At 44.6% G+C, this 72,089-nt stretch overlaps 1 protein-coding gene and 1 long non-coding RNA gene across 8 annotated transcripts; one reads left to right on the forward strand and one right to left on the reverse strand.

Moving 5' to 3' along the window:
• Positions 1–6,208: 6,208 nt before the first annotated feature.
• On the reverse strand, positions 6,209–33,251 carry LOC115184179 (nuclear protein MDM1). 7 transcript variants are annotated; one of them, XM_029745201.1, is made up of 15 exons: positions 33,218–33,251; positions 31,178–31,283; positions 29,588–29,889; positions 29,121–29,261; positions 27,929–28,117; positions 25,901–26,043; positions 25,310–25,394; positions 23,640–23,678; positions 19,426–19,640; positions 18,799–19,050; positions 18,164–18,303; positions 16,490–16,623; positions 13,940–14,177; positions 10,417–10,485; positions 6,209–7,416 (listed from the first exon to the last, which is right to left on the reverse strand). In XM_029745201.1, exons 1-15 carry the CDS (start codon positions 33,233–33,235, stop codon positions 7,307–7,309), a joined length of 2,181 nt encoding a protein of 726 aa, XP_029601061.1. In that variant the 5' UTR covers positions 33,236–33,251; the 3' UTR covers positions 6,209–7,306. The 7 variants fall into 7 exon arrangements, with proteins under 7 accessions (XP_029601061.1, XP_029601059.1, XP_029601063.1 ...); XM_029745199.1 differs by having other exon boundaries at positions 25,298–25,394; XM_029745203.1 differs by lacking the exon at positions 23,640–23,678.
• Positions 17,948–18,221, forward strand: LOC115184180 (uncharacterized). The gene is made up of 3 exons (XR_003874217.1): positions 17,948–17,983; positions 18,019–18,123; positions 18,159–18,221. It is a non-coding gene; the product is annotated as an uncharacterized LOC115184180 (long non-coding RNA).
• Positions 33,252–72,089: the final 38,838 nt, after the last annotated feature.

The following is a 72,089-nucleotide window of genomic DNA, read 5'->3' on the forward strand; positions in this document are numbered from 1 at the left end:
ATTTATGAATAAAAAAGATGACATAAGATAAATAAATGTGTGTTCCTAAATTCGGAATGTTGTGCCTACGTCACCCAGTTATTAATATTTGAAATGATTGCGTCAGTTTTCTCCTCCTCAAGTGGTTTAGGATGCTGGAACACCCCATAGAGCAACTGTATAAGACTAACTGTAAACTCCCCTTGATGAAATGAAATATATGACAACACAGCAAACAGATCAGCCATTGAGGCCAAGGCTCTACACACATCATGATGTTTACAGTAGATCATGCACTGCATCCCAAATGGCACCTTATTCCCTTTATAGTGCACTACTTTTGAACAGGGCCCATAAGGCTCTGGTCAGAAGTAGTGCACTATGTAGTGAATAGGGTACCATTTGGGACTTAAACCCAATAAAGGAGAGCTGGTGCACTTGAGACAGATTGAGGCAGATTCAGCACACAGGAGTTGCCAAGTGACCCTCTGAGAGCTTGGTTAGATCCCAAATGGCACCCGATTCCCTATGTAGTGCACTACTTTTGAACAGGGCCCATAAGGCTCTGGTCAGAAGTAGTGCACTATATAGGGAATAGGGGGCCATTTGGGAGACTACATTTGTTCAGCCATAGTGGAAACCACTAGGCTCTTTCACAACTCGGGGCATTTTCCCTTGTTATAGCAGGACGGGTTTCTTTGAAGCAGACCAGTGTCGGACTCGCTATATTGTTCCATGTGTTATCTTATGAAAAGTGTTTTCATGCGTCATTTTACGCAGAACCATTTCATACAACATTGAAACAGGCGGAGGGATAAACCAGTGTGTTTTCACTGAGCCACACATCATGGGCTGTTACCTGGTTATATTACCTGATGACTATTACCTGGGTATGACAGACTACCATGGTTCCTTCCTGCTGAATGACCTGACTGTTATCTGGTTATATTACCTGATGACTGTTACCTGGTTATATTACCTGATGACTATTACCTGGGAATGACAGACCAACCACGGTTCCTTCCTGCTGAATGACCTGACTGTTATCTGGGTATCAAATAAAACCTAATAAAATTGTATTGGTCACGTACACATTTTTAGCAGATGTTTTGTGGATGTAGCGAAATGCTGGTGTTCCTAGTTCCAACAGTGCAGTAATATCTAACAATTCACAACAATACACACAAATCTAAAAGGAAAAGAAGGGAATATTAGGACGAGCAACGTCGGAGTGGCATTGACTAAAATACAGTAGAATAGAATACAGTGGGGGAAGGATACCTAGTCAGTTGTACAACTGAAATCTGTCTTCCACATTTAACCCAACCCCTCTGAATCAGAGAGGTGTGGGGGGCTGCCTTAATCAACATCCACATCTTCAGTGCCCAGGGAATAGTGGGTTCACTGCCTTGCTCAGAACAACAGATATTTTACCTTGTCAGCTCAGGGATTCAATCCAGAAACCTTTCGGTTACTGGCCCAACGCTCTAACCACTAGGCTACCTGCCGCCCCAGTATGCACATATGAGATGAGTAAAGCAGTATGTAAACATTATTAAAGTGACTAGTGATTCCATGTCTATGTATAGAGGGCAGCAGCCTCTAAGGTGCAGGGATGGGTAACCGGGTGGTAGCCGGCTAGTGATGGCCATTTAACAGTCTGATGGCCTTGAAATAGAAGCTGTTTTTCAGTCTCTCGGTCCCAGCTTTGATGCAGCTGTACTGACCTCGCCTTCTGGATGATAGCGGGGTGAACGTGGCTCAGGTGGTTGTTGTCCTTGATGATCTTTCTGGCCTTCCTGTGACATCGGGTGCTATAGGTGTCCTGGACGGTAGGCAGTGTGCCCCCGGTGATGCGTTGGGCAGACCGCACCACCATCTGGAGAGCCTTACATTTGAGGGCGGTGCAGTTTCCGTACCAGCCCGACAGGATGCTCTCAGTTGTGCATCTGTAAAAGTTTGTCAGGGTTTTGGGTGACAAGCCACATTTCTTCAGCCTCCTGAGGTTGAAGAGGTGCAGTTGCGCCTTCGTCACCACACTGTCTGTGTGGGAGGACCATTTCAGATTGTCAGTGGTTTGTATGCAGAGGAACTTGAAGCTTTTCACCTTCTCCACTGTGGTCCCGTCGATGTGAATAGGGACGTGCTCTGCTGTTTCCTGAAGTCCTTGATCAGCTTCTTTGTTTTGTTGACGTTGAAGTTATTTTCCTGCTCCTCCTCCCTGTAGGCTGTCTCATCATTGTTGGTAATGAGGCCTACTACTGTAGTGTCATCTGCAAAATTTAGTTGGAGGTGTACGTGGCCACGCAGTCATGGGTGAACAGGGAGTACAGGAGGGAGCTGAGCACGCACCCCAGTGTTTTCGGATCTGCGAAGTGGAGGCGTTGTTTCCTACCTTCACCACCTGGGTGAGGCCCAGGTGGTGAAGACCAACCATAGTTCCTTCCTGGTAAATGACCTGACTATTACCTGGGTATGACAGACCAACCATGGTTCCTTCCTGGTAAATGACCTATTACCTGGGTATGTCAGACCAACCATGGTTCCTTCCTGGTAAATGACCTATTACCTGGGTATGACAGACCAACCATGGTTCCTTCCTGGTAAATGACCTATTACCTGGGTATGACAGACCAACCATGGTTCCTTCCTGGTAAATGACCTATTACCTGGGTATGTCAGACCAACCATGGTTCCTTCCTGGTAAATGACCTATTACCTGGGTATGACAGACCAACCATGGTTCCTTCCTGGTAAATGTCCTATTACCTGGGTATGACAGACCAACCATGGTTCCTTCCTGGTAAATGACCTATTACCTGGGTATGACAGACCAACCATGGTTCCTTCCTGGTAAATGTCCTATTACCTGGGTATGTCAGACCAACCATGGTTCCTTCCTGGTAAATGTCCTATTACCTGGGTATGACAGACCAACCATGGTTCCTTCCTGGTAAATGACCTATTACCTGGGTATGACAGACCAACCATGGTTACTTCCTGGTAAATGACCTGACTATTACCTGGGTATGACAGACCAACCATGGTTCCTTCCTGGTAAATGACCTATTACCTGGGTATGACAGACCAACCATGGTTCCTTCCTGGTAAATGACCTATTACCTGGGTATGACAGACCAACCATGGTTCCTTCCTGGTAAATGACCTATTACCTGGGTATGACAGACCAACCATGGTTCCTTCCTGGTAAATGACCTATTACCTGGGTATGTCAGACCAACCATGGTTCCTTCCTGGTAAATGACCTATTACCTGGGTATGTCAGACCAACCATGGTTCCTTCCTGGTAAATGACCTATTACCTGGGTATGACAGACCAACCATGGTTCCTTCCTGGTAAATGACCTATTACCTGGGTATGTCAGACCAACCATGGTTCCTTCCTGGTAAATGACCTATTACCTGGGTATGACAGACCAACCATGGTTCCTTCCTGGTAAATGACCTATTACCTGGGTATGACAGACCAACCATGGTTCCTTCCTGGTAAATGACCTATTACCTGGGTATGACAGACCAACCATGGTTCCTTCCTGGTAAATGACCTATTACCTGGGTATGACAGACCAACCATGGTTCCTTCCTGGTAAATGACCTATTACCTGGGTATGACAGACCAACCATGGTTCCTTCCTGGTAAATGACCTATTACCTGGGTATGACAGACCAACCATGGTTCCTTCCTGGTAAATGACCTATTACCTGGGTATGTCAGACCAACCATGGTTCCTTCCTGGTAAATGACCTATTACCTGGGTATGACAGACCAACCATGGTTCCTTCCTGGTAAATGACCTATTACCTGGGTATGACAGACCAACCATGGTTCCTTCCTGGTAAATGTCCTATTACCTGGGTATGACAGACCAACCATGGTTCCTTCCTGGTAAATGACCTATTACCTGGGTATGACAGACCAACCATGGTTCCTTCCTGGTAAATGACCTATTACCTGGGTATGACAGACCAACCATGGTTCCTTCCTGGTAAATGACCTATTACCTGGGTATGACAGACCAACCATGGTTCCTTCCTGGTAAATGACCTATTACCTGGGTATGACAGACCAACCATGGTTCCTTCCTGGTAAATGACCTATTACCTGGGTATGACAGACCAACCATGGTTCCTTCCTGGTAAATGACCTATTACCTGGGTATGTCAGACCAACCATGGTTCCTTCCTGGTAAATGACCTATTACCTGGGTATGACAGACCAACCATGGTTCCTTCCTGGTAAATGTCCTATTACCTGGGTATGACAGACCAACCATGGTTCCTTCCTGGTAAATGACCTATTACCTGGGTATGACAGACCAACCATGGTTCCTTCCTGGTAAATGACCTATTACCTGGGTATGACAGACCAACCATGGTTCCTTCCTGGTAAATGACCTATTACCTGGGTATGTCAGACCAACCATGGTTCCTTCCTGGTAAATGACCTATTACCTGGGTATGACAGACCAACCATGGTTCCTTCCTGGTAAATGACCTATTACCTGGGTATGACAGACCAACCATGGTTCTTGGTCAAAAGTAATGCCATCAGAAGGTATTCATACCTCTTGACTTATTGCACATTTTGTTGCGTTGCAGCCTGAATTCAAAGTTAATTACATTTATTTTGTTTCTCACACATCTACTCCATAATGACAAAATCAAAACATGTTTTAAGACATTTTTGCAGATTTATTGAAAATGAAATAAAAAAATATCAAATTTACAGAAGTATTCACACCTCTGAGTAAATACATGTTGAAATCAGCGATTACAGCTGTGAGTCTTTCTGGGTAAGTGCTTTGCACACCTGGATTGTACAACATTTAAAATTCTTCAAGCTCTGTCAAGTTGGTTGTTGATCATTGCAAGATAGCTATTTTCAAGTCTTGCTGGAGATTTCCAAGCCGATTTAAGTCAAAACTGTAACTAGGCAACTCAGGAACATTCAATGTCTTCTTGGTAAGCAACTCCAGTGTATATTTGGCCTTGTGTTGTAGGTTACTGTCCTGCTGAAAGGTGCATGCATCTCCCAGTGTCTGGTGGAAAGCAGACTGATCCAGGTTTTCCTCTAAGATGACATTTTTATCCCAAAAAACTCCCTAGTCCGTGCCGATGACAAGCATACCCATAACATGATGCAGCCACCACCATGCTTAAAAATATGAAGAGTGGTACTCATTGATGTGTTGGATTTGCCCTAAACATAACACTTTGTGTTCAAGACAAAGTTCATTTCTTTGCCACATTTTTTGCAGTTTTACTTTAGCGGCATATTGCAAACAAGAAGCATGTTTTGGAATAGTTCTTATTCTGTACAGGCTTTCTTCTTTTCCCTCTGTCACTAGGTCGGTATTGTGGAGTAACTACAATGTTGTTGATCCATCCTCAGTGTTCTCCTATCACAGCCATTAAACTCTGTAACTGTTTTAAAGTCACCATTGGCCTCATGGTGAAATCCCTGAGCGGTTTCCTTCCTCTAAGGGAACTGTGTTAGGAAGGACACCTGTATCTTTGTAGTGACTGGGTGTATTGATTCCCCTTCCAAAGTGAAATTAATATCTTCACAATTCTCAAAGGGTTATTCAATGTCTGCTTTCATTTATTTCTACCCATCTACCAATAGGTGCCCTTCTTTGTGAGTTATTGGAAAACCTCCCAGGTCTTCGTGATTGAATCTGCGTTTGAAATTCCCTGCTCGACTGAGGGACCTTACAGATAATCGTATGTGTGAAGGGTACAAAGATGAGGTAGTCATTTAAAAATCATGTTAAACACTATTATTGTACACAGAGTGAGTCCATTTAACTTATTATGTGTCTTGTTCAGCACATTTTTACTCCTGAACTAATTTAGCCTTGCCATAACAAAGGGTTTGAATACTTATTTACTCAAGACGTTTCAATTTTTAATTTGTATAAATTCTAATTCTACAATGACATTATGGGGTATTGTGTGTTGGGACAGTGACACAAAATCTCAATTTAATCAATGTTAAACTCACGCTGCAAGACAACAAAATGTGGAAAAAGTCAAGGGGTGTGAATATCTTCTGAAGGCTCTGTTAAAGGACTAGGGTGCTATTTGGGAAGCAGTCAATCACATGTTGATTAAATGAAACACGTCCATCACCTATGGAACAAAATTATTGCAGTGACTTACCACAAACGTATTCTATGTACATGAAGTCAATGAGATAGCTAATGGATACTGATTGTTCCAACATTTATTTCATATTTCCTCTCAACAGTGTTGTATCCAAACACACAGTGTATCTCTTATACAAACCTATACAACATGTTTCAATTGCATCAATGTTGGTTCGTAGTAGTAGTAGTAGTAGTGCATAATTCACTTTCCAACAGGGATAGTGTATCAACAAATATATGAACAATGCAGAATCGATACTACAGTACAAAGATAAGTTACAATAAAAAAGTAGTTCTCCATATAAAAAACTAAATCATTTAAAATAAATACAAAACTAGTTCTTTACACTTTATTCAATACATTATTACAAAACATCTGAACTAAATTCATACAAATAGGGAGGGTATCCCAGACCCAGCCTAGACACTCTGGATATATAAACCCAGATTCAGCCTAGACACTCTGGATATATAAACCCAGATTCAGCCTAGACACTCTGGATATATAAACCCAGATTCAGCCTAGACACTCTGGATATATAAACCCAGATTCAGCCTAGACACTCTGGATATATAAACCCAGCCTAGACACTCTGGATATATAAACCCAGACCCAGCCTAGACACTCTGGATATATAAACCCAGACCCAGCCTAGACACTCTGGATATATAAACCCAGCCTAGACACTCTGGATATATAAACCCAGATTCAGCCTAGACACTCTGGATATATAAACCCAGATTCAGCCTAGACACTCTGGATATATAAACCCAGATTCACCCTAGTAGTCGACACTGTCTTCCTATCTCCAGTGGTTGGGCTATAGGCTGTGAAGCTACTGTCACTGTTGACATCACACCCTGTCCCCAATATATTCCTCTCAAGGGTCTGGCCCAAGGTAGCGCACTACATACAGAATAGGGTACTATTAGGGGGAGGACAGTGTGGTTCAGTGTAGTGTGCTGTCATCACACCTATCCCCTAGAGCAGTACACTATATATTGTTTATTTGACCATTTTACCGGTTTAGGACATAGTGTGTGTCAGTGGTGTTCTCTTCCCCCAGAAGTCATCCTTCCTCCTCTTAACAGTAGTGCACTACATAGGGAATAGGGTGCCATTTGGGATGTATTGTGAGGGGGGTCAGTGCTTCCTGTTATCTCTTCCCCCAGAAGTGGTCCTTCCTCCTCTGGGCTCGGTCCAGGACCTGGGAGGCCATGGAGCAGGATGCTGCTGACCTGGATGAGATCTGGGACATCCTGTCATCTGGAGGGTCACCAAGGGTCAAGGGTCAGAGGTTAGTCAGGTCAGGGGCAGAGTGATCAGCTGACTCCCAAAGATTTACAACCTCAGCTATCCTTTATGTTTTATGTCATGGAGATATTGAAGCAAATGTCTCATTTTATTTCGTGTAAGAGGGGGTGTCACTTCACTTGTATCAAGATTTTAACACTGAAATTACCCCCAAGCCTTCCTTTAACACTGAAATTACCCCTAAGCCTTCCTTTAACACTGAAATGACCCCTAAACCTGCCTTTAACACTGAAATTACCCCTAAGCCTTCCTTTAACACTGAAATGACCCCTAAGCCTGCCTTTAACACTGAAATGACCCCTAAACCTGCCTTTAACACTGAAATGACCCCTAAGCCTGCCTTTAACACTGAAATGACCCCTAAGCCTGCCTTTAACACTGAAATGACCCCTAAACCTGCCTTTAACACTGAAATGACCCCTAAACCTGCCTTTAACACTGAAATGACCCCTAAGCCTGCCTTTAACACTGAAATGACCCCTAAGCCTGCCTTTAACACTGAAATGACCCCTAAACCTGCCTTTAACACTGAAATGACTCCTAAACCTGCCTTTAACACTGAAATCACCCCTAAACCTGCCTTTAACACTGAAATGACCCCTAAGCCTGCCTTTAACACTGAAATGACCCCTAAGCCTGCCTTTAATACTGAAATGACCCCTAAACCTGCCTTTAACACTGAAATGACTCCTAAACCTGCCTTTAACACTGAAATCACCCCTAAACCTGCCTTTAACACTGAAATGACCCCTAAGCCTGCCTTTAACACTGAAATGACCCCTAAGCCTGCCTTTAACACTGAAGAACAACATCAGTCTAGTTAGTCTACTTGTGATAAACTGAGCTTTAACTTATCCAGAAGTCTAGGACACCAGAGGGGTATACTACAAAACAGGATAAAGGAGTTAGCCAGATAAAAAATAAAATATATATTTCTAAGCCTGAAATGGGCATGTTTAATTGATTCAACAACCAAAAACACATATCTAAGTTTAGGTTTCTTAATGAACCAGAAAATGTACATATTATCAGACTAATGTGAAGAAGCTTGTTGCTGCTACATTACCTTCATCATCAGACTAATGTGAAGAAGCTTGTTGCTGCTACATTACCTTCATCATCAGACTAATGTGAAGAAGCTTGTTACTGTTACATTACCTTCATCATCAGACTAATGTGAAGAAGCTTGTTGCTGTTACATTACCTTCATCATCAGACTAATGTGAAGAAGCTTGTTGCTGCTACATTACCTTCATCATCAGACTAATGTGAAGAAGCTTGTTGCTGCTACATTACCTTCATCATCAGACTAATGTGAAGAAGCTTGTTGCTGTTACATTACCTTCATCATCAGACTAATGTGAAGAAGCTTGTTGCTGCTACATTACCTTCATCATCAGACTAATGTGAAGAAGCTTGTTGCTGCTACATTACCTTCATCATCAGACTAATGTGAAGAAGCTTGTTGCTGCTACATTATCTTCATCATCAGACTAATGTGAAGAAGCTTGTTGCTGTTACATTACCTTCATCATCAGACTAATGTGAAGAAGCTTGTTGCTGCTACATTATCTTCATCATCAGACTAATGTGAAGAAGCTTGTTGCTGCTACATTACCTTCATCATCAGACTAATGTGAAGAAGCTTGTTGCTGCTACATTACCTTCATCATCAGACTAATGTGAAGAAGCTTGTTGCTGCTACATTACCTTCATCATCAGACTAATGTGAAGAAGCTAGTAGCTGTTACATTACCTTCATCATCAGACTAATGTGAAGAAGCTTGTTGCTGCTACATTACCTTCATCATCAGACTAATGTGAAGAAGCTTGTTGCTGCTACATTACCTTCATCATCAGACTAATGTGAAGAAGCTTGTTGCTGCTACATTACCTTCATCATCAGACTAATGTGAAGAAGCTTGTTGCTGCTACATTACCTTCATCATCAGACTAATGTGAAGAAGCTTGTTACTGTTACATTACCTTCATCATCAGACTAATGTGAAGAAGCTTGTTGCTGCTACATTACCTTCATCATCAGACTAATGTGAAGAAGCTTGTTGCTGCTACATTACCTTCATCATCAGACTAATGTGAAGAAGCTTGTTGCTGCTACATTACCTTCATCATCAGACTAATGTGAAGAAGCTTGTTGCTGCTACATTACCTTCATCATCAGACTAATGTGAAGAAGCTTGTTGCTGCTACATTACCTTCATCATCAGACTAATGTGAAGAAGCTTGTTGCTGCTACATTACCTTCATCATCAGACTAATGTGAAGAAGCTTGTTGCTGCTACATTACCTTCATCATCAGACTAATGTGAAGAAGCTTGTTGCTGCTACATTACCTTCATCATCAGACTAATGTGAAGAAGCTTGTTGCTGTTACATTACCTTCATCATCAGACTAATGTGAAGAAGCTTGTTGCTGCTACATTACCTTCATCATCAGACTAATGTGAAGAAGCTTGTTGCTGCTACATTACCTTCATCATCAGACTAATGTGAAGAAGCTTGTTGCTGCAACATTACCTTCATCATCAGACTAATGTGAAGAAGCTTGTTGCTGCTACATTACCTTCATCATCAGACTAATGTGAAGAAGCTTGTTGCTGCTACATTACCTTCATCATCAGACTAATGTGAAGACGCTTGTTGCTGTTACATTACCTTCATCATCAGACTAATGTGAAGAAGCTTGTTGCTCTTACATTACCTTCATCATCAGACTAATGTGAAGAAGCTTGTTGCTGTTACATTACCTTCATCATCAGACTAATGTGAAGAAGCTTGTTGCTGCTACATTACCTTCATCATCAGACTAATGTGAAGAAGCTTGTTGCTGCTACATTACCTTCATCATCAGACTAATGTGAAGAAGCTTGTTGCTGCTACATTACCTTCATCATCAGACTAATGTGAAGAAGCTAGTGGCTGTTACATTACCTTCATCATCAGTTCCACAGCCACCACCAGGACACAGCAGCAGCTCAGACGTCCTCAGGCCTAAATTACCTGGAGTAGAGAAGACAATAGTTGTTGTTGTTTAGGGGTTACGTGTAAATGCCTAGATAACAGTACATTTTAGCGTTCCATGTTATTACACATGATGCACAATACTGCTGCAGTTATAGTCTGTTGTCTTCCAATCAACTCCATAGTAGTTTCTATCTCAGGTGTTTCTACCCCTGGTGTTTCTACCCCAGGTGTTTCTACCCCAGGTGTTTCTACCTCAGGTGTTTCTACCCCTGGTGTTTCCACCTCAGGTGTTTCTACCTCAGGTGTTTCTACCCCTGGTGTTTCTACCCCTGGTGTTTCTACCTCAGGTGTTTCTACCTCAGGTGTTTCTACACCAGGTGTTTCTACCCCTGGTGTTTCTACCTCAGGTGTTTCTACCTCAGGTGTTTCTACCCCTGGTGTTTCTACCTCAGGTGTTTCTACCCCTGGTGTTTCTACCCCTGGTGTTTCTACCTCAGGTGTTTCTACCTCAGGTGTTTCTACCCCTGGTGTTTCTACCTCAGGTGTTTCTATCTCAGGTGTTCCTACCCCTGGTGTTTCTACCTCAGGTGTTTCTACCCCTGGTGTTTCTACCTCAGGTGTTTCTACCTCAGGTGTTTCTACACCAGGTGTTTCTACCCCAGGTGTTTCTACCCCAGGTGTTTCTACACCAGGTGTTTCTACCTCAGGTGTTTCTACCTCAGGTGTTTCTACCCCTGGTGTTTCTACCTCAGGTGTTTCTACCCCTGGTGTTTCTACCCCTGGTGTTTCTACCTCAGGCGTTTCTACCTCAGGTGTTTCTACCCCTGGTGTTTCTACCTCAGGTGTTTCTACCTCAGGTGTTTCTATCTCAGGTGTTTCTACCCCTGGTGTTTCTACCCCTGGTGTTTCTACCTCAGGTGTTTCTACCCCTGGTGTTTCTACCCCAGGTGTTTCTACCTCAGGTGTTTCTACCTCAGGTGTTTCTACCCCTGGTGTTTCTACCTCAGGTGTTTCTACCCCTGGTGTTTCTACCCCAGGTGTTTCTACCTCAGGTGTTTCTACCCCTGGTGTTTCTACCCCTGGTGTTTCTACCTCAGGTGTTTCTACCCCTGGTGTTTCTACCCCTGGTGTTTCTACCTCAGGTGTTTCTACCTCAGGTGTTTCTACCCCTGGTGTTTCTACCTCAGGTGTTTCTACCCCTGGTGTTTCTACCCCTGGTGTTTCTACCTCAGGTGTTTCTACCTCAGGTGTTTCTACCCCTGGTGTTTCTACCTCAGGTGTTTCTATCTCAGGTGTTCCTACCCCTGGTGTTTCTACCTCAGGTGTTTCTACCCCTGGTGTTTCTACCTCAGGTGTTTCTACCTCAGGTGTTTCTACACCAGGTGTTTCTACCCCAGGTGTTTCTACCCCAGGTGTTTCTACACCAGGTGTTTCTACCTCAGGTGTTTCTACCTCAGGTGTTCTACCCCTGGTGTTTCTACCTCAGGTGTTTCTACCCCTGGTGTTTCTACCCCTGGTGTTTCTACCTCAGGTGTTTCTACCTCAGGTGTTTCTACCCCTGGTGTTTCTACCTCAGGTGTTTCTACCTCAGGTGTTTCTATCTCAGGTGTTTCTACCCCTGGTGTTTCTACCCCTGGTGTTTCTACCTCAGGTGTTTCTACCCCTGGTGTTTCTACCCCAGGTGTTTCTACCTCAGGTGTTTCTACCTCAGGTGTTTCTACCCCTGGTGTTTCTACCTCAGGTGTTTCTACCCCTGGTGTTTCTACCCCAGGTGTTTCTACCTCAGGTGTTTCTACCCCTGGTGTTTCTACCCCTGGTGTTTCTACCTCAGGTGTTTCTACCCCTGGTGTTTCTACCCCTGGTGTTTCTACCTCAGGTGTTTCTACCTCAGGTGTTTCTACCCCTGGTGTTTCTACCTCAGGTGTTTCTACCCCTGGTGTTTCTACCTCAGGTGTTTCTACCTCAGGTGTTTCTACCCCTGGTGTTTCTACCCCTGGTGTTTCTACCTCAGGTGTTTCTATCTCAGGTGTTTCTACCCCTGGTGTTTCTACCCCAGGTGTTTCTACCTCAGGTGTTTCTACCTCAGGTGTAGGCCTATTATTCTGAAAATAAACTAAATGGGGGTGTGGGGGGAGGGGTTCTGGAGTGGAGTCAGGAATGGAGGGAGACGTGAGGAAGAGAAAGAGGTGAAGGACTCGGGGAGAGAGAATGGGAATTCCCCCAGTTGTGATACTCTGGCATCGACTTCTGTATCTTTTGTCCTGAGGAGAAAGAAGCAGCTAGGAACTACAACCCTAGACAATATCTGGGCTGGCGGGAAGGAATGAGGAGCGGACTACAACTCTGTTTCCTGCTCACGTCCAGGTTATGCTATTCAACAGGTAGCCTGGTGGCAGATCTGTTGGTGAGACAGCAACAGATCTGGGTATATGCTACTTACATAACCTACCTTGGAAGTGACAACTTGACAGGACAGTACAAACAGATCTGGGACCAGGTTTTGTCATGCAACAGTAGAATATGCTGAGAAAAGCCACAAACTGTAAAGATGTCTCAGCAGTAGAGAGAGAGAGAGAGACCCCACCCCACAGGGACTCAGTCAAACAGACTGACCTATATACTGTGGAGATGACGGAAACCTGACACACACACCTCCCATTAACAGTAAATGACGCTCGTTGTCACATTTATATGATCATTTAAGTCTCGTAAACTGTCTTTGATGAGGCAACGCAGTGTTTTGATTGGCCCATAACTATAGGATGATGATGTGATGGGACAACGTCACACAGATTGAACTAAAGTTGCAGATACAGCATCCCAAATGCCAGTAATGTAAAAGTGGTTTGATCAGTCAAAAACCAAGGAAATTTATATTTTCAGTTCAACTGCTGACGCTGTTTGTAGACAGATAGTATCACACTACTACAGTAGGTACCAGGACAGTTACCATTATGACAGATAGTATCACACTACTACAGTAGGTACCAGTAGGTACCAGGACTGTTACCATTATGACAGACAGTATCACACTACTACAGTAGGTATCAGTAGGTACCAGGACAGTTACCATTATGACAGATAGTATCACACTACTACAGTAAGTACCAGTAGGTACCAGGACAGTTACCATTATGACAGATAGTATCACACTACTACAGTAGGTACCAGTAGGTACCAGGACAGTTACCATTATGACAGATAGTATCACACTACTACAGTAGGTATCAGTAGGTACCAGGACAGTTACCATTATGACAGATAGTATCACACTACTACAGTAGGTACCAGTAGGTACCAGGACAGTTACCATTATGACAGATAGTATCACACTACTACAGTAGGTACCAGTAGGTACCAGGACAGTTACCATTATGACAGATAGTATCACACTACTACAGTAGGTACCAGTAGGTACCAGGACAGTTACCATTATGACAGATAGTATGACACTACTACAGTAGCTACCAGTAGGTACCAGGACAGTTACCATTGTGTTGGAACTCTGGGTCTCTGAGCGTCCCCTGGATGCGGTTAACAGGTGGAGGGACGGCGGCGTTGGGTCGCCCGCCGGTGGTGCGTTTACGGGAGGGTTTGGCCTCCGGTGGAGGATCAGGGGGGTTCTCTGGAGAGGTCTCCCCAGACCAGGAGTCCTCTCTCAGGGGGAGGGGGTCCACAGTGGTCACCCCTGCTGCTGGAGAGGACCGGGGCTGGTTCAGCTCCTCATTCTGATCGAGACACAACATCAGATTCACTAACTAACAAGACTAGAGGCACCTATAACACAGATAGCATTAACAAGACTAGAGGCACCTATAACACAGATAGCATTAACAAGACTAGAGGCATCTATAACACAGATAGCATTAACAAGACTAGAGGCATCTATAACACAGATAGCATTAACAAGACTAGAGGCATCTATAACACAGATAGCATTAACAAGACTAGAGGCATCTATAACACAGATAGCATTAACAAGACTAGAGGCACCTATAACACAGATAGCATTAACAAGACTAGAGGCACCTATAACACAGATAGCATTAACAAGACTAGAGGCATCTATAACACAGATAGCATTAACAAGACTAGAGGCACCTATAACACAGATAGCATTAACAAGACTAGAGGCACCTATAACACAGATAGCATTAACAAGACTAGAGGCATCTATAACACAGATAGCATTAACAAGACTAGAGGCACCTATAACACAGATAACATTAACACGACTAGAGGCACCTATAACACAGATAGCATTAACAATACTAGAGGCATCTATAACACAGATAGCATTAACAAGACTAGAGGCATCTATAACACAGACAGCATTAACAAGACTAGAGGCATCTATAACACAGATAGCATTAACAAGACTAGAGGCATCTATAACACAGATAGCATTAACAAGACTAGAGGCACCTATAACACAGATAGCATTAACAAGACTAGAGGCACCTATAACACAGATAGCATTAACAATACTAGAGGCACCTATAACACAGATAGCATTAACAAGACTAGAGGCACCTATAACACAGATATCATTAACAAAACTAGAGGCATCTATAACACAGATAGCATTAACAAGACTAGAGGCACCTATAACGCAGATAGCATTAACAAGACTAGAGGCACCTATAACGCAGATAGCATTAACAAGACTAGAGGCATCTATAACACAGATAACATTAACAAGACTAGAGGCATCTATAACACAGATAGCATTAACAAGACTAGAGGCATCTATAACACAGATAGCATTAACAAGACTAGAGGCATCTATAACACAGATAGCATTAACAAGACTAGAGGCATCTATAACACAGATAGCATTAACAAGACTAGAGGCACCTATAACACAGATAGCATTAACAAGACTAGAGGCACCTATAACACAGATAGCATTAACAAGACTAGAGGCACCTATAACACAGATAGCATTAACAAGACTAGAGGCACCTATAACACAGATAGCATTAACAAGACTAGAGGCACCTATAACACAGATAGCATTAACAAGACTAGAGGCACCTATAACACAGATAGCATTAACAAGACTAGAGGCACCTACAACACAGATAGCATTAACAAGACTAGAGGCACCTACAACACAGATAGCATTAACAAGACTAGAGGCATCTATAACACAGATAGCATTAACAAGACTAGAGGCATCTATAACACAGATAGCATTAACAAGACTAGAGGCATCTATAACACAGATAGCATTAACAAGACTAGAGGCACCTATAACACAGATAGCATTAACAAGACTAGAGGCATCTATAACACAGATAGCATTAACAAGACTAGAGGCATCTATAACACAGATAGCATTAACAAGACTAGAGGCACCTATAACACAGATAGCATTAACAAGACTAGAGGCACCTATAACACAGATAGCATTAACAAGACTAGAGGCACCTATAACACAGATAGCATTAACAAGACTAGAGGCACCTATAACACAGATAGCATTAACAAGACTAGAGGCACCTATAACACAGATAGCATTAACAAGACTAGAGGCACCTATAACACAGATAGCATTAACAAGACTAGAGGCACCTACAACACAGATAGCATTAACAAGACTAGAGGCACCTACAACACAGATAGCATTAACAAGACTAGAGGCATCTATAACACAGATAGCATTAAGAAGACTAGAGGCATCTATAACACAGATAGCATTAACAAGACTAGAGGCATCTATAACACAGATAGCATTAACAAGACTAGAGGCACCTATAACACAGATAGCATTAACAAGACTAGAGGCATCTATAACACAGATAGCATTAACAAGACATAGGTACAACCAGCCCGGGACAATGTTCTTATCTTAGTCGAACCACTAGCAAATACAATCAATCAATCAATTGGATTTGTAAAGGTTTTTTACATCAGTACAGCAGTTATATCACAAGGTGTTTTTACAGTAACCCTGCCTAGAAATACTACAAGATGTATCTTCTCACCAAGGAAAAGCTCTACCCACTATCCTAATATCCAGTGGTGTAGTTGTTACCTGTCTGGCTGCTCGTTGTGGCGAGGTCAGAGAGAGGTGTTTAAATGGGGAACGGGTTTTACCCAACGGAGGTTCACTTCTCTTCACCCAACCATTAGCCTCCATCTTAGGAGGAGACACTAGGATCGCCCCTCCTGACAAGACATTAGACAAGGTTATCACATTTACCCTCTGGGGGATCAATAAAGTTTTTTTTCAATTCAACACAGAACAGAAGTAATGAACCATGCTTTGATCTTGGCTGTGATATGTGGTTGTTTTGCTACTAAACTGAATGGTACTGTCTATAAGATGCTCTGGATATGAGTGTCTGCTAAATGATTCAATTGTCGTGTAAAATGTTGAAAATAGTGAGTTTAGTGTATTATATTGATGTGACCCATAACTGAACTGTGAAGATAAAGAGTTTCTGAAAAAGTGTAGGCTGGATGCAAGCTAATGTGGGAAGATGATGCGTCTGACATCGGTATGTTTCACCTAGTTTATGGTCATGGTGAAACTGCCTCAACACAGTAGTTAGTTGGTATGTTTCCACTATCACCTAGTTTATGGTCATGGTGAAACTGCCTCAACACAGTAGTTAGTTGGTTTGTTTCCACTATCACCTAGTTTATGGTCATGGTGAAACTGCCTCAACACAGTAGTTAGTTGGTTTGTTTCCACTATCACCTAGTTTATGGTCATGGTGAAACTGCCTCAACACAGTAGTTAGTTGGTTTGTTTCCACTACACCTAGTTTATGGTCATGGTGAAACTGCCCCTGGAGACAAACCCAGACTGGACCGGATCACACACTGCCCCTGTAGACAAACCCAGACTGGACAGGATCACACACTGTCCCTGGAGACAAACCCAGACTGGACCGGATCACACACTGTCCCTGGAGACAAACCCAGACTGGACCGGACCACACACTGCCCCTGGAGACAAACCCAGACTGGACCAGACCACACACTGTCCCTGGATACAAACCCAGACTGGACCGGACCACACACTGCCCCTGGAGACAAACCCAGACTGGACGGGACCACACACTTCCCCTGGAGACAAACCCAGACTGGACCGGACCACACACTGTCCCTGGAGACAAACCCAGACTGGACCGGACCACACACTGCCCCTGGAGACAAACCCAGACTGGACCGGACCACACACTTCCCCTGGAGACAAACCCAGACTGGACCGGACCACATACTGCCCCTGGAGACAAATCCAGACTGTGCCGGACCACACACTGCCCCTGGAGACAAACCTAGACTGGACCGGACCACACACTGCCCCTGGAGACAAATCCAGACTGTGCCGGACCACACACTGCCCCTGGAGACAAACCCAGACTGGACCGGACCAGACCACACACTGCCCCTGGATAATTTATTTGATTGTTTTTGTACCAGTAACCCCTCTCTCTCTCAACAAAAAAAAACTGAATAAAAAGTTATTCACAAAAACAAAAAATATATAAAAATAATATGTCAACAATATATTTGCTAGGTTACCAGTGGCTGGAGTAGTCAGGTCGTTACTAGGTTACCAGTGGCTGGAGTAGTCAGGTCGTTGCTAGGTTACCAGTGGCTGGAGTAGTCAGGTCGTTGCTAGGTTACCAGTGGCTGGAGTAGTCAGGTCGTTGCTAGGTTACCAGTGGCTGGAGTAGTCAGGTCGTTGCTAGGTTACCAGTAGCTGGAGTAGTCAGGTCGTGGTGAGTTCTCTGAACAGTAGCGATCCTTTGCAGTGTGGGTGTGGGCATCCTGCCACCCTCTCTGGAACTGTGGGAGCCTGCTACAGACGACGAACGATGGTCCAGCACCCTCAGCCTAGAACACAGACAGACAGACAGACAGACAGACAGACAGACAGACAGACAGACAGACAGACAGACAGACAGACAGACAGACAGACAGACAGACAGACAGACAGACAGACAGACAGACAGACAGTGTGTTGAATCAACATGCATTGAGGAAATGCAACTGTGTGGTCTCTAAAAATGGTAGCTCCTGAAATAAGTAACAAAATGATGATCGTCTCCAATATGGATAACAACAGAGTGGAGGTAACAGAACTGACCGTCTCCAATATGGATAACAACAGAGTGGAGGTAACAGAACTGACCGTCTCCAATATGGATAACAACAGAGTGGAGGTAACAGAACTGACCGTCTCCAATATGGATAACAACAAAGTGGAGGTAACAGAACTGATCGTCTCCAATATGGATAACAACAGAGTGGAGGTAACATAGAACTCAAAGCCACTCAGTAAAAGCATAAATCAACAGGAAATGGAGAGGGAATGAAACAACCACATACTCATCCTTTCTCTCCTTTCTCTCTTTCTCCTCTTCTTCCTCTCTCTTCTCCTCTTCCTTCTCCCCCGTTCCACCCCCAGCCCCTGTCTCCTCCTCCCAGGCTAGTCTCCTCTGAACAGGTAGGGTAAGGGCTCCAGGGTTAGGGTGACCAGGGGGGCCTGCTGTGTTCCCAGCCCCCCGGGTGGAGCTCCTTCTACTGGACACAGGGGTGAGGGGAGGGGGTCCGGCTACGGAGCTGGAGCTACTGTCAACCCTACAGACACACAGGGAGAGGAGGAAGGAGGGAGAGGAGGAGGGACACACAGAGAACATAACCTTAATAGGTCAGATTTATTAAGACCCCAGTAAAGGACTCTCAGCATCAGTTCCCCCTACTCCATATAGCTTGGTCAACCAACCACCTAGCTCTGTGACTTCTACCCAGAAATATGTGGCTCTGCTTCTAAGTCAAATCATTTGGCTACACTTGATTTCAATTTCATTCTATGCTTACAGAGGTCCGGTTTTGAGGCCCAGAGTTGCATCCCATCTATGAGAAACCCTGAGACAGGCTTACTACACATCCAGCACCACACTAAAGACATGCTAATGTCATGCTATAGCCAGCTCTGTGGTCTGTCTCCCTCACCTAGCGAGCTCCAGAGCCTGGGGGGTAGGGCTCCTGCTGCTGTCTTCCTCCCGGTCCCCTGAACCTGTCCCAGAGCTGAGGTTAGAGGAGGAAGGGGTGGAGGCCTCCCACAGCTTGTTCTGGTCCGACAGGATCTGGTTGAGGTGGAGGCGGGAGAAATGGGTCCCCCACGCCCTCTGTCTGTAGGCCTCTGCCTTCTTACGAAGCTCTCGCACCTGGGAGGATGGTTGATTGATTGGTTGGTCGACTGATAGCATTCATTTGATCATTAAAAGTAGCAAGCTGCTCCAGCCAGACAGTTGGGACAGGGCTCAGTCACAACACAGCTTCTTTATTTTATATAGCTGGAACCTAGCCTGGTGCCGGTCTGTTTCTGCTCTCTGGTCAACTAACTTATGGAATCATCATACCAAACATGTTTGGCTTGACAATGATAGAAATGGAGACGGCAAGAGCACAAACTGATCTTGGACCAGGTTATGGTTTAAATCCAGTTGCTGAAGAACTTCATATGAATACTGTACAGAAGCATTTCAAGCACATTAACAGCACATGGTAAGGGGGGCCTTGCAGGATCTGTGGCATCACATTAACAGCACATGGTAAGGGGGGCCTTGCAGGATCTGTGGCAGCACATTAACAGCACATGGTAAGGGGGGCCTTGCAGGATCTGTGGCATCACATTAACAGCACATGGTAAGGGGGGCCTTGCAGGATCTGTGGCAGCACATTAACAGCACATGGTAAGGGGAGCCTTGCAGGATCTGTGGCAGCACATTAACAGCACATGGTAAGGGGGGCCTTGCAGGATCTGTGGCATCACATTAACAGCACATGGTAAGGGGGGCCTTGCAGGATCTGTGGCAGCACATTAACAGCACATGGTAAGGGGGGCCTTGCAGGATCTGTGGCATCACATTAACAGCACATGGTAAGGGGGGCCTTGCAGTATCTGTGGCAGCACATTAACAGCACATGGTAAGGGGGGCCTTGCAGGATCTGTGGCAGCACATTAACAGCACATGGTAAGGGGGGCCTTGCAGTATCTGTGGCAGCACATTAACAGCACATGGTAAGGGGGGCCTTGCAGTATCTGTGGCATCAGAAGCAAAGGCAGCAAACTCATGTTTAGTTGTCGTTCTTTTAGCTGCAAAGTCAACTTTCCTCTGATACTGATCACATAATCAGAGCTCTGTGAGTAAACGCTTTGCCTGATACTGATCACAAAAATCAGAGCTCTATGAGTAAACACTTTCCTCTGATACTGATCAAAGAATCATAGCTCTGTGAGTAAACACTTTGCCTGATACTGATCACAAAATCAGAGCTCTGTGAGTAAACACTTTCCTCTGATACTGATCAAAGAATCAGAGCTCTGTGAGTAAACACTTTGCCTGATACTGATCACAAAATCAGAGCTCTGTGAGTAAACACTTTCCTCTGATACTGATCACAAAATCAGAGCTCTGTGAGTAAACACTTTCCTCTGATACTGATCACAAAATCAGAGCTCTGTGAGTAAACACTTTGCCTGATACTGATCACAAAATCAGAGCTCTGTGAGTAAACACTTTCCTCTTGATACTGATCAAAGAATCAGAGCTCTGTGAGTAAACACTTTCCTCTGATACTGATCACAGGTGTGTGGTAGAGAGAGTTCTAAACACAGAAAGCGTTATCAATAGCTTTAAGACATATACAATGATGCAACAGATGACTGACAAGCAGGCAGAGGCCATATCGTCTCTTTCATGCACACAAGCAAAGCCAGCGCACGACACAACACACACTGAGCTGGCATCTGGACCCAGGCTGGCATCTGGACACAGTCTTCCTCCCAAATGGCAGTTCCTTATATAGTACACTACTTTTGACCAGGACCCATATGCCTCTAGTAGTGCACTATTTAGGGAATAGACTGATAGACTGGTAAACTGATAGACTGGTAGACTGACAGACTGATGGACTGGTAGACTGATAGACTGGTAGACTGGTAGACTGATAGACTGATAGACTGATAGACTGGTAAACTGATGGACCGGTAGACTGATGGACTGGTAGACTGATAGACTGATGGACTGGTCGACCGGTAGACTGATAGACTGGTAGACTGGTAGACTGATGGACTGGTCGACCGGTAGACTGATGGACTGGTAGACTGGTAGACTGATAGACTGATAGACTGGTAGACTGATAGACTGGTAGACTGATAGACTGGTAGACTGATGGACTGGTAGACTGATAGACTGGTAGACTGATAGACTGGTAAACTGATGGACCGGTAGACTGATAGACTGATAGACTGGTAGACTGATAGACTGGTAGACTGATAGACTGGTAGACTGATGGACTGGTAGACTGATGGACTGGTCGACCGGTAGACTGATGGACTGGTCGACCGGTAGACTGATGGACTGGTAGACTGATAGACTGATAGACTGGTAGACTGATAGACTGATAGACTGGTAGACTGATGGACTGGTCGACCGGTAGACTGGTAAACTGATAGACTGGTAGACTGATAGACTGGTAGACTGATAGACTGATAGACTGATAGACTGGTAAACTGATGGACCAGTAGACTGATAGACTGGTAAACTGATAGACTGGTAAACTGATGGACTGGTAGACTGATAGACTGGTAGACTGATAGACTGGTAGACTGATAGACTGGTAGACTGATATATTGATAGACTGGTAAACTGATCGACTGGTAGACTGATAGACTGATATATTGATAGACTGGTAAACTGATGGACTGGTCGACTGGTAGACTGATATATTGATAGCTAGAAGGACTTTGGAGAAGGGTTGATCTTAACTACTTTTCAACAGAATCAATTAGAGGTAGGTTACACTGAAATTCAACAGAAAATCCTCATTCAGCTGAAAAACAAAACATATCTTTCTGTCCTCATTGATTTCCTCAATTAAACTAGAGCCCAATAGAAAGGACTTTGAGCCCAATCCTGGAGTGGTACATCAGACCAATCAGACTTGGTATCACCGTAGCCCATCTAATGGTCCTAATAATTCCTTCATTATATTGGTGTGTATTAAACTACTTTACTTAGAAGACAATGGCAATCATTTTCTAGAAAGTTCTTCCACCTCTAGACTATATTTAGTACATTTCCATGAAGTTTATGGGCCAGGTTTCCACGTACCGTACAAGGCAAGGTACGGTTAACCACTCAGCATATTCAGGTTGAATGGAAAGAAGAACGCTGTCTAACCAACCTCCTGCTGACTCACTGTACTGATGCTGACACTGCCTGAAACACACACACACACACACACACACACACACACACACACACACACACACACACACACACACCACACACACACACACACACACACACACACACACACACACACACACCACACACACACACACACACACACACACACACACACACACCACACACACACACACACACACACACACACACACACACACGCACCGTGTTCTCATACAAGCACGCACACACATACACGCACGCACACTCACAATTAATCTTTACAGCAACCTATCAGAGCAACAATTTCAGGCCTAGATCTCAGGTAAGGAGCCTTTCTGAAAATTAACAATCTCAGGCCTAGATCTCAGGTATGGAGCCTTTCTGAAAATTAACAATCTCAGGCCTAGATCTCAGGTATGGAGCCTTTCTGAAAATTGACAATCTCAGGCCTAGATCTCAAGTATGGAGCCTTTCTGAAAATCAACAATCTCAGGCCTAGATCTCAAGTATGGAGCCTTTCTGAAAATTAAAAATCTCAGGTATGGGGCCTTTCTGAAAATCAACAATCTCAGGTCTAGATCTCAGGTATGGAGCCTTTCTGAAAATCAACAATCTCAGGTCTAGATATCAGGTATGGGGCCTTTCTGAAAATCAACAATCTCAGGTCTAGATATCAGGTATGGGGCCTTTCTGAAAATCAACAATCTCAGGTCTAGATATCAGGTATGGGGCCTTTCTGAAAATCAACAATCTCAGGTCTAGATATCAGGTATGGGGCCTTTCTGAAACTCAACAATGGAAACTATTTTTGCCCATTGTATTGTTTCTAAGGTGGATACACAGGTGTTCTGTTCACTCATGTATCATCACTCAGTTTGATGTAAACGTGAGAGGAGGGAAGGGGTCATTGCCAACAGCCAAAAGAGAAGGAAGGTACAGCAGAACAGCGGGGAGACTAGACCATGTTACCTCGTGATACCAAACGTGACTATGCTGACTGTCACGCCCCTGCAATGGAGGATGGGAAGAGAGAATGTGTTAAAGAGACTTCAGCCATGTCCATGACATTTACTTAGTTCCTGTAGGTCATTACTTTATACAATAACTACACTGACCTCCTCTCCTACCGTGGTAAACACTGTAATAACTACACTGACCTCCTTTCCTACTGTGGTAGACACTGTAATAACTACACTGACCTCCTCTCCTACTGTGGTAGACACTGTAATAACTACACTGACCTCCTCTCCTACCGTGGTAGACAGTGTAATAACTACACTGACCTCCTCTCCTACCGTGGTAGACACTGTAATAACTACACTGACCTCCTCTCCTACCGTGGTAGACAGTGTAATAACTACACTGACCTCCTCTCCTACTGTGGTAGACACTGTAATAACTACACTGACCTCCTCTCCTACCGTGGTAGACAGTGTAATAACTACACTGACCTCCTCTCCTACCGTGGTAGACAGTGTAATAACTACACTGACCTCCTCTCCTACTGTGGTAGACAGTGTAATAACTACACTGACCTCCTCTCCTACCGTGGTAGACACTGTAATAACTACACTGACCGCCTCTCCTACCGTGGTAGACACTGTAGTAACTACACTGACCTCCTCTCCTACCGTGGTAGACAGTGTAATAACTACACTGACCTCCTCTCCTACCGTGGTAGACACTGTAATAACTACACTGACCTCCTCTCCTACTGTGGTAGACACTGTAATAACTACACTGACCTCCTCTCCTACCGTGGTAGACAGTGTAATAACTACACTGACCTCCTCTCCTACCGTGGTAGACAGTGTAATAACTACACTGACCTCCTCTCCTACCGTGGTAGACACTGTAATAACTACACTGACCTCCTCTCCTACCGTGGTAGACAGTGTAATAACTACACTGACCTCCTCTCCTACTGTGGTAGACACTGTAATAACTACACTGACCTCCTCTCCTACCGTGGTAGACACTGTAATAACTACACTGACCTCCTCTCCTACCGTGGTAGACAGTGTAATAACTACACTGACCTCCTCTCCTACTGTGGTAGACACTGTAATAACTACACTGACCTCCTCTCCTACCGTGGTAGACAGTGTAATAACTACACTGACCTCCTCTCCTACCGTGGTAGACAGTGTAATAACTACACTGACCTCCTCTCCTACCGTGGTAGACACTGTAATAACTACACTGACCTCCTCTCCTACCGTGGTAGACAGTGTAATAACTACACTGACCTCCTCTCCTACCGTGGTAGACACTGTAATAACTACACTGACCTCCTCTCCTACCGTGGTAGACACTGTAATAACTACACTGACCTCCTCTCCTACTGTGGTAAACACTGTAATAACTACACTGGCCTCCTCTCCTACCGTGGTAGACAGTGTAATAACTACACTGACATCCTCTCCTACCGTGGTAGACAGTGTAATAACTACACTGACATCCTCTCCTACCGTGGTAGACAGTGTAATAACTACACTGACCTCCTCTCCTACCGTGGTAAACACTGTAATAACTACACTGACCTCCTCTCCTACCGTGGTAGACACTGTAATAACTACACTGACCTCCTCTCCTACCGTGGTAAACACTGTAATAACTACACTGACCTCCTCTCCTACCGTGGTAGCCTTGACCCAGGCTCCGTCCTTATATATGTAGTTCAGCGGAGAGCGGAAGTTGGCGTTATACTCTGACTTCACCTTTCTGGAGAGAGGGACATAAACACAGAGACAGGCCAAGTCAGATAATATATTCAGTGATCATTTAGCATTGCACTTGGCATTATCATTTCTAAACTAAAATGTATTAGTTGAATAGGCCACATGTCCAAACCCTGCTGCTGTCCATTGGAGAAGTTCCATGTGATTCTCAGAGAGAGAGAGTGCAGTGTTACCAGTAATTATTACCAAAATACTGCATGACACATAGCAGGAACTGAAGATGGAAAGAGACAATATACAATACATAAGAGAGTTCCTATTACTGACAGTTTGCCTCTCTCTTCCCCCCCCCCTACTTCCCCTTCCCCACCACTGATCTCTGACTCCAGGTGAAGTTTCCCAAAGGGACAGTTCTAGGATCAGCTCCCCCTCCCCCAATCCTAACCTTAACCATTAGTGGGAAGAATGCTAAATAAACCCAGGATCAGCATGTAGAGGTAACTTCACCCTACAATCTACCTTGTAATCACAACTGACTGCTGATCTCACCTGTGGGGAAGATGTGCCTTCTGGGGGCTCTGTGACTTCACTTCCTGGTCCGCCTGCTGCTCCTGAGGCTGTGGAACTGGAATGTTCTCCTCTACGATGCTGGACTTTCTCTCTCTCTCTTCCCTCTTCTTCTTCCGCTTGCTCTGATGTCATCATCGCAACAAACAGAACAGAGCCATTCATAAAGGCTGCGTCGTCCCAAATGGCACCCTATTCCCTACATAGTGCACTACTTTTGACCAGAGCCCTATATAGGGAATAGGGTGCCATTTGGGATGCAACCAGTCAGTCAGTCAGAGGAATCTGGGTATAGAACCAGTGGAACCAGTACAGAAATATCACCAACCCTCCTGTACACTCCAGTGGGTGTATCCAGCGTGGCATGTGGAGTACATTATCTAAATAACTCGTTTATTTATTTTCATATTGGAAGTTTTAAGTGTTCATTGTATTCCTCTTTCATATTGGAAGTTCTAGGTGTTCATTGTATTCCCCTTTCATATTGGAAGTTTTAAGTGTTCATTGTATTCCTCTTTCATATTGGAAGTTCTAGGTGTTCATTGTATTCCCCTTTCATATTGGAAGTTCTAGGTGTTCATTGTATTCCCCTTTCATATTGGAAGTTCTAGGTGTTCATTGTATTCCCCTTTCATATTGGAAGTTCTAGGTGTTCATTGTATTCCTCTTTCATATTGGAAGTTGTAGGTGTTCATTGTATTCCTCCAAGGGGTTTTTGAAATGTCAATAAACAGAGAAAGGCCTTGCAGTCTATGTCCTAATGTATCCTCATCTTCCCAGAAATCAGTTACAAATACTTGTCATAAGTAAGTGGGGCTATCTGCTTCCTTATTGAAATACAAAAGGTACCGGTGAAGATATTGCCAACGCTGGGAGTATTATATTGTGGCCTAATCTTGGCACCCAGATCTGGTTTGAGTGCTGGTCTCTGGCCAGCTACTACACGTTTGATCTGATCAGATCTGGTTTGGCTCAGATCAGATCTGGTTTGAGTGCTGGTCTCTGGCCAGCTACTACACGTTTGATCTGATCAGATCTGGTTTGAGTGCTGGTCTCTGGCCAGCTACTACACGTTTGATCTGATCAGATCTGGTTTGAGTGCTGGTCTCTGGCCAGCTACTACACGTTTGATCTGATCAGATCTGGTTTGGCTCAGATCAGATCTGGTTTGGCTCAGATCAGATCTGGTTTGAGTGCTGGTCTCTGGCCAGCTACTACACGTTTGATCTGATCAGATCTGGTTTGAGTGCTGGTCTCTGGCCAGCTACTACACGTTTGATCTGATCAGATCTGGTTTGAGTGCTGGTCTCTGGCCAGCTACTACACGTTTGATCTGATCAGATCTGGTTTGGCTCAGATCAGATCTGGTTTGGCTCAGATCAGATCTGGTTTGAGTGCTGGTCTCAGGCCAGCTACTACACGTTTGATCTGATCAGATCTGGTTTGAGTGCTGGTCTCTGGCCAGCTACTACACGTTTGATCTGATCAGATCTGGTTTGAGTGCTGGTCTCTGGCCAGCTACTACACGTTTGATCTGATCAGATCTGGTTTGAGTGCTGGTCTCTGGCCAGCTACTACACGTTTGATCTGATCAGATCTGGTTTGAGTGCTGGTCTCTGGCCAGCTACTACACGTTTGATCTGATCAGATCTGGTTTGATCTGATCAGATCTGGTTTGAGTGCTGGTCTCTGGCCAGCTACTACACGTTTGATCTGATCAGATCTGGTTTGAGTGCTGGTCTCTGGCCAGCTACTACACGTTTGATCTGATCAGATCTGGTTTGAGTGCTGGTCTCAGGCCAGCTACTACACGTTTGATCTGATCAGATCTGGTTTGAGTGCTGGTCTCTGGCCAGCTACTACACGTTTGATCTGATCAGATCTGGTTTGAGTGCTGGTCTCAGGCCAGCTACTACACGTTTGTAAAGTCTGTTACATAAGAGGTTGAATAAATCAATTACCAGAACAAAGACTGAGTTGTAGTGTGGAGTGAGTAGAAGTCGGAAGTACCTTTGATGCTTTCTCAGGTGAAACATTCTCTCTCTGGAACAGAGGTACCTGGTCCCCGTCTACATCGCTGCGTAGCCGTGGTCCTCTGGGAGGAGGAGAAGCTTTAAAGTTCCTGCTGTACTCACTCTCCAACACCACCACCGGGTTAGACTTGAAGGGAGGGATGGACCGGTGGCTGGTGTACAGCATCTGGAGAAGACCATGCAGGAAATATACTGTAACTCATCGTTGATTCATACTCAAATACTCTGCTACCATCTACTGGCTGTTTGGCAAAACAGTATCTCTGCTCCACAGCTTGTGTAGATAGGCTATCTCTCAAACTAGTCATTTGTTTTGACCCTGGGCAACCCTGGGCAACACAGTGACTGAGGTCTGGTTTCAATTATGGACTCTTTTGGCATAGAGGAACTACGTCACTTCCTACATCCCTACTTTATCCCCTTGAATAAAATACTCAATTGTAGCTAGCAAGACAGAGATCACAGAGGTTATAGTTCGCAAGTAGATACCTACTCAGTTATACAACTGAATGCATTCAACTGAAATGTTTCGTCCACATTTAACCCAACCCCTCTGAATCAGAGAGGTGCAGGGGGCTGCCTTAATCAACATCCACATCTTTGGCTCCCAGGGAACAGTGGGTTAACTGCCTTGTTAAACCACTGTTTTTACCTTGTCAGCTCAGGGATTCGATCCAGCAACCTTTCGGTTACTGGCCCAACGCTCTAACCACTAGGCTACCTGCCGCCCCAGTAGCTAGTTTACATCAACTACCTCAACTAAAACCACTGCATAGTTTGGTTTTAAATCACAGCGTTCTGGCATGTCTGCCTCGTGATTTGTTAGGCGAGTCCCCAGAATTGTTCCCCCCTTATCGACGTAGGTAGTGACGTAAGTTCCTCTAGGCCAAAAGACTCCATCATTAAAACCAGATCCTAGTCACTGTGTTGCCTACGGTCGGGCTTTCAAGACTAACTAGTAATGGGGCAGAAGGGGTGACCAACCCTGGGTTCAGGGTGTAACAGGAAGCAGTGAATCTTACTTAATACCTGTGCATATAGCCCTCTATGACCAGGACATGCCTATACATGTGAAATGTATGGCTATCAGGGCTTTAACATGGATGTTACGGATGTTTGGGGTTGTATACGTTCAGACAAGATGAGGATATGAGTGGAACAACGAACACCTGTTCTGCAGCCAGCAGTGGGGAGGCGTGGCCAGCTACAGGAGTCTTCCACGGAAACTGTTTCCTGTACTCTGAGTTCTGTAGTCCAGTCCTCTGTCCAGACGACTTCAGCCCTGCCTTCCTCCTCAACACATGGTCAACCTGGAATCACATTTCTCACTTTACTACACAGGTAACTAGTAATAACTCACTGTCCGTCATTGTAAATAAGACTTTGTTCTTAACTGACTTGCCTAGTTAAATAAGGGTTAAATACATTTTAAAAACTGTCTGCTGCACAGGCCACAGGCTGCTTAGAAGGCCTGGGTCAAATACGTGTGTCAAACGGTCCTTTCAAATACATGAGCTGCACTTGATTTAGTTTGCCTGGTACAATGGAGCCAATGGAATAGTCTCAAAAGTGCAAACCCCAAGCTAAATCGAGCACATGTATTTGCATACATGAAATAAATAACAACCATTCTCACCCCATTGAAAGCTTGGTCCTGTCTCTCTACAGTAGCCAGGGGGCTCCGGGTACGGGTCTGGCCCTGAAGAGTGATCGGGCCTCGTTGGGGGTCCCCTGGAGGAGGGGGACCCCTAGGGGCCAGAGGGGTGTGGACTCTCTCTGGGGTAGGAGCCAGGGGAGAGGTACCAGGTCTGGGGGTCTCATCCCGTCTCTGTGGGGGCTCTGTGGTGGTGGGGTTCCATTGGAAGGAGCTGGATACCTGGAGCGTGTGGGAGGAGGGCACCTTCCTCTTGGACAGAAACTGAGGCTCTCGACTGATACCTGATGTAATATGGATAGAAGGAGAGATGATAGTGTCTATACTGATACCTGGTGTAATATGGATGATAGAAGGAGAGATGATAGTGTCTCTACTGATACCTGGTGTAATATGGATGATAGAAGGAGAGATGATAGTGTCTCTACTGATACCTGGTGTAATATGGATGATAGAAGGAGAGATGATAGTGTCTCTACTGATACCTGGTGTAATATGGATGATAGAAGGAGAGATGATAGTGTCTCTACTGATACCTGGTGTAATATGGATAGAAGGAGAGATGATAGTGTCTCTACTGATACCTGGTGTAATATGGATGATAGAAGGAGAGATGATAGTGTCTCTACTGATACCTGGTGTAATATGGATGATAGAAGGAGAGATGATAGTGTCTCTACTGATACCTGGTGTAATATGGATGATAGAAGGAGAGATGATAGTGTCTCTACTGATACCTGGTGTAATATGGATGATTGACCATGTGGCTCAGATGGTAGACCATGGTGCTTACAAAGCCAGGGTTGTGGGTTCTATTCCCACCGAGGACCAGTATGTAAATGTATGCACTCACTATGACTAAAATGTAAATAGTAGAAGAATAGTAGAGCTGGGCTCAGTGCTTTAAAGATGAAGATGCATGACAGGAATATGAATGATGGTTGATATGTTAACTTGGCATATTATACTGTTACCGGGTCATATAGACCCCTTTCTGTTTTTGCAAGAATTGCTGCAGGAAGGGCGATACACGCAAGTTGGTGACAGAACACACACAAAAAAACACCTCTCTTTACATGTTGCTTATGAGTGCATTTCACACTACTTTTGGATTATAACTGGATTTTAAGGCTTGTATGAATGTCCTGCTTAATATAAAGTGTGTGTCATCATCGCAAATTCGACTGCATTATATATATATTTTTTTAAACACTTGAACTTCAACCAGTAAAATGTCTCTTAGGGGAGCTTTTGCTACAGCCTACAGTATGTCAATGATCGTTAACATTCTAGCCAACAACTGCTGCATTTGCAAAGTTCACATCCAAATATAATCTTAGCGACTGTTCAGGCAAGAATCAAAACATAACTGTAAGCGTATGAGAAGCCAAAAAAGTTATTTTGTTTAGAAGTAATAAAAACTTAAATTCAGGCTATGTTGAATTGGCGCAGATGGCGACAGCTTTTTTTCATGCAGCCAAGAGTCACGGTCATCTGTGCGTGACGTCAGTGTGTCGTGTACTGGAAAAGGGTCTATATCAATCAATCAATCAATAAATCAATAAATCTTACCCATCTGGTCAGATGGAAGTCCAGCTAAGGGCATCCGTCGCTGAGGAGAGGTGCTTCTGGAGCGCGCTACCCGGAGTTTAAATTTCTTCTTGTACTCACTGATGCCCTGTGCATGTGAGTGTGACAATCCAAACATTAGGAAATAGCATAGGAATACATGACTTACTATAGTGTTTAAGTGGGATATATTTAGCAAATAGCATGCCTTTTAAAAGAACTGTAAGCATCATTCATGCACAAACATTTGCATGATTCGGGTTGGTCAGATGTTGCCTAGGAAACAGATTGGCTCCATTTGTTTGAAGTAAATCTGTGAACTGAGATTGCAGCTAAAGCATATCTAGCAAGTTAGCAGCTGTATAGGCCTCAGTTTCTAAACCATACTGTCTTTATCCAGGCTGATTCATCATACTAACGCCATAAACCATACTGTACTGTCTTTATCCAGGCTGATTCATCATACTAACGCAATAAACCATACTGTACTGTCTTTATCTAGGCTGATTCATCATACTAACGCAATAAACCATACTCTACTGTCTTTATCTAGGCTGATTCATCATATTAACGCCATAAACCATACTGTACTGTCTTTATCTAGGCTGATTCATCATACTAACGCCATAAACCATACTCTACTGTCTTTATCTAGGCTGATTCATCATACTAACGCCATAAACCATACTGTACTGTCTTTATCCAGGCTGATTCATCATACTAACGCCATAAACCATACTGTACTGTCTTTATCCAGGCTGATTCATCATACTAACGCCATAAACCATACTCTACTGTCTTTATCTAGGCTGATTCATCATACTAACGCCATAAACCATACTGTACTGTCTTTATCTAGGCTGATTCATCATACTAACGCCATAAACCATACTGTACTGTCTTTATCCAGGCTGATTCATCATACTAACGCAATAAACCATACTGTACTGTCTTTATCTAGGCTGATTCATCATACTAACGCAATAAACCATACTGTACTGTCTTTATCCAGGCTGATTCATCATACTAACGCCATAAACCATACTGTACTGTCTTTATCCAGGCTGATTCATCATACTAACGCCATAAACCATACTGTACTGTCTTTATCTAGGCTGATTCATCATACTAACGCAATAAACCATACTGTACTGTCTTTATCTAGGCTGATTCATCATACTAACGCCATAAACCATACTGTACTGTCTTTATCTAGGCTGATTCATCATACTAACGCAATAAACCATACTGTACTGTCTTTATCTAGGCTGATTCATCATACTAACGCAATAAACCATACTGTACTGTCTTTATCTAGGCTGATTCATCATACTAACGCCATAAACCATACTGTACTGTCTTTATCTAGGCTGATTCATCATACTAACGCCATAAACCATACTGTACTGTCTTTATCTAGGCTGATTCATCATACTAACGCCATAAACCATACTGTACTGTCTTTATCCGGGCTGATTCATCATACTAACGCAATAAACCATACTCTACTGTCTTTAACTAGGCTGATTCATCATACTAACGCCATAAACCATATTAAACAAATCCTTTATTGCCCTTTACAATGTCATGCAGTTGATTAATTTATTTGAAGCCTAGAACATGCGCGTTACTAAGCCTCTCTATTTATCAATAAAAAGAGGAAATAGCCGCTGTTAGCCACTGGCAGCTAGTTGACGTTAGCTTATCCGCTTTAGACCATTGTAACGTGTTAGTAAACACTTAGCTAACCAAGCTAATAACCGACACCTAGGAGGTGGGATTTGATTGTTTCCCCGTCTAGCTAGCTATACCTGCAATCGTCGAAGATGGTTTATCCGATGTAATCGCAATGCACGATGTTAGTAAACTAACATTTATTTGTGCGAATGAAACAATGTTTTTAATTTCTGTATCAATCGAAACCTCTTCTCCTCACTGAAGCGGTGACGTAGATACTCGACGTCGTGTAGAAAACACTGCGCTAACCAAAGCCAAGAGCTGCATTTCTGTTGCACTCGTTCAATGAAAAGTACATTTGTTTACCTTGAAATGTACTGGCATTTTTATTTATTTTTTTTGATAAAGTTCTGCAGGCGTTTGGGAGAAGTGTGTCTGTGTTTTCCAGCTAGCTGTTATTGTTGAAAGTTGAAGTTACTTCTGCGAGGTTTCCCTGGCAACGCGCTGCGGCGTCCATCGAGCTGCGCATGCGTGATCATACCTGTTGTAATTTAGAGGGGTCGCCATGTGTCATAGCTATGCTTCAACTGGTGACACATTTCCCTCCCGTCTTCATTTCCACCACAATAGAATAGAATACAATAGAATAGGGACTTTTGCTAGATGTCCATGTTGTGTCATGGACATGCACTTGGACAACTTCACACCATCTATGGACTGATATGGCGCCGGTGAGGATGGCTGCTGTTTTATGGGCTCTTAACCAACCATGTTATTTTTTGACGTTTTCATCTTAAATCAGTCATGAATCACCTTGTGACAGAGGGAATGGAAGCTTGTTGTGTGATTCAGGGAGTGACAATTGAATGCAAGCTTCACAAAAACATTGGGTAACAGGGTTGACATGTTACACTCGACTTGTTCAGTTTTCCTCCACAAAACAGCAGAAAATGACCAAAAGTAGTAGAACCAGCCCTCCTGCTTTTACACTATATGCTTTGACTATTAGATGTTCAATGTTTCTTTTGAAAAAAAATATTTGATAAGGAATAGTTTCACCATATTAAAACGACAGTTCAGTTCACGTATATAAAAAAAATGTAACCTTTATTTAACTAGGCAAGTCAGTTAAGAACAAAGCGAGAGAGAGAGAGGTAGCCTACAATGTGTTCAGCTTAATAAAAGAGAGAGAGGTAGCCTACACTGAGGTAGCCTACACTGTCTTCAGCCTAATAATAGATAGAGAGAGAGAGGAGCCTACACTGTCTTCAGCCTAATAATAGATAGAGAGAGAGAGAGGAGCCTACACTGTCTTCAGCCTAATAATAGACAGAGAGAGAGAGGAGCCTACACTGTCTTCAGCCTAATAATAGACAGAGAGAGAGAGGAGCCTACACTGTCTTCAGCCTAATAATAGATAGAGAGAGAGGAGCCTACACTGTCTTCAGCCTAATAATAGATAGAGAGAGAGAGAGGAGCCTACACTGTCTTCAGCCTAATAATAGAGAGAGAGAGAGGAGCCTACACTGTCTTCAGCCTAATAATAGACAGACAGAGAGAGGAGCCTACACTGTCTTCAGCCTAATAATAGACAGAGAGAGAGAGGAGCCTACACTGTCTTCAGCCTAATAATAGACAGAGAGAGAGAGGAGCCTACACTGTCTTCAGCCTAATAATAGACATAGAGAGAGAGGAGCCTACACTGTCTTCAGCCTAATAATAGATAGAGAGAGAGAGGAGCCTACACTGTCTTCAGCCTAATAACAGAGAGAGATATAGAGGAGCCTACACTGTCTTCAGCCTAATAATAGATAGAGAGAGAGAGAGAGGAGCCTACACTGTCTTCAGCCTAATAATAGACAGAGAGAGAGAGAGGAGCCTACACTGTCTTCAGCCTAATAATAGACATAGAGAGAGAGGAGCCTACACTGTCTTCAGCCTAATAATAGACATAGAGAGAGAGGAGCCTACACTGTCTTCAGCCTAATAATAGACAGAGAGAGAGAGGAGCCTACACTGTCTTCAGCCTAATAATAGACAGAGAGAGAGAGGAGCCTACACTGTCTTCAGCCTAATAATAGACAGAGAGAGAGAGGAGCCTACACTGTCTTCAGCCTAATAATAGATAGAGAGAGAGGAGCCTACACTGTCTTCAGCCTAATAATAGACAGAGAGAGAGAGGAGCCTACACTGTCTTCAGCCTAATAATAGACAGAGAGAGAGAGGAGCCTACACTGTCTTCAGCCTAATAATAGACAGAGAGATAGAGGAGCCTACACTGTCTTCAGCCTAATAATAGACAGAGAGATATAGAGGAGCCTACACTGTCTTCAGCCTAATAATAGACAGAGAGATAGAGGAGCCTACACTGTCTTCAGCCTAATAATAGACAGAGAGAGAGAGGAGCCTACACTGTCTTCAGCCTAATAATAGATAGAGAGAGAGAGGAGCCTACACTGTCTTCAGCCTAATAATAGACATAGAGAGAGAGGAGCCTACACTGTCTTCAGCCTAATAATAGACAGAGAGAGAGAGGAGCCTACACTGTCTTCAGCCTAATAATAGACAGAGAGAGAGAGGAGCCTACACTGTCTTCAGCCTAATAATAGATAGAGAGATAGAGGAGCCTACACTGTCTTCAGCCTAATAATAGATAGAGAGAGAGAGGAGCCTACACTGTCTTCAGCCTAATAATAGACAGAGAGATAGAGGAGCCTACACTGTCTTCAGCCTAATAATAGACAGAGAGAGAGAGAGGAGCCTACACTGTCTTCAGCCTAATAATATCTATTGAAGTTGGTATTTTTTCCTTTCTTTTTTATTGATTCCAGTTTGAAAGTGTTCCGCAACATGAAAGAACAGCCAGCAGGGGTTTAGAATCCCAGAAGGGGGCGCTACAACCCTTAGATAACAAAGATCAGCTCAGTGTCGGTCATTTGCAACATGGCTCTGTGCAGTAATGTATTAGGGCTATTAGAGTAACAACAATTATTATAATTACTAAATATCATGTTATATGAATGAGTGAGCCTGAGTGTCCATGTTTACTAGGCCTTAATGATAATGTATACTAATGATGATGGAATATTTAAAATCGTACTAGTGCCACACAGACCTCTTCAGTTCACCTGTCAATCATGTCACTCGTGTCGCTGCACCACTGAGCCTGGCTGCCTGGCTCTCTTACAGTCTGCTTCCTGCTGTGTCTCATTGATAGAGGCGGGTTTGGATGTGGGAGATGATAGTGGAGAGGAACAATAGAGGACAGGTAATATGAAGGGTTCATTGGGTCTGACTTGTCTAGTTAAATAAAGGTTAAATTAAAAAATAAAATCTGTTCTTTCGTTTTATGACAGAAGCAGCAGGTTTGGGGGCCAATTCAGGAAGTGATTTTAAAATTCACTTCCTGATGAAACATCTTAATTGAAAACTGTTGTGGGTAGCAACTGGCACTGATTCTCACAGGGATTGTACTGATCGGATCTTTGCAAGGGCTGGCTTACCGTTTGGCAGAGCTAGGCACGGTCCAATCGGGGGGACGCACACAGACTGGGCGCCCAGTGTCTCTGCTGGGATGAGCTCAGCTTAGCACCACAGCAGGCCTTGTTCACCCTCACACGCTTTAAACAGCTCCACACACACACACTTGTTCGTCCTCCCTCACTCTCAGAAAGAAAAGAGGCCCTCTTGTCACAGACGTGTAGCTCTCTTTGTGTTATGAACTAAGTGCCGGCAACGATGAGACTGCTCCTCAATTACATGACAACACCAAATACCACATGACTTAACCACACACACACACACACACACACACACACACACACACACACACACACACCCTTCAGGGGCTCCACAGCTGTTCTTTGTTTCCTCATCCTCAAAGGGTCAAAGGTCACTACAGACCCACAGTTCAACAGTTTTGAGTCCCAAATGATAACCTTTTCCTTATATAGGGCACTCCTATTGACCAGAGCCTCTGATGTGACACGGCCCAGTTCACCACTCCAGGACTACTATACTATTGGCTGAGACTCCAGGGCTATAATACTATTGGCTGAGACTCCAGGACTACTATACTATTGGTTGAGACTCCAGGGCTATAATACTATTGGCTGAGACTCCAGGGCTATAATACTATTGGCTGAGACTCCAGGACTACTATACTATTGGCTGAGACTCCAGGGCTACAATACTATTGGCTGAGACTCCAGGGCTATAATACTATTGGCTGAGACTCCAGGACTACTATACTATTGGCTGAGACTCCAGGGCTACAATACGATTGGCTGAGTAGACGGAGAGAAGGAGGAAGAGAAAGAGGGGGAAGAAGGAGAGAATATTTACATTGCTAATTAAGAGAGAGCGAGAACACACTATTGATGCATGCAGGCTGTCTCCCTGGCAACGCAGGCTTTGATATACCTCAGAGCAGGGATGGAGAAGGAGGGATGGAGAGACGGAGACAGAGAGAGGGAGAAAGAGAGAGAGAGAGAGAGAGAGAGAGACAGACAGACAGACAGACAGACAGACAGACAGACAGACAGACAGACAGACAGACAGACAGACAGACAGAGACAGAGAGAGAGAGATGCTTCCTCCTCTGACCCCTAATCCCCCTTAGACAAACACACTCTCTCTCTCACACACACACACACCCTCTTTGAGTGTTGATAACAGGAGTAGTAACAGTCGATCCTGTCAGAGCTCATCAGGGACATCACGTTCATATGGACGGAGGCTTTAGTGAGAGCTGACCGAAAGGTGAAGTATAGCATGCATAGAACTGGGCTGCATCCCAAATGGCACCCTATTCCCTTTATAGTGGCCCACAGGGCTCAAAAGTAGTGCACTACATAGGGAACACGCTTCCATTTGGGGACGCACCCCTGATCAATACATTTCAGCTGGTTTTGATTTCAGCTGGTTTTTCACTAGTCTGATTAGACAGACAAAATGGGGTTTCTACTGAAATGAGGGAGAATGTAGTGGTGTAACTGAGTTGATATAAATGACATATAAAGACATGAGGGCAACAGGTCAAAGAACTTCCATTCCTATGGTAATGACCACAATAAGGTAGAAGGAAGTAGAGTTACATTAGAAGTGGCCATCCAAGAAGGCTCAAGGTCATTGGCCACAGACAAAGTGACCTCAAATCACGTTATATCTACAGTAGCTTTGATTGGACTGAAATCGCAAATTCAACAATGAGTGGTTTGGAAGGGATCAGTGACTAACTGCAAGCATTGCAAAGCAGTCACTAGCCTGCTATTCAATGGAGTGGATGTGTGGTCCAAGTCTGGGTTGAAGGGTCTCTTTTCCAAGCTTAAATAGATAAAGATTCGACATTGGTCATGCTGTCAATCCAGCATGACTTCAGTGAGTTCAAAACAACTGGAAACTCGAACCTGGGAAATGTGAGACTTCAGTGAGTTCAAAACAACTGGAAACTCGAACCTGGGAAATGTGAGACTTCAGTGAGTTCAAAACAACTGGAAACTCGGACCTGGGAAATATGAGACTTCAGTGAGTTCAAAACAACTGGAAACTCGAACCTGGGTAATGTGAGACTTCAGTGAGTTCAAAACAACTGGAAACTCGGACCTGGGAAATATGAGATTTCAGTGAGTTCAAAACAACTGGAAACTCGGACCTGGGAAATGTGAGACTTCAGTGAGTTCAAAACAACTGGAAACTCGGACCTGGGAAATGTGAGGCCTCTTTCTAGAGCTCCGACCTGAAGATGACTAACGTCATGATTCAACCTTGTTTTTTTTCCGAGATCCCAGTTGTCTTGAAAGCACCATAAATCCAGAGAATGCCAGACATTGACAAAGTTTGATGACATAATTTGCCCATGAAGGACCGCCACGCCACCTACCTGTTCAAGTGAGCACAGCACATCAAGGTGAGTCCAAAAATGTCTTGTATGCTGCTGCATAAATGAGGTAATATGCCAGGGAGATATGTATATTGTAGCTAAGAAAGTCATGTTGTGTAGTAAACTGTTAGTAGCACATGTGCCTCCCTGAATAATTTTGTCCCTTTCCCCCTAATGATTTAGCCTACTTTTCTGACTTGGTGGTGCACATGTAGCCTATAGCCTGTTTTAGAGAAATGTCATCATCGAATATTGTAAAAGCTTTCATTGTCTGCTTATATGACCCCTGTCACATCCTGACCCTAGTAAAATGTTCTATAGTAGAGTAGGGCAGGGCGTGACAGGGGGGGGTTTTGGTTGTTCTATGTTTTCTATTTCTATGTTGGGATTGTTTGGGGTTGATCTCTAATTGGAGGCAGCTGATCCTCATTGCCTCTGATTAGAGATCATATTTAAGTAGGGGTTTTTCTCTTCCTCTTTTGTGGGTGATTATATTTTGTGAGTGTGTTTGTTCCTCCTGCGTCACGGTTTGTTGTTTTGGCAATAAGTTTATCTTTGTTATTGCATTAAGTTTCACTAACTAATAAATATGTGGAACGAAACCGACGCTGCATTTTGGTCCGCTCATTCAAACAGCCGTGACAGAATCACCCACCACCAAAGGACCAAGCAGCGTGGGATGGAGCAGCAGGAGAAATGGACTTGGGAAGAAATCCTGGATGGGAAAGGACCCTGGAGGCAGGCTGGGGAGTATCGCCGACCGAAGGAGGAACTTGAGGCAGCGAAGGCAGAGCGGCGATACTATGAGGCGCTATATCCACCCAGAGGCAAGTGCGAGAGGCAGCCCCCCCAAAAAATTGGGGGGGGGGGGCACACGGGGAGTTGGGCAGAGTCAGGGTGGAGTCCTGAGCCAACTTCCTGTGCTTACTGTGGGGAGCAAGTGACGGGGCAGGCACCGTGTTGTGCGGTGTTGCGCACTGTGTCGTCAGGGCGCATTCACAGGCCGGTGCGATCTGTGCCCGCGCCCTGCAGTTGTCGAGCTGAGGTGAGCATCCAGCCAGGATGGGTTGTGCAAGCCATACGCTCCAGGCCTCCAGTGCGCATCCACGGCCCAGTACGTCCTGTGCCTGCTCCTCGCACTCTCCTTTCAGTGCGCATCCATAACCCGGTACAGCCAGTGCCTGCTTTGAGCACTCGGCCCTTAGTGCGTCTCCCCAGTCCGGTGAGACCGATTCCTGCTCCTCGCACTCTCCCTCCAGTGTGCTTCCATAGCCCAGTACGTCCTGTGCCTGCTCCCTGCACTCGCCCTGAGGTGCGTGTTACTAGTCTGGCGCCTCCTATGCCTTCAGCGGCGGCCTTTAGCCCAGAGTCTTCAGCAACGGTCTACAGCCCAGAGCCTCCAGCGGGGGTCGGCAGCGCAGAACGGGAGCTACGCCCGGAGCCAGAGCCACCTCCGTAGTGGGAGGATTGGCCGAGGGGGGGGGGGTGTAGCACAGGAACCGTGGTTGAGAGTGGCCACCCTCCCTTCCCTCCCTTTAGGTTTGGGGTTGTTTTTGTGGTTTTTTTTGTTTTGAGGTGCAGGTCGGGGTCTGCACCTTCGGGGGTGTACTGTCACGTCCTGACCAGTAAAAGGGGTCATTTTGTCACGTCCTGACCAGTATAAGGGGTTATTTGTTACTGCAGTTTGGTCAGGACGTGGCAGGGGGTGTTTGTTTTATGTGGTTCGGGGTTTGTTGGGCTATGTTCTTGTTAGTTTATTTCTATGTTCTAGTCTTTCTATTTCTATGTTTAGTTAATGGGGTTGACCTTCAATTGGAAGCAGCTTCTCCTCGTTGCTTCTAATTGAAGGTCTTGTGGGTGTTGTGTTTGTGTTTTGGGGTTGGTTTGTTTCATGGGGATTTGTTCTAGTTTACATTTTCTATGTTCATTTTCTATGTGTGGCCAAGTATGGTTTCCAATCAGAGGCAGGTGTCTTTCGTTGTCTCTGATTGGAAGCCATACTTAGGCAGCCTGTTTTTTCCTTTGGATTTGTGGGTGGTTGTTTTCCGTATAGTCTGTGCACCTTACGGAACTGTTTTGTCGTATTGTTTATTTTGGTGAAGTGTTCACGTTAATAAAAGAAGATGAGCACTTTACACGCTGCGCCTTGGTCCAATCCTTTCGACAGTTGTGACAACCACTTTATTTATCCTATGGTTCTGACTTGGTGTACAGGGAGAATAGTGTAAGAACGGCCCATGTTCAGAATTCTGTCACTGTAGATTTCAAAAGTGCTGAACACATACAGTTGAAGTCGGAAGTTTACATATACTTAGGTTTGAGTCATTAAAACTCGTTTTTCAACCACTCCACAAATTTCTTGTTAACAAACTATAGTTTTGGCAAGTTGGTTAGGACATCTACTTTGTGCATGACACAAGTCATTTTTCCAACAATTGACAGATTATTTCACTATCACAATTCCAGTGGGTCAGAAGTTTACATACACTAAGTTGACTGTGCCTTTAAACAGCTTGGAAAATTCCAGAAAATGATGTCATGGCTTTAGAAGCTTCTGATAGGCTAATTGACATCATTGGAGTCAATTGGAGGCGTACCTGTGGATGTATTTCAAGGCCAACCTTCAAACTCAGTGCCTTTTTGCTTGACATCATGGAAAAATCAAAAGAAATCAGCCAAGGCCTCAGAATTTTTTTTGGACCTCCACAAGTCTGGTTCATTTCCAAACGCCTGAAGGTACCACGTTCATCTGTACAAACAATAGTATGCAAGTATAAACACCATGGGACCACGCAGCCGTCATACCGCTCAGGAAGGAGACGTGTTCTGTCTCCTGGAGATGAACGTACTTTGGTGCGAATAGTGAAAATCAATCCCAGAACAACAGCAAAGGACCTTGTCGTTTGCAACTGCACATGGGGACAAAGATTGTACTTTTGGAGAAATGTCCTCTGGTCTGATGAAACAAAAATAGAACTGTTTGGCCATAATGACCATCGTTATGTTGAGGAAAAAGGGGGAGACTTGCAAGCCTGTCACGGCCGTCGTAGTGAATGGACCAAGGCGCAGCGGGTTGAGTGCTCAACTTAACTTTTATTGTGAACACGACTAATAAACAAAAACAATAAACAAACGAACAGTCTTGTAGGCTCACACAGCAATACAAAGAACAATCTCCCACAATCCCCAAAACAAACAAACTCCTAATTATAGGACCTTCAATCAGAGGCAACGATAACCAGCTGCCTCCAATTGAAGGCCCCAATCCCAAATACTAAACATAGAAATAAACACCCTAGAAACAGACATAGAACTGTACAACATAGAACTAAACCAAAAACCACGGAAACATAAATAAAACGCCCCTCTACATAAACACACACTCAAAACAATATAAAACAAACACCCCCCTGCCACGTCCTGACCAAACTATAATAACAAATAACCCCTTTACTGGTCAGGACGTGACAAAGCTGAAGAACACCATCCCAACCGTGAAGCACGGAGGTGGCATGTTGTGGGGGTGCTTTGCTGCAGGAGAGACTGGTGCACTTCACAAAATAGATGGCATCATGACAAGGAAAATTATGAGGAAACCTTAATGTCAGTGATATGTCAATAACACTGGTGAGGAAACTTTCATGTGGACATCAGTGATATGTTAATACCACTGGTGAGGAAACTTTCATGTGGACGTCAGTGATATGTTAATACCACTGGTGAGGAAACTTTCATGTGGACGTCAGTGATATGTTAATACCACTGGTGAGGAAACTTTCATGTGGACGTCAGTGATATGTTAATACCACTGGTGAGGAAACTTTCATGTGGACGTCAGTGATATGTTAATACCACTGGTGAGGAAACTTTCATGTGGACGTCAGTGATATGTTAATACCACTGGTGAGGAAACTTTCATGTGGGAAGAACAATGGATTCATGATTCTATTTGCTTGTGTAGGACACACGTGCACACATAGACACACACACACACACACACACACACACACTGGAGAAAAACGTGAGAGAAAGGCGAGGGAGGACATTGAATTGTACACGTGAAAAAGAGTACTTGGAGTAACTTCATTAACGCTGTCTGACCTCGATCCCTAGGCAGAGGGGGAGGAGGAGGAGGGGGAGGAGGAGGAGGGTGAGCAATGCTTCTCTGAGTCATAGCTGCTCCAGTACTCCTGTCTTACTGATGAGAGCCTGCTCTTTCAGGGCCTGTATACAATGCTACATAATGGACTCACTTTCTGAGGGGCTGTTTACAAAGCCACGCGACAACCATTGACCTTTTCTCTCGCTCCCTCTCTGTCATCCATCTGTCACGTCTGAGTGGGTGAAGAAACAGTGTGGTTACCCTCATCATATGTCCAGGTGTTATGGAGGTGGATGGACTATAGAGAACCAGTATCAAACTCTTCAAGCAATATGTTATGATACAAGCATCTCCTTCCTGAGGCCCTTTTAATGCCTGCTCTAGAGAGAGACCCAGAGACCACTGGGGCCCTGTTAGTGCCTGCTCTAGAGAGACACCCAGAGACCACTGGGTCCCTGTTAGTGCCTGGTATAGAGAGAGACCCAGAGACCACGGGGGCCCTGTTAGTGCCTGCTCTAGAGAGAGACCCAGAGACCACTGGGGCCCTGTTAGTGCCTGCTCTAGAGAGAGACCCAGAGACCACTGGGGCCCTGTTAGTGCCTGCTCTAGCGAGAGACCCAGAGACCACTGGGGCCCTGTTAGTGCCTGCTCAAGAGAGAGACCCAGAGACCACTGGGGCCCTGTTAGTGCCTGCTCTAGAGAGAGACCCAGAGACCACTGGGGCCCTGTTAGTGCCTGGTCTAGAGAGAGACCCAGAGACCACTGGGGCCCTGTTAGTGCCTGGTCTAGAGAGAGACCCAGAGACCCACGGGGCCCTGTTAGTGCCTGCTCAGAGAGAGACCCAGAGACCACTGGGGCCACTGTTAGTGCATGCTCTAGAGAGAGACCAGAGACCACTGGGGCCCTGTTAGTGCCTGGTCTAGAGGGAGACCCAGAGACCACTGGGGCCCTGTTAGTGCCTGGTCTAGGGAGAGACCCAGAGACCACTGGGGCCCGGTTAGGTTAGTGGCCTGCTCTAGAGAGACACCCAGAGACCACGGGGCCCTATTAGGTGCCTGCTCAAGAGAGAGACCCAGAGACCACTGGGTCCCTGTTAGTGCCTGCTCTAGAGAGAGACCCAGAGACCACTGGGGCCCTATTAGTGCCTGGTCTAGGGAGAGACCCAGAGACCACTGGGGCCCTGTTAGTGCCTGGTCTAGGGAGAGACCCAGAGACCACTGGGGCCCTGTTAGTGTCTGGTCTAGAGAGAGACCCAGAGACCACTGGGGCCCTGTTAGTACCTGGTCTAGGGAGAGACCCAGAGACCACCAAAAGCTTGAAGTTCATTGGCGTGCACATCACTGAGTACCTGAAATGGTCCCTTCACACCGACAGCGTGGTGAAGAAGGTGCAATAGCGCCTCCTCAGTCTCAGGAGGCTGAGGAAATTAGTCTTGGCCCCTAACACCCTCACAAACTTAAGAGCATCCTGTCAGGCTGCGTCACCGCCTGGTACGGCAACTTCTCCGCCCTCAACCACATGGTTCTCCAGAGGGTGGTGCAGCAGCCCACAACATCACCGGGGGCACACTGCCTGCCCTCCAGGAAATCTACAGCACCCGGTGTTACAGGAAGGCCAAGAAGATCATCAAGCGATCACATGTCGCAGGCATTGATAAGGGGAGAGAGATCTTTGGATTAGGCATCAAGGGGGGTTGAGGTCAGGTCAGGTCACCTTAAGGGAGAAGGAAGGGTTTATTACCCCATCACTTCCTCTTCCTGTTGAACCATAACAGATGTAAAGGGTTGGAGAGAAGGAAGAGTGCTTCTAAACTGGAGTATATATACCTGTGTTGGTGGAAACATGTTTTGTCTGAATGCAGCTGTATCGACCCTTTGGGAAGAATTCAACTCGGTTAAGCTTCTCTAGTGTGTACGTGAGTTATTTCCTCTGGAAATTTGAAGCTAAAAGTATATACTGTATTCTAGTCAAGGCTCATCCTATATATAACTACTGCTGTACACACCTTTTCTATTCATATACTGTCTATACACACTTTCCTATGTAACTACTGTCTATACACACCACCCTATATAACTACTGTCCATACTGTCTATACACACCATCCTGTATAACTACTGTCCATACTGTCTATACACACCATCCTATATAACTACTGTCTATAAACACCATCCTATATAACTACTGTCTATACACACCACCCTATATAACTACTGTCCATACTGTCTATACACACCATCCTGTATAACTACTGTCCATACTGTCTATACACACCATCCTATATAACTACTGTCTATACACACCATCCTGTATAACTACTGTCTATACACAACATCCTATATAACTACTGTCCATACACACCATCCTATATAACTACTGTCTATACACACCATCCTATATAACTACTGTCTATACTGTCTATACACACCATCCTATATAACTACTGTCTATACTGTCTATATACACCATCCTGTATAACTACTGTCCATACTGTCTATACACACCATCCTATATAACTACTGTCTATACACACCATCCTGTATAACTACTGTCTATACACAACATCCTATATAACTACTGTCCATACACACCATCCGATATAACTACTGTCTATACACACCATCCTATATAACTACTGTCTATACTGTCTATACACACCATCCTGTATAACTACTGTCCATACTGTCTATACACACCATCCTATATAACTACTGTCTATACACACCATCCTGTATAACTACTGTCTATACACAACATCCTATATAACTACTGTCTATACACACCATCCTGTATAACTACTGTCCATACTGTCTATACACACCATCCTATATAACTACTGTCTATACACACCATCCTATATAACTACTGTCTATACACACCATCCTATATAACTACTGTCTATAAACACCATCCTATATAACTACTGTCTATACACACCATCCTATATAACTACTGTCTATACTGTCTATACACACCATCCTGTATAACTACTGTCCATACTGTCTATACACACCATCCTATATAACTACTGTCTATACACACCATCCTGTATAACTACTGTCTATACACAACATCCTATATAACTACTGTCCATACACACCATCCTATATAACTACTGTCTATACTGTCTATATACACCACCCTATATAACTACTGTCTATACACACCATCCTATATAACTACTGTCTATACTGTCTATACACACCATCCTATATAACTACTGTCTATACTGTCTATACACACCATCCTATATAACTACTGTCTATACACACAATCCTGTATAACTACTATCTATACACACCATCCTATATAACTACTGTCTATACACACCATCCTATATATATATGTATTCATATATCGGACTCTGGTCCAGAAGCTAATTTCCTGTAATTCTTTCCATTTTGTCATGTGGTTTGTTACTGTGTATTTATACACTGTATTCTCGACATAGCTCATTCTAATATTTCTACTACTGTACATTGAATTTTAGTGACACAGTTTATACACACCGCTTATTTATTGATACTCTGGATTCTTGACATGGCTCACTGTAATATATATACTGCTGTACATATCATTCCTAGTATATCTACTGCTGTACATATCATTCCTAGTATATCTACTGCTGTACATATCATTCCTAGTATATCTACTGCTGTACATTCCTAGTATATCTACTGCTGTACATATCATTCCTAGTATATCTACTGCTGTACATATCATTCCTAGTATATCTACTGCTGTACATATCATTCCTAGTATATCTACTGCTGTACATATCATTCCTAGTATATCTACTGCTGTACATATCATTCTGAGTATATCTACTGCTGTACATATCATTCTGAGTATATTTTGTGTAAACTCCTCCGGTATAGATACGTACAGACTTAATTTGGATTACTGTTACAGTGCTATTTTGATTGTTCATTGGATTTGTTACGACATTTCTTGATTCAGATTTTTTGATTATTTATGTACTTGCTTGACATTTTACAGTATCGTTAAGAGCTAGTAACATGAGCATTTCACTGCAGCCGCTATAACCTCTGCTAAACTGTGTACGTGACCAATAAGCTTTGATTTGATTGGAAATACAGAGACATGCCAAATCAGCTGTTGATTTTTATTGAGCCTTCCTGATAACTGCTTAGGGGACTCTGGGAGATTCTCTAACTCTAGTGTGTGTGTGTGTGTGTGTGTGTGTGTGTGTGTGTGTGTGTGTGTGTGTGTGTGTGTGTGTGTGTGTGTGTGTGTGTGTGTGTGTGTGTGTGTGTGTGTGTGTGTGTGAGGCCTCACCAGTAGCTCCTTGGTATCAGTGTAACCCTACTGCCAGTAAATTTTCGTAGCTTCACCAGGATTTTCATGGTATCAGCTCCATTTCCCAACAAACACATCCTCTTTCAGAACACGCTCCTCTCCTGCTCTCTGACAGGAAGTGACTAGGCCTCACCCTTTTACCCCTCAGCTCACTCTCGGATCCCCCTTCCCTCCATCCGGCCAGCGGTTGGTTGGTTGCCGTGGCCAACCGACGCTGTGTCCCTGTATGTCCGTCGGGGAAGATGAGGTCTGTCGACGAGCACTGCTAATCAGCAACATTCCAGAACTCTCCGGAAGATGGGAAACAAACATTCTCTCTGTGGGTTCATTCCTGTAGTTTAATTATACTGTTCTGTTGACGGAGGCCCCTTAACAGATCTAACAGTGTTCCTCCTGTTGCTACACTCTTTTAACAGACAACTAATTACCATATTACGGCTTTATGAAGGCATTCATGAAGAGCACTACATATATGCTTCACAAATCATTATAAGCCAAGTCGTAGCCTACATGGGTGATCCAAAGTCTCCTTACAGCTGGTATTTTGTCATGGCATAAGACTTTTAGACCTACCTCTTATAAACAGTTTATGAAGGTTTTATTTCACTACATCTATAACCTACTTTTTACTTTGACTGGATGTCTAGTAGGATGTTTAGTAGGATGTCTAGTAGGATGTCTAGTAGGATGTTTAGTAGGATGTTTAGTAGGATGTCTAGTAGGATGTCTAGTAGGATGTTTAGTAGGATGTCTAGTAGGATGTCTAGTAGGATGTTTAGTAGGATGTCTAGTAGGATGTTTAGTAGGATGTCTAGTAGGATGTCTAGTAGGATGTTTAGTAGGATGTCTAGTAGGATGTCTAGTAGGATGTTTAGTAGGATGTCTAGTAGGATGTTCGTAGGATGTTGAGGATGTTTAGTAGGATGTTTAGTAGGATGTCTAGTAGGATGTCTAGTAGGATGTTTAGTAGGATGTCTAGTAGGATGTTTAGTAGGATGTCTAGTAGGATGTTTAGTAGGATGTCTAGTAGGATGTCTAGTAGGATGTTTAGTAGGATGTCTAGTAGGATGTCTAGTAGGATGTTTAGTAGGATGTTTAGTAGGATGTTTAGCAGGATGTTTAGTAGGATGTCTAGTAGGATGTTTAGTAGGATGTTTAGTAGGATGTCTAGTAGGATGTTTAGTAGGATGTCTAGTAGGATGTCTAGTAAGATGTCTAGTAGGATGTCTAGTAGGATGTTTAGTAGGATGTTTAGTAGGATGTCTAGTAGGATGTCTAGTAAGATGTTTAGTAGGATGTTTAGTAGGATGTTTAGTAGGATGTCTAGTAGGATGTTTAGTAGGATGTTTGGTATGATGTCTAGTCGGATGTTTAGTAGGATGTCTAGTAGGATGTTTAGTAGGATGTCTAGTAGGATGTCTAGTAGGATGTTTGGTAGGATGTCTAGTAGGATGTCTGGTAGGATGTTTGGTTTGTCTGAAGAATATATGCTTGATGTTGCAACACTGTGAAACCACTGTCCATGTTCCAGCACGTTGTGTTCACGGTCCTATGAGCTGCTAATATATTGGTCACAGGAAGTGAGCCTGTACATCCCATTGTGTTTACCTAGTTGTTGCTTAGCAAGTTGGGTCGTGTGACTGCGTGGTTGCCTGGTGATTACAGAGTAACGTATTCATAGCCGGGTTAGTTGGTAGCTGTGTTAACTGGTTACGCCGGGCTCCACACGGTGCTTCATGTTATGATACCTTAATGTAGTATATTCCATAGGATTTAACTTGTTGATTACTCACTATCCCGGGTGTCCCAAATGCCACCCTTTTCCATATTAGTGCACTACATTTGACCGTGGTCAAGTGGGCATGTGTCAGTCAGTAGTGGGTGAAGAAGCACTCTCTCACAGAAACAGATGGCTCTAAGACCTCTTTCACAAAGATGTCACACGTCCTTCCTCTACCTCTTCATCACTAGAAACGTCTCCATAAACACTCTCTTTCCCTTTCTCCTTTCTTCTCTTTAGGAAGCCTTAACTATCAGGGGTGGGGGGGTGTATGTGTCAAAAGTAGTGCACTTAATAGGGAATAGGGTGCCATTTGGGACAGCTAAGAGTAGATGATGCTGGACAAATGTCATGAAGACAAGAGAAGAGAGAGGGAGCTAGGCTCCGCCCCAGAAGGAAGACAAGAGAAGAGAGAGGGAGCTAGGCTCCGCCCCAGAAGGAAGACAAGAGAAGAGAGAGAGCTCAGCTCCGCCCCAGAAGGAAGACAAGAGAAGAGAGAGGGAGCTAGGCTCCGCCCCAGAAGGAAGACAAGAGAAGAGAGAGGGAGCTAGGCTCCGCCCCAGAAGGAAGACAAGAGAAGAGAGAGGGAGCTCAGCTCCGCCCCAGAAGGAAGACAAGAGAAGAGAGAGGGAGCTAGGCTCCACCCCAGAAGGAAGACAAGAGAAGAGAGAGGGAGCTAGGCTCCACCCCAGAAGGAAGACAAGAGAAGAGAGAGAGCTCAGCTCCGCCCCAGAAGGAAGACAAGAGAAGAGAGAGGGAGCTCAGCTCCGCCCCAGAAGGAAGACAAGAGAAGAGAGAGGGAGCTAGGCTCCACCCCAGAAGGAAGACAAGAGAAGAGAGAGGGAGCTAGGCTCCGCCCCAGAAGGAAGACAAGAGAAGAGAGAGGGAGCTCAGCTCCGCCCCAGAAGGAAGACAAGAGAAGAGAGAGAGCTCAGCTCCGCCCCAGAAGGAAGACAAGAGAAGAGAGAGGGAGCTAGGCTCCGCCCCAGAAGGAAGACAAGAGAAGAGAGAGGGAGCTAGGCTCCGCCCCAGAAGGAAGACAAGAGAAGAGAGAGGGAGCTCAGCTCCGCCCCAGAAGGAAGACAAGAGAAGAGAGAGGGAGCTAGGCTCCACCCCAGAAGGAAGACAAGAGAAGAGAGAGGGAGCTAGGCTCCGCCCCAGAAGGAAGACAAGAGAAGAGAGAGGGAGCTCAGCTCCGCCCCAGAAGGAAGACAAGAGAAGAGAGAGGGAGCTCAGCTCCGCCCCAGAAGGAAGACAAGAGAAGAGAGAGGGAGCTAGGCTCCACCCCAGAAGGAAGACAAGAGAAGAGAGAGGGAGCTAGGCTCCGCCCCAGAAGGAAGACAAGAGAAGAGAGAGGGAGCTCAGCTCCGCCCCAGAAGGAAGACAAGAGAAGAGAGAGGGAGCTCAGCTCCGCCCCAGAAGGAAGACAAGAGAAGAGAGAGGGAGCTAGGCTCCGCCCCAGAAGGAAGACAAGAGAAGAGAGAGGGAGCTAGGCTCCGCCCCAGAAGGAAGACAAGAGAAGAGAGAGGGAGCTAGGCTCCACCCCAGAAGGAAGACAAGAGAAGAGAGAGGGAGCTAGGCTCCGCCCCAGAAGGAAGACAAGAGAAGAGAGAGGGAGCTAGGCTCCGCCCCAGAAGGAAGACAAGAGAAGAGAGAGAGCTAGGCTCCGCCCCAGAAGGAAGACAAGAGAAGAGAGAGGGAGCTAGGCTCCGCCCCAGAAGGAAGACAAGAGAAGAGAGAGGGAGCTAGGCTCCGCCCCAGAAGGAAGACAAGAGAAGAGAGAGAGCTCAGCTCCGCCCCAGAAGGAAGACAAGAGAAGAGAGAGGGAGCTAGGCTCCGCCCCAGAAGGAAGACAAGAGAAGAGAGAGGGAGCTAGGCTCCGCCCCAGAAGGAAGACAAGAGAAGAGAGAGGGAGCTCAGCTCCGCCCCAGAAGGAAGACAAGAGAAGAGAGAGAGCTCAGCTCCGCCCCAGAAGGAAGACAAGAGAAGAGAGAGGGAGCTAGGCTCCACCCCAGAAGGAAGACAAGAGAAGAGAGAGAGCTCAGCTCCGCCCCAGAAGGAAGACAAGAGAAGAGAGAGGGAGCTCAGCTCCGCCCCAGAAGGAAGACAAGAGAAGAGAGAGGGAGCTCAGCTCCGCCCCAGAAGGAAGACAAGAGAAGAGAGAGAGAGCTCAGCTCCGCCCCAGAAGGAAGACAAGAGAAGAGAGAGGGAGCTAGGCTCCGCCCCAGAAGGAAGACATTACTAAGAATAGAAAATGCCCCCATGTGTTTCTAGCGGTCCTCTAAGACACCATGACAAGAGTTCCTGCTGTATCTTTCCTGTTGAGGAGGAGGTGGTAGAGGACAGAGAGCTATGCTGTATTGGCACTGCTCCTGGTGATATTCCACCTGATTAGCCATATGCTACAGCTCCAGGCTGGTCCCAGATCTGTTTGTGGTGTATAGCCAACTCCTATGGTCATTGTTTGTTGTATCAATATTTTCTATTTGGTTTCCTGTGTGATAATCCACTATATGTGTCCAGAATTCCTGATTGTATAGCAGAGCAGTGGAAGGTTTCTAGAGCATTTTCCCTAGATAGACACACTACCCTCTGCATGTTTCAGCCTGTACTGAGAGAGAGAGGTATTCAGAGATCCTGAGGCCTGGAGCTTTATATGCTGGTGATAGAGATGGTCTTGACGATCAGCAGTAGGGTTAGTAGCTGCCTGTCCTGAATGTGCCGTGCCAGAAGCACAACCCTGGTCTGACACCAGCACTCTGACGCCACTCTTCCCCTGCATGTCTTCAACACACTTTTCTTCAAACAACCAAATCCCAGCGCTCTGCCAGTAACTTCCAGCTGAGTGAAAGTGGCCCTGTCTCACAGAGCGCAATTGCATCTCTCTCTCTCTCTCTCTCTCTCTCTCTCTCTCTCGCTGGTTTGAATCCCAGAGCCGACTAGTTGAAAAACCTACCGATGTGCCCTTGAGCAAGGCACATAACCCTAATTGCTCCCGTAAGTCTCTCTGGATAAGAGCGTCTGCTAAATGACTAACATGTAAGGCTGAAAGCCCAGTGGAAATCAAACGGCTCATTGAGAGAGACTGACTAACTGACCGACTGCAGTAGGAATGCCAAGCATGCTTCTCCTTCAGTAGGAATGTGAGCCCACTCCCTCCATCCCTCTGTTCTGCTCAGCCATCGGCAACATCCCCAATCACACCCTATTCCCCGTAGGACTCAGGTCAAAAATACTGCATTATATATAGGGAATAGGATGCCATTTGGGAGGGAGTCGGGATGTGGCCTCCGTCCCTCTGGAGACGTGACCACCCTGACGGTCACACCGGTGACTAGTTGTACACACAACACTGTCTTCTTCACGATGTGACTGTGCCCCCTATGTCCTGTAACACACTCGGCTGTTCAAACCGTGTTGGAGGAAAACAGTGGGCATGTCGCTGTATGAACCGCGCTAATCTAGCGTGATGATTGAATTTGGCTAAACTACACTTGTGGTTTTGCTTTGATGAGGCGTTCATCTGGTGGTCTGTCGCTGCAGCCGACAGGGTCAGCTTCTCTGCACACATTGTTACTTCACATGTCAAATTACTGGGACATTTCAGAAAGATTAACAGCTGTTTAACCCAGCCTCCACCCTCCTCTCCCCCTCTCCTCTCCTCACCCCAACCTCCACCCTCCTCACCCCCTCTCCTCTCCTCACCCCAACCTCCACCCTCCTCTCCCCCTCTCCTCTCCTCACCCCAACCTCCACCCTCCTCTCCCCCTCTCCTCTCCTCACCCCAACCTCCTCCCTCCTCAACCCATCCCCTTCTCCTCACCCCAACCTCCTCCCTCCTCACCCCATCCCCTTCTCCTCACCCCAACCTCCTCCCTCCTCACCCCATCCCCTTCTCCTCACCCCAACCTCCCCCTCTCCTCACACCAACCTCCTCCCTCCTCAACCCATCCCCTTCTCCTCACCCCAACCTCCCCCTCTCCTCTCCTCACCCCATCCCCTTCTCCTCACCCCAACCTCCTCCCTCCTCAACCCATCCCCCTCTCCTCACCCCATCCCCCTCTCCTCACCCCAACCTCCCCCTCTCCTCACCCCAACCTCCTCCCTCCTCCCCCCATCCCCCTCTCCTCACCCCAACCTCCACCCTCCTCAACCCAACACTCTCTCCTCACCCCATCCCCCTCTCCTCACCCCAACCTCCCCCTCTCCTCACCCCAACCTCCCCCCCTCCTCACCCCAACCGCCCCACTCCTCAACCCAGTCAAACTGAAATAAAATACAACGCAATATAGCTAGCTCTCTCTCTCCCTTGCTTCTCCTTCATCCGGATGTTGTCATAATTACTGTGCAGGTCTATGGAAGGGGGTGAGACCCATGAGCCTCCTAGGTCCTGTGTAGCTCAGTTGGTAGAGCATTGTGCTTGTAAAGCCAGGGTTATGGGTTTGATTACCACGGGTGACCAGTATGAAAATGTATGTACTCACTACTGTAAGTTGCTCTGTGTAAGAGTGACTGCTAAAATGTAAAAATAGAGGCTTTGTATTGAAGTCAAGGTACCCAGATGGAAGGCTGGCAGCTAGCTGTCATCTGATGTTACCCTACAGAGTGCTGTTGAGGCTAATTTAACCTTGGTTTTTAAAACTAGGCAAGTCCTAGTTAATGTAAACCTTCATAGCAAAATACTGTATTTTAATCAATTATTTGGTTTAGTGAATATATTTAGCATAGTTTTATCTAAAAAGGATAGCTTTTTAATAAAAATGATTTACTATTTAAATGTTTTATTAAATTCCCAGAGGAGGATGGTCCTCCCCTTGAGGAGCCTCCACTGAATGCTGGGATAGGCTTCCTATAGTGCATTGTATAATTAAGGTCATTGTTTGTCAGTCAGATATTATTGGTATGAAATAATGTATTGCTAAATGTATACACTAGGCTATGCTACAGCTGCTGCGATAGCTGAGCTCGTCTCAAAACGAGGCTGCAGCGTCATGAGAAAACGCAAAACCTCACCCAGAGAGGAGCGACAGACCGAGCGACGAACCGAGCGACTGGAGGCGCTAACAGATCGGAGCTACGGAGGATAACTGTAAGTACCGTATCTACACACTTTTCTATTGGCTGAGATTTTGTTACTATGTGTGCCATGTTTGCGGCGTTTTCGGCCGCTCGGGATAATGCGAAATAGGCGCACATGATGCCAGGTTTTGAGGTAGAATGATCCATTATTGCAAATGAAAACGGGAGACCGGTTTCTGGGGATGCACAACACACGGTTTGCGGAAGCGCAGGTCAAATGCCTAGAATATGGCGGAGCAGAGAGTGAAACAATCCAACTCATAATGTTTTGTCAGACAATGAATGTATTTATTGTCATGCATAATGCAGAACGCGGCATTCTCCGCGGTTTGTATCCAGCGACAGTCCTCGGTCGCCCGGTTGGATACAAAAAGAAGAGCGTTTTGGCCGATATCCTTCCCGTGACGGGGTTGAAGTTACAACGGAAATGGAAAAGTTATTCGATTGTCTAGAATTAGACACGTTCTTTGGGACACTGAATTCTTATCAATTATCATAATAGGACGCCTGGAATTATTCAAGCGGTTATCAAATGCGCAATTTGAGATATCATTTGTAATCTATTCGTGTTAGTTTTGTAGGGTTTTGTGCTCTGAAAGCAGCAGCCAGTTGTAAATGCGTTAGATAGGGGCCCCGCCTAGTTCACTAGTGAATCTGTCGATGGGGAGGGACACAGCTGGGTGCTGGTTCCATCTTACTTCAACGGAACCGAAACGACACTCAATTGGCATATTACCTTATATTCTTCACCATTATGAAACGTGGACTATAGGCCTAGATCGACAGCATGTTATATCCATATTTGATATTAATTTTAATAGTGAGATTTTCTGAAATCATTTATTAGAAAATATTTCAGATTTCTACTCTCTGTAAACTATAGACTGCGATCAAATCAAGGTTTATTTGTGCCGTACACAGATTTGCAGGTGCAGCGAAATGCTCGTTCCCAGCTCCAACAGTGCACTAATACCTAGTAATACTAAACAATACACACATCCACAAAGTAAAAAGAAAGAAATATCACAACGAACACTTGTCTCTTATGTGAATGTATTTTGTCCTCACAGTTCTAGATCGATTATAATAAAACACGTGAGTTAGGACACAGTTTGAACTACCCTGAACAAGTATCACTCATTCTGCTGTCAGTTATTGGTAAGAGGATGTGGAACTCTGCTCGGGGAGAGGGGGAGGGAGAAAGAAAGAGAGAAGGAGGGAGAGAGAGCTACAGGACTTAAAGAGCTTGTTTGTTTAATGTGTTTTATTTAGTTCCTACTTTGAATGACCTCTAGTCAGCTGTACATTCTCTCTACTGTTCACTACTGTCTGTATGCAGGGAATATGTTCAATGTTTGAAATGGATTCTTATGTTTTTCACTTAGTTTATAACTGTGTGTGTGTGTGTGTGTACTAACAGTGTAATGGTTTCTAACAGTTGAATAATGTTATGACTAAGGCTTAATATTAGAAATACCATAGTGTTGATGATACTTTTCCTATGAGGAGTCCAGAGAATATCTCTTAACCTATGGGAAAGTTTCCTAGTTTCCACTAGTTTCCTGTATGTGACAGACCAGGGACAAGGCAGTAGTTTCCTGTATGTGACAGACCAGGGACAAGGCAGTAGTTTCCTGTATGTGACAGACCAGGGACAAGGCAGTAGTTTCCTGTATGTGACAGACCAGGGACAAGGCAGTGGCACCACTGGTCAGATACATATATTCTATGTTGCTGTGCTGTGGACCCTTGTTTCAGGCTAAGTCCCAAATGGAACTCCAACCCTATTCCCTATATAGTGCACTACTTTTGACCAAGGACCGTAAGGCTCTGGTCAAAAGTACCAGGACACAGCAACATAGAATATACATCTGACCAGCGGTGCACTATATAGGGAATAAGGTCCCATTTGCCAAAGAACACTTGTTTCAGTGTGCGTCCCAAATAGAACCCTATTCCATATATAGCGCACTACATTTGACCCGGGCCCAGACACTATAGAGGGAAAAGGTTGCGATTCAGTCAGACAAGCCCCTGGTTCTCTTCCAGGTTCCATTTGTTGTGATAGCCAGCCAGGCTGATGTGCTCTGCCATTTTTCCAGCTATTAACTTTAAACCTCAAGTGGTGCTGTCAGAGAGGTGCAGCAGCATCCATATCCACTGATTTAAAAGCTGCACCTTTAGCTCTGTGTGTGTGTGTGTGTGTGTGTGTGTGTGTGTGTGTGTGTGTGGTGGGGTTCTGTGTGAGTGGGTCTTAGAGACCCTGCTGTTCTGAGGTAGTGGGTCGTAGTGACCCTGCTGTTCTGTTCTGAGGTAGTGGGTCGTAGTGACCCTGCTGTTCTGTTCTGAGGTAGTGGGTCGTAGTGACCCTGCTGTTCTGTTCTGAGGTAGTGGGTCGTAGTGACCCTGCTGTTCTGTTCTGAGGTAGTGGGTCGTAGTGACCCTGCTGTTCTGTTCTGAGGTAGTGGGTCGTAGTGACCCTGCTGTTCTGTTCTGAGGTGCTAGCCCCCCTCTGCAGCTCCACCCAGGGACTGCCGAGAGTATGTGTCCCAAATGGCACCCAATTCCCTATATAGTGTACTACTATAGACCAGAACCCTCCTATATAGTGCACTACTATAGACCAGAACCCTCCTATATAGTGTACTACTATAGACCAGAACCCTCCTATATAGTGTACTACTATAGACCAGAACCCTCCTATATAGTGTACTACTATAGACCAGAACCCTCCTATATAGTGCACTACTATAGACCAGAACCCTCCTATATAGTGTACTACTATAGACCAGAACCCTCCTATATAGTGTACTACTATAGACCAGAACCCTCCTATATAGTACACTACTATAGACCAGAACCCTCCTATATAGTGTACTACTATAGACCAGAACCCTCCTATATAGTACACTACTATAGACCAGAACCCTCCTATATAGTACACTGTGTTTGACCAGAACCCTCCTATATAGTACACTGTGTTTGACCAGAACCCTCCTATATAGTACACTGTGTTTGACCAGAACCCTCCTATATAGTACACTGTCTTTGACCAGTGCCCTACCTAGATGTGTGTTGTCATGTGTTGCTGCCATGCTATGTTGTTGTCTTAGGTCTGTCTTTATGTAGTGTTGTATTGTATCTCTTGTCGTGATGTGTGTTATGTCCTATATTTTTAATCCCAGCCCCTTCCACGCAGAAGGCCTTTTGTCTTTTGGGAGGCCGTCATTGTAAATAACAATTTGTTCTTTAACTGACTTGCCTATAGTTAAATAAAGTTTAAATAAAAATACAAATGAACATATTACCTCAATTATCTTGACTAACCCGTACCCCCGATATTGACTCAGTACCGGTACACCCATATATATATATATATATATATATGGGTGTGTTATTGTTATTTTATTGTGTTTGTTTATTTAGTAAATATTTTCTTAACCTTATTTTCTTAACTGCATTGTGGGTTATTTCACGAAAAGGTCTACACCTGTTGTATTCGGCACATGTGATAAATAAAATGTGATTTGATAACCTAACCTAACACCCAGAGTCATTATATTAACTGCTTTCCAGTCTGATCCTCCAAGCTGGCTTTGTTAGTCCAGAGATGTCCGTTAGCCTAAGGAGTCTTGACATCTAGTCTACTTCTCAAATGGCACCCTATTCCCTCTGTAGTGCACTACTTTTAACCAGGGCCCTATGGGGTAGTGCACTACTTTTGTCCAGGGCCCTATGGAGGAATAGGGTGCCATTTGGAACGCAGTCTAGTGTCGGGTGTTTCCTGTCTGATTGTGCTAAGCAGCGTATTGGCAGCTGAATGTTTGCAGTGAGGTGTATTAGGATGTCGCAGAGCACATAGCTAGTCAACCAGCCAGCCAGCCAGCCAGGCAGGCAGGCAGGCAGGCAGGCAGGCAGGCAGTGTTGGGAAGGAAGGAGTCCTGGGGGAGTATAGCCTTTATGCAGAGCAGTATGGTGCTAGGCTGGCTGTCAGATAGAGCAAATGACTGACTGTCTGACTGATTGACTGACTTATTGACTGCCTGTCTGACTTATTGACTGCTGGTGATAAATGACACCTCCCTTAGAGACGTCTGGACTGGTCCCCGAGGACAGAGAGAACCATAGACATAGAATGACTTCCTCCTATGGGTACACTCAATATGGCCGCCTGTCCACCTATCACAGGCCCATTGACTTGAATGGGGATTTTTCCATTCTAGTTATTCTATTTTTATGGGGAGACCTCATAGCAGACTACTCCGCTGGCACACCTGAGGCTCTTTCTCGAATCAACTTTCCTTTAATCCTTGCATCTTATTTCCTCGCCTCCTTCCCATTAGAGAGGAAGGTTCAATGTAACATCCATAGTTTTAGGCTACTACATGATAGTATAATTTTCCCTGTATCCATCATGAGGTTGCAACAACCTACAGTGGTTCCTCCTTTAAAAGTTGCGAGCTAACACCGCGAGACTTACACGGAACCCAAACCGGCTGAGCGCGTGTGCCATCGTGCATGCGCCATCGTGCATACATTTATTTTGTACCCCCACACCAAACGCGATCACGACACGCAGGTTAAAATATCAAAACAAACTCTGAACCAATTACATTAATTTGGGGACAGGTCGAAAAGCATTAAACATGTATGTCAATTTAGCTAGCTAACTTGCACATGCTAGCTAATTTGTCCTATTTAGCTAGCTTGCTGTTGCTAGCTAATTTGTCCTATTTAGCTAGCTTGCTGTTGCTAGCTAATTTGTCCTGGGATATAAACATTGAGTTGTTATTTTACCTGAAATGCACAAGGTCCTCTAGTCTGACAATTAATCCACACATAAAACGGTCAACCGAATCGCATCTAGTCATCTCCTCCTTCCAGGCTTTTTCATCTTTGAATTTATATGGTGATTGGCATCTAAACTTTCATAGTATTACCACGACGACCGGCAAAACAGTTAGTCTTTCAATCGCCCATGTGGGTATAACCAATGAGGAGATGGCACGTGGGTACCTGCTTCTATAAACCAATGAGGAGATGGGAGAGGCAGGACTTGCAGCGCGATCTGCATCAGAAATAGGAATGACTTCTATTTTAGACCTTGGCAACGCAGACTCTCATTGGCGCAATAATTGAATAACATGGATTTCTACATTTATTTTGTAACGCTCGTGCACGCGACGTGTCTGGTCAGCATGTTAGAGTTACCCAGCGTCATGGCGTCATTGCTCCAGACCACCACCAGGGGGAGTTACAGTAGAACACTCATTATGCATTTGGGTCCCAAGGTTTTTATATGACCAATCATATCGAGTGGTTCCACTGACGAATTTGACGTTATGCCACCCGTCGCTGGTGACTTTCTTCAGCAAAGATATCTGACAAAAACATGTAACCTATGAATGAAAGTTTATAACGTAGATGCACACAGGTCAACTACTCTCCACATTTGATGCACTGCAGTGCTAGCTAGCTGTAACTTATGATTTCAGTACTAGATTCATTCTCCGATCCTTTGATTGGGTGGACAACTTGTCAGTTCATGCTGCAAGATCTCTGATAGGTTGGAGGATGTCCTCCGGAAGTTGTCATAATTAATGTGTAAGTCTATGGAAGGGGGAGAGAACCATGAGCCTCCTAGGTTTTGTATTGAAGTCAATGTACCCAGAGGAAGACGGAAGCTAGCTGTCCTCCGGCTACACCATGGTGCTACCCTACAGAGTGCTACTGAGGCTACTGTAAACCTTCATTGCAGAACAGTGTGTTTTAATCAATTATTTGGTGACGTGAATATATTTAGTATAGTTTTATCTAAAAAGTATAACTTTTTAGTTTCACTTTTAATTTTTTTATGAAATTCACTGAGGAAGAAGGTCTCCACTGGTTGAGAAGGAGATGAAGAGATAGGATGTGAGGAATCACAGATGCAGGAATGGTTCTCTCTCTCAACCAGGGACCCAGGACACTAAAGGCTTCCTTCCTGATGTCGATGCAAGGCCATGTCCAGGAATGGTTCTCTCTCTCAACCAGGGACCCAGGTTGAGATGGACTCACGCTAGGGGCGGGAGCTGTGGCATGACCATTGATGATGCAGCCTGACTGTAAGGCTGTTGGTAAATCCTCCTGGCCATTTCTGGGAAGTGGTGTCCTCCCTCCACCACCACCACCAGTTGGCCCACTTTGCCTTTAGGCCAAAGGGCCTTGTAGAACATGGTGGCCCTCTGACGTTTCCCCTTTTTCCTCTGCCTGCCCCGACCTCTCCGCAGCCATGAAACCAGAGCTGCTCCCCAGGGTGGCTACATGCTGCTATGCTTGCAGCTAGCTAGTGATTGGCATTGTGTTTCAGGCTGGCTAAATGCTAGCAGTTAACATCTAGCTAGTAAATTACATTGTGCTCCTGGGTGGCTAAATGCTAGCAGCTAGCAGCTATCTTAGCTTGTGAATAAAATTATGATGCTATAAATTTTCCTACCAACCTTAATGGCAATAGTTTCCTCCTAAGGCTGTCAAGATGGCGTAAAGATCTGACAGGCAGAGGGGGGCTTGTGAGGAAAGATGCCAGGTTGTGATGTTATAGCTAATGCAGTCTGTTGTAGCCTGGCCTGTCTATTCCTAGTATCTCAGTACAATCTGTCAGCAGTCTGTTGTAGCCTGGACTGTCTATTCCTAGTATCTCAGTACAGTCTGTCAGCAGTCTGTTGTAGCCTGGCCTGTCTATTCCTAGTATCTCAGTACAATCTGTCAGCAGTCTGTTGTAGCCTGGCCTGTCTATTCCTAGTATCTCAGTACAGTCTATCAGCAGTCTGTTGTAGCCTGGCCTGTCTATTCCTAGTATCTCAGTACAATCTGTCAGCAGTCTGTTGTAGCCTGGCCTGTCTATTCCTAGTATCTCAGTACAGTCTGTCAGCAGTCTGTTGTAGCCTGGCCTGTCTATTCCTAGTATCTCAGTACAATCTGTCAGCAGTCTGTTGTAGCCTGGCCTGTCTATTCCTAGTATCTCAGTACAGTCTATCAGCAGTCTGTTGTAGCCTGGCCTGTCTATTCCTAGTATCTCAGTACAATCTGTCAGCAGTCTGTTGTAGCCTGGCCTGTCTATTCCTAGTATCTCAGTACAGTCTATCAGCAGTCTGTTGTAGCCTGGCCTGTCTATTCCTAGTATCTCAGTACAATCTGTCAGCAGTCTGTTGTAGCCTGGCCTGTCTATTCCTAGTATCTCAGTACAGTCTGTCAGCAGTCTGTTGTAGCCTGGCCTGTCTATTCCTAGTATCTCAGTACAGTCTGTCTGTCAGCAGTCTGTTGTAGCCAGGCCTGTCTATTCCTAGTATCTCAGTACAGTCTGTCTGTCAGCAGTCTGTTGTAGCCTGGCCTGTCTATTCCTAGTATCTCAGTACAGTCTGTCTGTCAGCAGTCTGTTGTAGCCTGGCCTGTCTATTCCTAGTATCTCAGTACAGTCTGTCAGCAGTCTGTAGCCTGGCCTGTCTATTCCTAGTATCTCAGTACAGTCTGTCAGCAGTCTGTTGTAGCCTGGCCTGTCTATTCCTAGTATCTCAGTACAGTCTGTCTATCAGCAGTCTGTTGTAGCCTGGCCTGTCTATTCCTAGTATCTCAGTACAGTCTGTCTATCAGCAGTCTGTTGTAGCCTGGACTGTCTATTCCTAGTATCTCAGTACAGTCTGTCAGCAGTCTGTTGTAGCCTGGCCTGTCTATTCCTAGTATCTCAGTACAGTCTGTCTGTCAGCAGTCTGTTGTAGCCTGGCCTGTCTATTCCTAGTATCTCAGTACAGTCTGTCAGCAGTCTGTTGTAGCCTGGCCTGTCTATTCCTAGTATCTCAGTATAGTTTGTCAGCAGTCTGTTGTAGCCTGCCCTGTCTATTCCTAGTATCTCAGTACAGTCTATCAGCAGTCTGTTGTAGCCTGGCCTGTCTATTCCTAGTATCTCAGTACAATCTGTCAGCAGTCTGTTGTAGCCTGGCCTGTCTATTCCTAGTATCTCAGTACAGTCTGTCAGCAGTCTGTTGTAGCCTGGCCTGTCTATTCCTAGTATCTCAGTACAATCTGTCAGCAGTCTGTTGTAGCCTGGCCTGTCTATTCCTAGTATCTCAGTACAGTCTATCAGCAGTCTGTTGTAGCCTGGCCTGTCTATTCCTAGTATCTCAGTACAATCTGTCAGCAGTCTGTTGTAGCCTGGCCTGTCTATTCCTAGTATCTCAGTACAGTCTATCAGCAGTCTGTTGTAGCCTGGCCTGTCTATTCCTAGTATCTCAGTACAGTCTGTCAGCAGTCTGTTGTAGCCTGGCCTGTCTATTCCTAGTATCTCAGTACAGTCTGTCAGCAGTCTGTTGTAGCCTGGCCTGTCTATTCCTAGTATCTCAGTACAGTCTGTCTGTCAGCAGTCTGTTGTAGCCAGGCCTGTCTATTCCTAGTATCTCAGTACAGTCTGTCTGTCAGCAGTCTGTTGTAGCCTGGCCTGTCTATTCCTAGTATCTCAGTACAGTCTGTCTGTCAGCAGTCTGTTGTAGCCTGGCCTGTCTATTCCTAGTATCTCAGTACAGTCTGTCAGCAGTCTGTAGCCTGGCCTGTCTATTCCTAGTATCTCAGTACAGTCTGTCAGCAGTCTGTTGTAGCCTGGCCTGTCTATTCCTAGTATCTCAGTACAGTCTGTCTATCAGCAGTCTGTTGTAGCCTGGCCTGTCTATTCCTAGTATCTCAGTACAGTCTGTCTATCAGCAGTCTGTTGTAGCCTGGACTGTCTATTCCTAGTATCTCAGTACAGTCTGTCAGCAGTCTGTTGTAGCCTGGCCTGTCTATTCCTAGTATCTCAGTACAGTCTGTCTGTCAGCAGTCTGTTGTAGCCTGGCCTGTCTATTCCTAGTATCTCAGTACAGTCTGTCAGCAGTCTGTTGTAGCCTGGCCTGTCTATTCCTAGTATCTCAGTATAGTTTGTCAGCAGTCTGTTGTAGCCTGCCCTGTCTATTCCTAGTATCTCAGTACAGTCTGTCAGCAGCCTGTTGTAGCCTGGCCTGTCTATTCCTAGTATCTCAGTACAGTCTGTCTGTCAGCAGTCTGTTGTAGCCAGGCCTGTCTATTCCTAGTATCTCAGTACAGTCTGTCAGCAGTCTGTTGTAGCCTGGCCTGTCTATTCCTAGTATCTCAGTACAGTCTGTCAGCAGTCTGTTGTAGCCTGGCCTGTCTATTCCTAGTATCTCAGTACAATCTGTCAGCAGTCTGTTGTAGCCTGGCCTGTCTATTCCTAGTATCTCAGTACAGTCTGTCTGTCAGCAGTCTGTTGTAGCCTGGCCTGTCTATTCCTAGTATCTCAGTACAGTCTAGGCAGTCTGTTGTAGCCTGGCCTGTCTATTCCTAGTATCTCAGTACAGTCTGTCAGCAGTCTGTTGTAGCCAGGCCTGTCTATTCCTAGTATCTCAGTACAGTCTGTCTGTCAGCAGTCTGTTGTAGCCTGGCCTGTCTATTCCTAGTATCTCAGTACAGTCTAGGCAGTCTGTTGTAGCCTGGCCTGTCTATTCCTAGTATCTCAGTACAGTCTGTCAGCAGTCTGTTGTAGCTAGGCCTACCTAGGCCTTGTATCTCAGTACAGTCTGTCAGCAGCCTGTTGTAGCCAGGCCTACCTAGGTCTTGTATCTCAGTACAGTCTGTCAGCAGCCCAATTCCCTGAGCTGCTCTGTTGTTCATCATTGTTCTCAGTCAGTGGTGTGGGACATGTCTGATGAGCTCAGGTTGTCTGCTATTCATGTCGCTCTCTCTCTTTTTTAGCGTTTCATTTTTTATTAACTTGTAAAAATGTGTATAAACATAATTCCACTTTGACATTCTGGGGTATTGTGTGTAGACCAGTGACACAAAATCTCAATTTAATCCATTTTAATTTCAGGCTGTAACACAACAAAGTATGTAAAAATTCAAGGGGTGTGAATACTTTATGAAGGCACTGTAAGATCTATAACTTAAGGGGCTCAATAAGCCCTTCATAAGCCCTTTATAACCCCTGTATACAGAGCAAAGTTCATGTCACTTTACCTCAATCATTTAACACAATAATTACATTCCTGTCTCTTCTATGGCTCTTTCTCCATAATCTGTGTCCCTACCAGCTGTGTGTCACAAGGTTACTGTCATCTCCCGGGCATTACAGCGTTACTGTTATTGTTTCAGCTCAGGATGTATTGCAGAATACAGAGGTGTCCTGTAAAGTCTTGGAGGGTCCAGGGTGTGTAACGTCTTGGAGGGTCCAGGGTGTGTAAAGTCTTGGAGGGTCCAGGGTGTGTAGAGTCTTGGAGGGTCCAGGGTGTGTAGAGTCATGTCTGCATGGAGGACTAGAACAGTGTTGGTGGTGGTTGGTTGGCATCTCTGTGTTGTATTGTACAGGCTGTTGCCAGGGTTAATGTTGCCAGGGTTAATGTTGCCAGGGTTAATGTTGCCAGGGTTTAATGTTGCCAGGGTTTAATGTTGCCAGGGTTTAATGTTGCCAGGGTTTAATGTTGCCAGGGTTTAATGTTGCCAGGGTTTAATGTTGCCAGGGTTTAACGTTGCCAGGGTTTAATGCCGCGCGGCCAGGGTTTAATGCCGCGCGGCCAGGGTTTAATGCCGCGCGGCCAGGGTTTAATGCGGCGCGGCCAGGGTTTAATGCGGCGCGGCCAGGGTTTAATGCGGCGCGGCCAGGGGTTAATGCGGCGCGGCCAGGGGTTAATGCTGCGCGGCCAGGGGTTAATGCTGCGCGGCCAGGGGTTAATGCTGCGCGGCCAGGGGTTAATGCTGCGCGGCCAGGGGTTAATGCTGCGCGGCCAGGGGTTAATGTTGCCAGGGGTTAATGCTGCCAGGGGTTAATGCTGCGCGGCCAGGGGTTAATGTTGCCAGGGGTTAATGCGGCGCGGCCAGGGGTTAATGCTGCGCGGCCAGGGGTTAATGCTGCGCGGCCAGGGGTTAATGCTGCCAGGGGTTAATGCGGCGCGGCCAGGGGTTAATGCGGCGCGGCCAGGGGTTAATGCTGCCAGGGGTTAATGCCGCGCGGCCAGGGGTTAATGCGGCTAGGGGTTAATGCTGCCAGGGGTTAATGCTGCGCGGCCAGGGGTTAATGCTGCGCGGCCAGGGGTTAATGTAACACAAACAATTGGAGTAATTGTAGTCTGACTCTGAGAAGGATGTTTCTCTAATTGAGGCAGGATGTGGACCACTGTAGTTGAAGATTGAAGAGATCCTGCATTGAGTTATGTAACTGTCAGCCTTGTCAGAGACACGTGTGTGTGTGTGTGTGTGTGTGTGTGTGTGTGTGTGTGTGGTGATATATTTTAACACACCAGGCATGACACATTGATCAAACCTTGACCTTTTACAGTATCATTTAATGAGCCTTTGTTTCACACTGAGCAGAGAGGGAGCTAGAAGGATCAAGGTCACTCCAATAGAAGTGAGGAACAGGTGGCGGTCCACGGCCTTCATCTTGATCCAAACATCTCTTTCAACAACGGGCTCGTTCTACCAGCCTCTGTTCTTCAGCTATTACATCACAACACAGTTCTGTTCTTCAGCTATTACATCACAACACAGTTCTCTGTTCTTCAGCTATTACATCACAACACAGTTCTCTGTTCTTCAGCTATTACATCACAACACAGTTCTCTGTTCTTCAGCTATTACATCACAACACAGTTCTCTGTTCTTCAACTATTACATCACAACACAGTTCTCTGTTCTTCAGCTATTACATCACAACACAGTTCTCTGCTCTTCAGCTATTACATCACAACACAGTTCTCTGCTCTTCAGCTATTACATCACAACACAGTTCTCTGTTCTTCAGCTATTACATCACAACACAGTTCTCTGTTCTTCAGCTATTACATCACAACACAGTTCTCTGCTCTTCAGCTATTACATCACAACACAGTTCTCTGCTCTTCAACTATTACATCACAACACAGTTCTCTGTTCTTCAGCTATTACATCACAACACAGTTCTCTGTTCTTCAGCTATTACATCACAACACAGTTCTCTGTTCTTCAGCTATTACATCACAACACAGTTCTCTGTTCTTCAACTATTACATCACAACACAGTTCTCTGTTCTTCAACTATTACATCACAACACAGTTCTCTGTTCTTCAGCTATTACATCAACACAGTTCTCTGTTCTTCAGCTATTACATCACAACACAGTTCTCTGCTCTCAACTATTACATCACAACACAGTTCTCTGTTCTTCAGCTATTACATCACAACACAGTTCTCTGTTCTTCAACTATTACATCACCACACAGTTCTCTGTTCTTCAACTATTACATCACAACACAGTTCTCCATTATTCACAAACATCTTCTGAATTTGGGGAGATTTTTTTCCTCCGGGGTCTTCAGTTACACGTTAGTCACTGCTGTTGGTTGCTAATCCTGGTAACTAGGAAGTGGGATTTCTTTTAAATATGGTGGTGGTTTAGACTGGTAAATGGTGGTCACCTAAAAACATGGTGGTGGTTTAGACTGGTAAATGGTGGTCACCTAAAACATGGTGGTGGTTTAGACTGGTAAATGGTGATCACCTAAAACATGGTGGTGGTTTAGACTGGTAAATGGTGGACACCTAAAACATGGTGGTGGTTTAGACTGGTAAATGGTGGTCACTTAAAACATGATGGTGGTTTAGACTGGTAAATGGTGGTCACCTAAAACATGGTGGTGGTTTAGACTGGTTAATGGTGGCCACCTAAAACATGGTGGTGGTTTAGACCGGTTAATGGTGGTCACCTAAAACATGGTGGTGGTTTAGACTGGTAAATGGTGGTCACCTAAAACATGATGGTGGTTTAGACTGGTAAATGGAGTGTGTCTTCTCCGATATGGTCATTTCAGTCGATCATACTTTTCAAGTGTCTGGCTATTTCTACCCAGCAGCAGCACTTGAGATCAGAGACTGATTGGAAAGGGAGAGTGTTTAGCATTTAAATAACTCCTCGTGTGTGTGTGTGTGTGTGTGTGTGTGTGTGTGTGTGTGTGTGAGACAGACAGACAGACAGACAGACAGACAGACATGGACCCTGGTCAATAGAAAGAGTGGTTGTGTGTTTAAGGCCCACCTACAAAAGGCTTCATTCACGTCATTCAGATGATCAGTCCTGAGAGGAGCCTCTCAAACCTCCATACCAACGACCAACAATGCATCGGTGTCTGTATGGTGTGAATAGATATGAGGCGGGGGGTTGGCATGGTCGATCAGATGCAGGTGACTCAGAACAGAAGAGAGGCTGGAATAGAGCAACACAAGCCTGCGTCCCAAACGGCAGCCTATTCCCTACATCCCACTACCCAATGGACCCTGCTCAAAAGGACTGCACTAAACAGGGAATAGGGTGCCATTTTCATGTAGGTTTCTGTTCAGAGGTACGAGGGGTTCAAGTGATGATGTGGTGATGTTATCGTAGGACGGCGAGGCAGCGATTTGAAATCTCCCCCCAACATGTCGATTCACAGGAAATGGGAACGGCAAAGTGCTTTGGTGGCTGAGTTTTTATAAAGCTTCTCGATAGGAGTGCTGATCTAGGATACATTTTACATCTAGGTGGTCCCATGAATCAATCCCACTACCCTGGAGTTACAAGCACCATGCTGTACCGACTGATCAATCCCACTACCCTGGAGTTACAAGCACCATGCTGTACCTACTGATCAATCCCACTACCCTGGAGTTACAAGCACCATGCTGTACCGACTGATCAATCCCACTACCCTGGAGTTACAAGCACCATGCTGTACCTACTGATCAATCCCACTACCCTGGAGTTACAAGCACCATGCTGTACCGACTGATCAATCCCACTACCCTGGAGTTACAAGCACCATGCTGTACCGACTGATCAATCCCACTACCCTGGAGTTACAAGCACCATGCTGTACCGACTGATCAATCCCACTACCCTGGAGTTACAAGCACCATGCTGTACCGACTGATCAATCCCACTACCCTGGAGTTACAAGCACCATGCTGTACCAAATGAGCTACAAAGGACTGCATTGATCTCAATAGAAGTTCTGTGCAACAGTCGTTGTTTCTCACGTATATCTAAAGCTAGGCTTTGGCTCGTAGATGGGGAGGCGTGGAGATGGGGAGGCGTGGGGAGGCGTGGGGAGGCGTGGAGATGGGGAGGCGGGGAGATGGGGAGATGTGGAGATGGGGAGGCGTGGAGATGGGGAGGCGTGGGGAGGCGTGGAGATGGGGAGGCGTGGGGAGGCGTGGAGATGTGGAGATGGGGAGGCGTGGAGATGGGTGGGGAGGCGTGGAGATGGGGAGGTGGGGAGATGTGGAGAGGGGGAGGCGTGGGGAGGCGTGGAGATGGGGAGGCGTGGAGATGGGTGGGGAGGCGTGGAGATGGGGAGGTAGGTGATACATTTGTATCAGCAGTCCTATGGTTTTAATGAAGCAGCTAATTCACTCAAGCCCTTTGTACTCCTAGCTCATAAAATAACTCCTAGAAGAAAATATATGTTTATCCTGAGAAGACTAGAAAGAGATTTTACAAACTGTCCTGTCTTAATTCAGCCCTATTCATCTCCTTCCTTCCTTCTCTCACTCCCTACTTCCCTCCTTCCTTCCCCCCCCCCCCCCCCCCCCCCGAAACACAGGGACAGCAGGGAGAAACATCCATTCCAGATGTGTGGGGCGAGAATACGCCCCAAATGGAAGCCTATTCCCTATAGAGTGGGACACAGTGGACTTGTTATTGTTATCATGTTATAGAGCAGAAGTATTACAGTGGACTTGTTATTGTTATCATGTTATAGAGCAGAAGTATTACAGTGGACTTGTTGTTGTTATCACGTTATAGAGCAGAAGTATTACAGTGGACTTGTTGTTGTTATCATGTTATAGAGCAGAAGTATTACAGTGGACTTGTTATTGTTATCATGTTATAGAGCAGAAGTATTACAGTGGACTTGTTATTGTTATCATGTTATAGAGCAGAAGTATTACAGTGGACTTGTTATTGTTATCATGTTATAGAGCAGAAGTATTACAGTGGACTTGTTATTGTTATCATGTTATAGAGCAGAAGTATTACAGTGGACTTGTTATTGTTATCATGTTATAGAGCAGAAGTATTACAGTGGACTTGTTATTGTTATCATGTTATAGAGCAGAAGTATTACAGTGGACTTGTTATTGTTATCATGTTATAGAGCAGAAGTATTACAGTGGACTTGTTATTGTTATCATGTTATAGAGCAGAAGTATTACAGTGGACTGTTATTGTTATCATGTTATAGAGCAGAAGTATTACAGTGGACTTGTTATTGTTATCATGTTGTAGAGCAGAAGTATTACAGTGGACTTGTTATTGTTATCATGTTATAGAGCAGAAGTATTACAGTGGACTTGTTGTTGTTATCATGTTATAGAGCAGAAGTATTACAGTGGACTTGTTATTGTTATCATGTTATAGAGCAGAAGTATTACAGTGGACTTGTTATTGTTATCATGTTATAGAGCAGAAGTATTACAGTGGACTTGTTGTTGTTATCACGTTATAGAGCAGAAGTATTACAGTGGACTTGTTGTTGTTATCATGTTATAGAGCAGAAGTATTACAGTGGACTTGTTATTGTTATCATGTTATAGAGCAGAAGTATTACAGTGGACTTGTTATTGTTATCATGTTATAGAGCAGAAGTATTACAGTGGACTTGTTATTGTTATCATGTTATAGAGCAGAAGTATTACAGTGGACTTGTTATTGTTATCATGTTGTAGAGCAGAAGTATTACAGTGGACTTGTTATTGTTATCATGTTATAGAGCAGAAGTATTACAGTGGACTTGTTATTGTTATCATGTTATAGAGCAGAAGTATTACAGTGGACTTGTTATTGTTATCATGTTATAGAGCAGAAGTATTACAGTGGACTTGTTATTGTTATCATGTTATAGAGCAGAAGTATTACAGTGGACTTGTTATTGTTATCATGTTATAGAGCAGAAGTATTACAGTGGACTTGTTATTGTTATCATGTTGTAGAGCAGAAGTATTACAGTGGACTTGTTATTGTTATCATGTTATAGAGCAGAAGTATTACAGTGGACTTGTTATTGTTATCATGTTATAGAGCAGAAGTATTACAGTGGACTTGTTATTGTTATCATGTTATAGAGCAGAAGTATTACAGTGGACTTGTTATTGTTATCATGTTATAGAGCAGAAGTATTACAGTGGACTTGTTATTGTTATCATGTTATAGAGCAGAAGTATTACAGTGGACTTGTTGTTGTTATCATGTTATAGAGCAGAAGTATTACAGTGGACTTGTTATTGTTATCATGTTATAGAGCAGAAGTATTACAGTGGACTTGTTGTTGTTATCATGTTATAGAGCAGAAGTATCACAGTGGACTTGTTATTGTTATCATGTTATAGAGCAGAAGTATCACAGTGGACTTGTTGTTGTTATCATGTTATAGAGCAGAAGTATTACAGTGGACTTGTTGTTGTTATCATGTTATAGAGCAGAAGTATTACAGTGGACTTGTTATTGTTATCATGTTATAGAGCAGAAGTATTACAGTGGACTTGTTATTGTTATCATGTTATAGAGCAGAAGTATTACAGTGGACTTGTTATTGTTATCATGTTATAGAGCAGAAGTATTACAGTGGACTTGTTATTGTTATCATGTTATAGAGCAGAAGTATTACAGTGGACTTGTTGTTGTTATCATGTTATAGAGCAGAAGTATTACAGTGGACTTGTTATTGTTATCATGTTATAGAGCAGAAGTATCACAGTGGACTTGTTGTTGTTATCATGTTATAGAGCAGAAGTATTACAGTGGACTTGTTGTTGTTATCATGTTATAGAGCAGAAGTATTACAGTGGACTTGTTATTGTTATCATGTTATAGAGCAGAAGTATCACAGTGGACTTGTTATTGTTATCATGTTATAGAGCAGAAGTATCACAGTGGACTTGTTATTGTTATCACGTTATAGAGCAGAAGTATCACAGTGGACTTGTTATTGTTATCACGTTATAGAGCAGAAGTATTACAGTGGACTTGTTATTGTTATCACGTTATAGAGCAGAAGTATTACAGTGGACTTGTTGTTGTTATCATGTTATAGAGCAGAAGTATTACAGTGGACTTGTTGTTGTTATCATGTTATAGAGCAGAAGTATTACAGTGGACTTGTTGTTGTTATCATGTTATAGAGCAGAAGTATTACAGTGGACTTGTTGTTGTTATCATGTTATAGAGCAGAAGTATTACAGTGGACTTGTTATTGTTATCATGTTATAGAGCAGAAGTATTACAGTGGACTTGTTATTGTTATCATGTTATAGAGCAGAAGTATTACAGTGGACTTGTTATTGTTATCATGTTATAGAGCAGAAGTATTACAGTGGACTTGTTATTGTTATCATGTTATAGAGCAGAAGTATTACAGTGGACTTGTTATTGTTATCATGTTATAGAGCAGAAGTATTACAGTGGACTTGTTATTGTTATCATGTTATAGAGCAGAAGTATTACAGTGGACTTGTTGTTGTTATCACGTTATAGAGCAGAAGTATTACAGTGGACTTGTTGTTGTTATCACGTTATAGAGCAGAAGTATTACAGTGGACTTGTTGTTGTTATCATGTTATAGAGCAGAAGTATTACAGTGGACTTGTTGTTGTTATCATGTTATAGAGCAGAAGTATTACAGTGGACTTGTTGTTGTTATCATGTTATAGAGCAGAAGTATTACAGTGGACTTGTTATTGTTATCATGTTATAGAGCAGAAGTATTACAGTGGACTTGTTATTGTTATCATGTTATAGAGCAGAAGTATTACAGTGGACTTAAAGGGTGTATATGAAACATTTTAACAGGGCAAATAACTGTTACAAAACAACTCACCAACCACCCAGTTGCATATTCACAACCAATAGTAATAGAATTACATTTTTAATGTGTATTTTTCAGAGACATTCTGAAAAACAGTTGGATTTCTATCAATTGCTCTGTGACATCACTGTGGGGGAACCACAGAGTAAACTGACACTGTAAACATTGTGTGTGCGCAAGTTCA

This window comes from Salmo trutta, unplaced genomic scaffold (genome assembly GCF_901001165.1).
Source record: "Salmo trutta unplaced genomic scaffold, fSalTru1.1, whole genome shotgun sequence".
Classification (NCBI taxonomy): Eukaryota; Metazoa; Chordata; class Actinopteri; order Salmoniformes; family Salmonidae; genus Salmo; species Salmo trutta.

Bases quoted from the DNA above. Each gene is read 5' to 3' on its own strand.
- LOC115184179 (XM_029745196.1), bottom strand. The intron at 29,262-29,587 runs GTGAGAATGGTT...ATGTGATTCCAG, and splicing joins AGGACCAAGCTTTCAATGGG to GTTGACCATGTGTTGAGGAG. The intron at 28,118-29,120 runs GTGTTCGTTGTT...GGTCTTCTCCAG, and splicing joins CACTGCTGGCTGCAGAACAG to ATGCTGTACACCAGCCACCG.